The sequence below is a fragment of the Triticum aestivum genome, chromosome 5B (assembly GCF_018294505.1).
Source record: "Triticum aestivum cultivar Chinese Spring chromosome 5B, IWGSC CS RefSeq v2.1, whole genome shotgun sequence".
NCBI classification, from domain to species: domain Eukaryota; kingdom Viridiplantae; phylum Streptophyta; class Magnoliopsida; order Poales; family Poaceae; genus Triticum; species Triticum aestivum.
In genome coordinates, this window is record NC_057807.1 from 389,684,841 (window position 1) to 389,756,929 (window position 72,089).

Consider the following 72,089-nt stretch of genomic DNA (forward strand, 5'->3'; position numbering starts at 1 on the left):
CGCTTTCTTCTAACAACCATCGGTATTTTACTTGAAACTATATTTTTATTCATCACATAATATGAGTTTTGCTTGGAGCGTCTTGTATGATATGAGTCTTTCCTTGTTTTGCTTTGTGCCTTAAGTGTTGAATCCTTGCTGGACACACCCTTTCGATAGAGCCAAAAATTATGCTATGCTTGATCCTATGCTTCACTTAAATATTTAGAGCCATGGATTTGCTCTAGTGCTTCACTTATATCTTTTTGAGCACAGGGTGCTTTGTTATTTTTGAAGAAATGCTCTCATGCTTAACTTAGATTTATTTGAGAGTTAGTAAAATTTTAAGAAATTCTCTCTTGCTTCACTTAGATTATTCTGAGAGAAAGAAAAAAAATTATGCTCATGATCTTCACTTATATTCGTTTGAGCTTATCAAAAGCAACATATGAAAATAGTCCCAAAGTGATAGATATCCAAGGAGGATATAGTAAAAACTTTCATGAAGATCAGTGGACAAAATAAACATGATATAGTAATGGTTTTGAGATATGATGATATGATATGCGAGTTATGTTGATGAGTAATTGTGCTTTAGTAAGAATATTGATGTTAAGGTTTGTGATTCCCTATGCAAGCACGAAAGTCAATAGTAATGCAATGAAATTTATATCCTACTTATGGTGCATTATTTGGTGTTACTTATCCTTATTGCTTGGGTACGCGATTTTTTGCTTTTTGGTTGGTCGCTTCTCAATCTTTTTGCTAGCCTTCATTTTGCACTAAGTATGATCACTACTTGTGCATCCAAAACCCTTTAAACCAGTTTTGCCATATGAGTCTACTATACCTACCTATATGTGGTATTTCCATGCCGTTCTAAGCAAATTCGCATGTGCCATCTCTAATTTTCAAAATAAATTTCTCTTTTATGTTCTCTACCGCTCGCGAGGCGGTGAAGGGTGACCAATATTTTCCATGCTAGATGTGTTATTCTCACAATGAGTGTTTATTCACTTGTCATTGCACGAGAGTACGGCAAAGGTATTAGGCATGCCCAGTCCCAAAATGAATAATGAATTTACTTTATGTTGTCAAATAATAAATTCCTTGGAAAGTGTTGGTATGGAGGGCAACCATGGGTTCGGCTAGCCATGGAAAGTGAAAGTAATGGTGGAAAAAGGAATAAACTTTATTGTCTGTTTGGGAACCGCCTATGATGTATCTAGCATGGAAAGTGTTGAGATCTCTAAGTCATTTTCGTTGGTGGGAAAAGTATGCCTCTCAAATATATTTTTTATCTCTCAATTTAAGCTTCGAGCTCTGGCACCTCTACAAATCACTACTTCCCTCCGCGAAGGGCCTTTCTTTTACTTATGCAATTTTTAATTTGAATTTGAGTCTCCATCTTCTCTTATAAAGCACCAACTAAGGGGCACTATGATTGTATTTGAGCATTGGGTGTAGCTAATATTCAAGTGTGTTTCATGAATGGGTCAATGATTGAGCATGATGGGCTAGGGATAACTTGCTTTAGTGTTGATATTTTGAGAGACATGGTTGCTTGTTGGTATGCTTGAGTATTAATTTCATGACAAAACTAGACTATTGCTTTGAATCATATAAAAGTCTATATGTCTATGTTATAAAGAAAAGAAATGTGATCAACATGTTAGGTGATAACCCACAAGTATAGGGGATCACAATAGTTTTTGAGGGTAGAGTATTCAACCCAAATTTATTGATTTGACACAAGGGGAGCCAAAGAATATTCTCAAGTATTAGCAGCTGAGTTGTCAATTCAACCACACCTGAAATACTTAATATCTGCAGCAAAGTATTTAGTAGGAAAGTAGTATGGAAGTAACGGTAACGGTGGCAAAAGTAACAACAACAGTTTTGTACTTTATCGTAACAGTGGCAACGGAGAAGTGATACGTCTCCAACGTATCTATAATTTTTGATTGTTCCATGCTATTATATTACCCATTTTGGATGTTTATGGGCTTTACTTTGCACTTTTATATCATTTTTGGGACTAACCTACTAAGCAGAGGCCCAACCCGATTTGCTATTTTTTTTGCCTATTTCAGTGTTTTGAAGGAAAGGAATATCAAACGGAGTCCAAACATAATCAAACCTTTAGGAGCGATCTTTTTGCAACAAACGCAATCCAGGAGACTTGGAGTGGACATCAAGCAGCGAACGAGGCGGCCACGAGGGTGCCCAGCGCGCCCCCTGGGGGTGGGCGCGCCCCCACCCTCGTGGGCCCCAAGAGCGTCAACCGACCTACTTCTTCCTCCTATATATATATCCATGTACACCGAAAACATCCAGGAGCACCACAAAAAACTATTTCCACCACCGAAACCTTCTGTATCCGCAAGATCCCATCTTGGAGCCTTTGTCGGTGCTCCGCCAGAGGGGGAATCAACCACGGAGGGCCTCTACATCATCTCCAAGGCCTCTCTGATGAGTTGTGAGTAATTTACCACAGACCTCCGGGTCCATAGTTATTAGCTAGATGGCTTCTTCTCTTTCTTTGAACCTCAATACAATGTTCTCCTTGATCTTCTTGGAGATCTATTCGCTGTAACTCTTTTTGCGGTGTGTTTGTCGAGATCCGATGAATTGTAGGTTTATGATCAAGTTTATCTATGAGAAATATTTGAATCTCCTCTGAAATCTTTTATGTGTGATTAATTTATCTTTGCAAGTCTCTTCGAATTATCAGTTTGGTTTGGCCTACTAGATTGATCTTTCTTGCAATGGGAGAAGTGCTTAGCTTTGGGTTCAATCTTGCGTTATCCTTTCCTAGTGATAGCAGGGGCAGCAAGGCACATATTGTATTGTTGCCATCGAGGATAAAAAGATGGGGTTTATATTATATTTCATGAGTTTATCCCTCTACATCATGTCATCTTTCTGAATGCATTACTCTGTTCTTCATGAACTTAATACTCTAGATGCAGGCAGGAGTCGGTCGATGTGTGGAGTAATAGTAGTAGATACAGAATCGTTTCGATCTACTTGTCATGGATATGATGCCTATATACATGATCACGCTTAGATAATCTCATAACCATGCACTTTTCTATCAATTGCTCGACAGTAATTTGTTCACCCACCGTAATACTTATGCTATGTTGGGAGAAGCCACTAGTGAAACCTATGGTCCGCGGGTCTATCTTTTATCATATAAGTTTTCCATCTACTTTTATTTGCATCTTTTATTTTCCAATCTATATCATAAAATACCAAAAATATTTATCTTATCTTATTATCTCAATCAGATCTCACTTTCGCAAGTTACCGTGAAGGGATTGACAACCCCTTTATGCGTTGGTTGCGAGGTTCTTGTTTGTTTGTGTAGGTGCGTGGGACTTTTGAGGAGCCTCCTACTGGATTGATACCTTGGTTTTCAGAAACTGAGGGAAGTACTTGCGCTACTTTGCTGCATCACCCTTTCCTCATCAAGGGAAAAACCAACGCATGCTCAAGAGGTAGCAAGAAGGATTTTTGGCGCCGTTGCCAGGAGGTCTTCGCTCAAGTCAAGACATACCAAGTACCCATCACAAACTCATCTCCCTCGCATTACATTATTTGCCATTTTCCTCTCATTTTCCTCTCCCCCACTTCACCCTTGCCGTTTTATTCGTCCTTTCTTTCCCGTTCGCCTCTCTCTTTCTCTTGCCTTTTGTGTGCTTGTGTGTTGGATTGCTTGTCACGATGGCTCAAGATAATACCAAATTGTGTGACTTTTCCAATACCAATAATAATGATTTCCTTAGCACTCTGATTGCTCCTCTTAATGATGTTGAATCTTGTGAAATCAATGCTGCTTTGTTGAATCTTGTTATGAAAGATCAATTCTCTGGCCTTCCTAGTGAAGATGCCGCTACTCATCTAAATAACTTTGTTGATTTGTGTTATGTGCAAAAGAAGAAAGATACGGATAATGATATTGTTAAATTGAAGTTCTTTTCGTTTTCACTTAGAGATCGTGCTAAAACTTGGTTTTTGTCTTTGCCTAAAAATAGTATTGATTCATGGAATAAGTGCAAAGATGATTTATCTCTAAGTATTTTCCTCCCGCTAAGATCGTCTCTCTTAGGAATGATATTATGAGTTTTAAACAACTATATCATGAGCATGTTGCCCAATCTTGGGAAAGAATGAACTTAATGATTCGCAATTGCCCTACTCATTGTTTGAACTTATGGATGATCATACAAAATTTTTATGCCGGATTGAATTTTGCTTCTAGAAATCTTTTAGATTCGGTCGCGGGAGGCACTTTTATGGAAATCACCTTAGGAGAAGCTACTAAACTCCTTGATAACACTATGGCTAACTATTCTCAATGGCACACTGAAAGATCTACTAGTAAAAAAGTGCATGCTATAGAAGAAATTAATGTTTTGAGTGGAAAGATGTATGAACTTATGAAATTGTTTGCTACTAAGAGTGCTCCTATTGATCCTAATGATATGCCTTTGTCTACTTTGATTGAGAATAACAGTGAATCTATGGATGTGAATTTTGTTGGTAGGAATAATTTTGGTAACAATGCTTATAGAGGAAACTTTAATCCTAGACTGTTCCCTAGTAATTCCTCTAATAATTATGGTAATTCCTACAACAACTTTTATGGAAATTTTAATAAGATGCCCTCTGATTTTGAGAATAGCGTTAAAGAATTTATGATCTCTCAAAAGAACTTTAATACTTTACTTTGAAGAAAAATTGCTTAAAGTTGATGATTTGGCTAGGAACGTTGATAGGCTTTCACTTGAAGTTGATTCTTTGAAACTTAGATCTATTCCACCTAAGCATGATATCAATGAGTCTCTCAAAGCCATGAGAATTTCCATTGATGAGTGCAAAGAGATAACCGCTAGGTTACACGCTAAGAAAGATTGCTTTGTAAAAGCTTGTCCTTCTAGTTTTCATGAAAATAATGATGAAGATCTAAAAGTTATTGATGTATCCCCTATTAAATCCTTGTTTTTCAATATGAGTCTTGATAATGATGGGACTGGAGATGAGTCAACTTTAGTTAAAAGGCTTCCCAATAATTCAAAGTTTTTAGATCTTGATGCTAAATTTGGTAAAAGTGGGATTGGAGAGGTCAAGACTTTAAATAGCATTGAACCCACTATTATGGATTTCAAGGAATTTAATTATTATAATTGTTCTTTAATAGATTGTATTTCCTTGTTGCAATCCGTGATGAATTCTCCTCATGCTTATAGTCAAAATAAAGCTTTTACTAAACATATTGTTGATGCCTTGATGCAATCTTATGAGGAAAAACTTAATTTGGAAGTTTCTATACCTAGAAAACTTTATGATGAGTGGGAACCTATTATAAAGATTAAAATTAAAGATCATGAGTTCTATGCTTTATGTGATTTGGGTGCTAGTGTTTCCACGATACCGAAAACTTTATGTGATGTGCTAGGTTTCCATGATTTTAATGATTGCTCTTTAAACTTGCACCTTGCGGACTCGACCATTAAGAAACCTATGGGAAGGATCAATGATGTTCTTATTATTGCAAATAGGAATTATGTGCCCATAGATTTTATCGTTCTTGATATAGATTGCAATCTTCCATGTCCTATTATTCTTGGTAGACCTTTCCTTGGAACGATTGGTGCAATTATTGATATGAAGGAAGGGAATATTAGGTTCCAATTTCTATTAAGAAAAGACATGGAACACTTTCCAAGAAAGAAAGTTAAATTACCTTATGAATCTATCATGCGAGCTACTTATGAATTGAATGCCAAAGATGCCAATACTTAGATCTATTCTCGCTTTTATGCCTAGCTAGAGGCGTTAAACAATAGCGCTAGTTGGGAGGCAACCCAATTTTATTTTTGTTTCTTGCTTTTTGGTTCTGTTTAGTAATAATTTTTTCATCTAGATTCTTCTTAGATGTGTTTTCATGTTTTAATTAGTGTTTGTGCCAAGTACAACCTATAGGATAACCTATGGTGATAGTTAATTTGATTCTGCTGAAAAACAGAAACTTTGCACGCACGAAAATAATTTTAGTAATTCACCGAAACGTGATTTTGCGTTGATTTTTTTGCTGTAGATCAATAGACAAATTTCACAGGACTTACTATTTTGGTAGGAGTTTTGGAGTTCCAGAAGTATTCGAAAGTTACATATTGCTACAGACTATTCTGTTTTTGACAGATTCTGTTTTTCGTGTGTTGTTTGCTTATTTTGATGCATCTATGGTTAGTATCGAGGGGTATGAACCATAGAGAAGTTGGAATACAGTAGGTTTAACACCAATATAAATAAAGAATGAGTTCATTACAGTACCTTATGTGGTGGTTTTTCTTTCTTGCACTAACAGAGCTTATGAGATTTCCTGTTGAGTTTTGTGTTGTGAAGTTTTCAAGTTTTGGGTAAAGATTTGATGGACTATGGAATAAGGAGTGGCAAGAGCCTAAGCTTGGGGATTCCCATGGCACCCCAAGATATTCAAGGACAACCAAAAGCCTAAGCTTGGGGATGCCCTGGAAGGCATCCCCTCTTTCGTCTTTGTCTATCGGTAACTTTACTTGTAGCTATATTTTTATTCGCCACATGATATGTGTTTTGCTTGGAGCGTCTTGTGTGATATGAGTCTTTGCTTTTTAGGTTATCACAATCATTCTTACTGTACACACCTTTTGTGAGAAACCCACATGATTTGGAATTTATTAGAATACTCTATGTGCTTCACTTATATCTTTTGAGCTAGATAGTTTTGCTGTGTGTGCTTCACTTATATTTTCTAGAGCACGGTGGTGGCTTTATTTTGAAAAAATTGTTGATCTCTCATGATTCACTTATATTATTTTGAGAGTCTTTTATAACATCATGGTATTTTCTATGGTTATAAATTTGGTTCTAGAATGATGAGCATCCAAGTTGGGTATAATAAAAACTATCATAGAAAGTGCATTAAACACTATGATCAATTTGATGCTTTATAATTGTTTTGAGATATAAAGGTGGTAATGTTAGAGTCATACTAGTTGGGTAATTATGAAATTGAGAAATACTTGTGTTGAAGTTGGCAAGTCCCGTAGCATGCACGTATGGTAAAAGTTGTGTGACAAATTTGTTGCATGGGGTGCTCTTTTAATTGTCTTCCTTATGAGTGGTGGTCGGGATCGCGCGATGGTTAACTCCTACCAACCCTTCCCTTAGGAGCATGCGTAGTAGTACTTTGCTTCGAGGGCAAGTAGACTTTTGCAATAAGTATATGAGTTCTTTATGACTAATGTGAGTCCATGGACATACGTACACTCACCCTTCCACTTTGCTAGCCTTTATTATGCCGCGCAACCTTCGCCGGTATCATTCACCCATTATTTATCTTCCTCAAAACAGCCATGATACCTACCTATTATGGCATTTCCATAGCCATTCCGAGATATATTGCCATGCAACTTTCCACCAATCCATTTATTATGACACACTTCCATCATTGTCATATTGCTCTTTGCATGATCATGTAGTTGACATCGTATTTGTGGCAAAGGCCGCCTTCATAATTTTCATACATGTCGCTCTTGATTCATTACATATCCTAGTACACCACCGGAGGCATTCATATAGAGTCGTATCTTGTTCTAACTTTGAGTTGTAATTCTTGAGTTGTAAATCAATAAAAGTGTGATGATCTTCATTATTAGAGCATTGTCCCAGTGAGGAAAGGATGATGAAGACTATGATTCCCCCACAAGTCGGGATGAGACTTCGGACTTGCAAATAAAAAATTAAAAAAAGAAGGCCAAAAGAAAAAAATAGGCAAAGAAAAAAGAGAAAAAAGCAAAAAAAATGAGAGAAAAAGAGAGAAGGGACAATGCTACTATCTCTTTTCCACACTTGTGCTTCAAAGTAGCACCATGGTCTTCATGATAGAGAGTCTCCTATGTCGTCACTTTCATATACTAGTGGGAATTTTTCATTATAGAACTTGGCTTGTATATTCCAATGATGGGCTTCCTCAAAATGCCCTAGGTCTTCATGAGCAAGCAAGTTGGATGCACACCCACTTAGTTTCTTTTGTTGAGCTTTCATACATTTATAGCTCTAGTGCACCCGTTGCATGGCAATCCCTACTCACTCACATTGATATCTATTAATGGGCATCTCCATAGCCCGTTGATATGCCTAGTTGATGTGAGACTATCTTCTCCCTTTTTGTCTCCATAACCACCACCATATAACACATATAGTGCTATGTCCATGGCTTGCGCTCATGTATTGTGTAAGAGTTAAAAAAGCTGAAGTGTGTTAAAAAGTATGAACCAATTGCTTGGCTGAAACCGGGGTTGTGCATGATGGGAGTATTTTGTGTGATGAAAATGAAGCATGGCCTAACTATATGATTTTGTAGGGATGAGCTTTCTTTGGCTATGCTAGTTTGATAAGACATGATTATTTGTTAGTATGCTTCAAGTATTACTATTTTTATGTTTTATAAGCTTTTATCTTGAATCATTTGGATCTGAACAATCATGCCAAAATAAAGAAAATTACATTGAGAAATATGCTAGGTAGCATTCCACATCAAAAATTCTGTTTTTATCATTTACATAATCGAGGACGAGCAGGAATTAAGCTTGGGGATGCTTGATACGTCTCCAACGTATCTATAATTTTTGATTGTTTCATGCTATTATATTACCCTTTTGGATGTTTAGGGGCTTTATTTACACTTTTATATCATTTTTGGGACTAACCTACTAACCGGAGGCCCAGCCCGTATTACTGTTTTTTTTGCCATTTCAGTGTTTCGAAGAAAGGAATATCAAACGGAGTCCAAACGGAATGAAACCTTCGGGAGCGTGATTTTTTGGAACGAATGTGATCCGGAGAACTTGGATTGCAAGTCAAGAAGCAAACGAGGCGGTCACGAGGGTGCCCGGTGCGCCCCCTTGGGGTGGGCGCGCCCCCACCCTTGTGGGCCCCTCGAGCGTCAACCGACCTACTTCTTCCTCGTATGTATATCCTCGTACCCAAAAAACATCCAGGAGCACCATAGAGGGCCTCTACATCATCTCCAAGGCCTCTCTGATAAGTTGTGAGTAGTTTACCACAGACCCTCGGGTCCATAGTTATTAGCTAGATGGCTTCTTCTCTTTCTTTGAACCTCAATACAATGTTCTCCTTGATCTTCTTGGAGATCTATTCGATGTAACTCTTTTTGCGGTGTGTTTGTCGAGATCCGATGAATTGTGGGTTTATGATCAAGTTTATCTATGAGAAATATTTGATTCTCCTCTTAAATCTTGTATGTGTGATTAAGTTATCTTTGCAAGTCTCTTCGTATTATCAGTTTGGTTTGGCCTACTAGATTGATCTTTCTTGCAATGGGAGAAGTGCTTAGCTTTGGGTTCAATTTTGCGGTGTCCTTTTCGAGTGACAGCAGGGGCAGCAAGGCATGTATTATATTGTTGCCATCGAGGATAAAAAGATGGGGTTTATATCATAGTGCATGAGTTTATCCCTCTACATCATGTCATCTTTCTTAATGTGTTACTCTGTTCTTCATGAACTTAATACTCTAGATGCAGGCAGGAGTCGGTCGATGTGAGGAGTAATAGTAGTAGATGCAGAATCGTTTCGATCTACTTGTCACGGACGTGATGCCTATATACATGATCATGCCTAGATAATCTCATAACCATGCGCTTTTCTATCAATTGCTCAACAGTAATTTTTTCACCCACCGTAATACTTATGCTATCTTGAGAGAAGCCACTAGTGAAACCTATGGCCCCCGGGTCTATCTTTTATCATATAAGTTTTACATCTACTTTTATTTGCATCTTTTATTTTCCAATCTATATCATAAAAATACCAAAAATATTTATCTTATCTTATTATCTCGATCATATCTCACTTTCGCAAGTTACCGTGAAGGGATTGACAACCCCTTTATCGGGTTGGTTGCAAGGTTTTAGTTTGTTTGTGTAGGTGCGTGGGACTTTTGAGGAGCCTCCTACTGGATTGATACCTTGGTTCTCAAAACTGAGGGAAATACTTATGCTAGTTTCACCACAAAAAAAAGACACATCCGTGACATTTTGGGCCGAACGAATTTTTTTTCTGTCATACTTATGACACTTCTATGACGATAATTGTGACAAAACCCAGTATCATCATAGATGTGGTGGGCTCCTACTTCTATGACAAAAAATCATGACAGAAAATGGGCTTTTCGTCCTGGGCGGGCCGGAGACGCAGCTGCATGACATTCTTTGGGCCGTCTATGACGGGAAAAGCCGTGGTAGAAGCGAGGGCGAAGAAAATTTCGGCGAGTTCCCGGTTACGGTGGGTGGTTGGGGGCCGAGCGATGCGCGTTTCTCTCGTACACGTACGCGCGCGTGTGTGCGAGGCGTTGGCTCTAACTGAACCCGAGCGAGATGTTGGGCTCTAACTGAACCCGAGCGATTGCACTGCAGGCTACGTGTTACTGAACCCGAGCGATCGATCGATGGCTGTTAACTGAACCCGATCGAGCGATTCCTTTGCTACTGCTGCTAACTGAAGCCGATCGATGCTGTCTCGAGATGAACAGTGAGTGTTGCGCGGGGGGGGGGGGTGGATGCATGAACAGTGAGCGGTGGGGGTGGATGAATAGGACCCTGTGGCGTTGCCTCTAGATGAATAGGACCCCGATCGATCGAGCCGGTTGGGGCTGGATGAACAGGACCCCGTGGAGGGCTGGATGAATAGGACGGCCCCATGGAGGGGTGGATGAACAGTAGAAGGTGGAGGGGTGGATGAACAGTAGCCCATGGAGGGGTGGTTGAATAGGAGCCCATGGAGAGGGGTGGTTGAACAGTAGTCGGTGGAGTAGTGCATGGTGGAGGCTGGATGAACAGGAGCCCGTGGAGGCTGGAGGAGGTCGACGATGGATGAACAGTAGCCCGTGGAGGCTAGAGGAGGTCGACAGTGGAGATGAACAGTATCCCGTGGAGTCCCGTTTTGCGGTACGCCACACCCCTCTCGATGAACAGGACCCCCGTTTCGACCATAGAGCTCCAACACAAGTCCGTTTCATCCGTTTTGCGGTACGCCACACCCCTCCTGATCAACAGGACCCCCGTTTCGACCGTAGGAGGTCCGTTTCCTCCGTTTTGTGGTACGCCAGACCCCTCCCGATGAACATGATCCCATTTTGAACGTGGCCGGTCAAACACAAGGTCGTTTCCTCTGTTCTGCGGTATGCCAGGCCTCGTTTCCATCGCCTATTCCATCCAAGCCCTCCCGATGAACAGGACGACGCATTCCGTTCCGACCCAGCCGGTTGGCTCCCCATGAACACGACGACGACGCTGTTTCTCCGTTTAGACCCAGCCATGTACACGAGCCCTGGCCGTACGTATGCGCGAGTAGGTGTTCGAGACCCCGCCCATATGTACGTACATGGTCGTATTTTCTTTCTTGCACCCTGGCCGTTGTACATACGTGTACATGTTACGTGCACGCCTCTACTACGACACGTGCGCGCCTCTACTAAGACACGTGCACGCCTCTACATCAACCAGTATGTACATACATGTTCGCGACCAGAATGACAATGCTACGTACGCTTCGACCAGGTGGGTCCCGACTGTCAGGCAATTCCTTGCGTGCAAAGATGTAGCTGGTGGGTCCCAGCAGTCAGGGGGCGAATCATTTTTTTTTGCCCGGACGCACTTCCTTGCGTGCGAAGATGTAGCTGGTGGGTCCCAGCAGTCAGGGGGAGAATCATTTTTTTTGCCTGTAATATGGACGCACTTCCTTGCGTGCGAAGATGTAGCTAGTAGGTCCTAGCAGTCAGGGGGGAAACGTTTTTTTTCGCGAAATACGGTGGCCTGTCCGGTGGGTCCCCGCTGTCATTTGGAGGAATCATTATTTTCCGTGTAATAAGGAGGCACTTCCTTGCTATGGCCGTGGACCCAGCTGTCAGCCTCTTCACATACAGTCCACGTCCGATGGAAGTCGTTCCTTGACCACATTGACCATGCCGCTCCGAGAGCACCAGGGCGATGGACGACGGCGAGGCCTAGGAAGGGGACGACGCGGAGCCGGGGAAGACGCGACAGTGGAAGCCCGCGCGGAGAGGAGTACGAGGGTTCACTGGTTCGGCTGCGGTGTGAGGCTGTCATCACTGCAGGGGCTGGCCAGCGGTGGAAATAGTAGGAGGCGGTGAGGCCTCCGCGGCAGCACAGCCGGCCACGGGAGGCAAGAGCATGCAGCACGATCGGCGTTGCTTTGGGCGGCTGGAGCAAGAAGACCAGAGGTTGAAGAAGCACTATGACCGTTGGATGGACATCGTACGGTCACTGGAGCTAGAATCGTTCATATTTACTAAGTTCACAAAGCCCTCCGTCCCCGTCAACTTAGTAGGCCCACAAGGTAGCCTCCCACCAAGGTGGGTCCTAGCTAGCAGGGGGAGTATTCATTTTTTTGTGCTTAATAAGGAGGCACTTCTGGTGGGTCCGAGCTAACAGCGGGGGGAACATTTTTTTGTGAGATACGGTGGCCCGTCCGGTGGGTCCCAACAGTCAGGGGGAAATGTTTTTTTTTTGAAATAAGGTGGCCCGTTCGGTGGGTCCCTGCTGTCAGCTGGAGGAATAATTATTTTACGCGTAATAAGGAGGCACTTCCTTGCGGCCGCCGTGGACCCAGCTGTCAGCCTCTACACGTACAGTACACTTCTGATGGAAGTTGGTCGTTGAAGGAGTCCTGGATTAGGGGGTCCTCGGACAGCCGGACTATATACTTTGGCCGGACTGTTGTATTATGAAGATACAAGATTGAAGACTTCGTCCCGTCTCCGGGTGGGACTCTCCTTTGCGTGGAAGGCAAGCTTGGGAATTCGGATATGTAGATCTCCTTCTCTGTAACCGACTCTGTGTAACCCTAGCCCCCTCCGGTGTCTATATAAACCGGAGGGTTTAGTCCATAGGACAACAACAATCATAATCATAGGCTAGCTTCTAGGGTTTAGCTTCTACGATCTTGTGGTAGATCAACTCTTGTAATACTCATATCATCAAGATCAATCAAGCAGGAAGTAGGGTATTACCTCCATCGAGAGGGCCCGAACCTGGGTAAACATTGTGTCCCTCGCCTCCTGTTACCATTAGCCTTAGACGCACAGTTCGGGACCCCCTACCCGAGATCCGCCTGTTTTGACACTGACATTGGTGCTTTCATTGAGAGTTCCACTATGCCGTCACGATAGGGCTTAATGGCTCCTTCAACCATCTACAACGATGCAATCCAGGGTGAGGTTTTCCTCCCCGGACAGATCTTTGTATTCGGCGGCTTCGTAATGCAGGCCAACTCGCTTGGCCATCTAGAGCAGATCGATAGCTACGCCCCTGGCCATCAGGTCGGGTTTGGAAAGCCTGGACTACACCCCGACATTCGCGAAGACTTGATCTTCGATGGATTCGAGCCCATGGCAGGTGCATCGAACAGTCACAATGAGCATGACTTAGATCTGCCATCAGACCGTGTTCAGGAGATCACACCTGCGGTTGCCCCGGCTCTTAATTCGGAGCAGATTGTGCCTTCCGGGGACGGGTGGATAGACCCCGCCATGGAGGCCGCACACTCATCGGCGCTAGAGCCAAAAACTGACTTCGCCCCTGATGAGGCATGTGTCATTGGACCCTCAGACTCGTCTCCGGCCATAGGCTCCGAATCACATGCATCCGTGCCTATCGAATCTGATTGGATACCGATCATGGAGTTTACCTCCGCTGATATCTTTCAGCACTCACCCTTGGGCGGCGTGCTAAATTCACTGAAGTCTCTCTCTCTCTGTCAGGAGACTCTTGGCCGAACTATGTCCGACTCGAGTGGGAAGCGGATGACGAAGAAATTCGTCCCCCACCCACCACCCACTTGGTAGCCACTGTCAATGACTTAACCGACATGCTTGATTTCAGCTCTGAAGACATCAACGGTATGGACGACGATGCAGGAGAAGAACAGGAACCACCGCCTAAAGGGCGCTGGACAACCACCTCATCATATGATATATACATGGTGGATACACCCAAAGAAAATAACGGCGAGGAACTAGAGGATGCAACGGAGGGTAACCCCCTTGAGAAGCAACCAAAGCGATGGCGTCGACGCCGCTCCAAATCCCGCCTCAGCAAAAACAACGATAACAACGCAAGAAAGAATAATACCCTGTTGACTCCAAAGGAAACGATGACCCCATGGACCCAGCGATGGATCAGGATGAGCCAGGGGACGGTGAACATAGTCTGGAGCCGCTGTCTGATCACGGCGAAGCCAAGGGTAAAACTCATCAACCCGTCTCCGGAGAGGAGAATAGTCCAGACGACGATGCACACATCATCCCGAAAAGGCACTTGGAACAAGAGAACCTCCATAGAAGGCATATTGCCACCGAGAGGAGTTTGAAGAAGCAGAAGCAAAGGCTTAAGGCCGCGCAGGATACGCTCAACCGCAGATGGAACAAAGTGCTTGACACTAAAGAAAAATATGGTGGTGATCGCCACACAAAGAGCTATCCAAAGCGCAAGCTGCTGCCCGAATTCGACGACGAGGCTATAGAGCCCATTCAGCCAAAAATAAAACGGCCGATCAGCCGGACCGACCACCCCATGGCCGCGACAGGGCGACTAATGATGCCACATAAGTCAGCGCACAACTTACGTGAGCACCTGGACAAAAAAGCCGGTATGGCCAGGTCCATCTACGGATCTAGGAAGCGCGCTCCAGCACATGATCATGGCCACCTAAACGACTATACTGACCGAATAACATCTCAGAATCAAAACCGAACACTACAACTGTCAGAAGAACGCCATGACACATCCAAATACAGGGGTGCCCACACCCCCTGTACTTCACCGATGAGGTGCTGGATCATGAATTTCCAGAGGGACTCAAACCCATGAACATAGAGGCATACGGCGGAACGACAAACCCTGGGGTCTGGATTGAGGATTTTATCCTTCACATCCACATGGCGCACGGAGATGATCTCCACGCCATCAAATACCTGCCCCTCAAGTTGAAAGCACCAGCTTGACACTGGTTGAAAAGCCTCCCCGAAAACTCAATTGGTAGTTGGGAAGAACTTAAGGATGCCTTTAGGGCTAATTTTCAAGGGACCTATGTCCGACCTCTAGATGCAGACAATTTAAGTCACATAATTCAGCAACCCAGAGAGTCAGCCCATAAGCTCTGGAACAGATTTCTTACTAAGAAGAATCAAATTGTTGTCTGCCCGGACGCCGAAGCCTTAGCGGCTTTCAAACACAGTGTCCGGGACGAATGGCTCGCCAGACAGCTCGGCCAGGAAAAACCGAGGACAATGGCAGCCCTAACAAGCCTTATGACCCGCTTTTGCACGGGCAAGGACAGTTGGTTGGACCATAGCGGGACCAGCGACCCAGGCACATCCGAAGTCAGGGATGGCAACGGGAAACCGCAATGCAATAAAAACAAGTGTCAAAATAATGAAGACAGCCCAAACAACACGGCGGTCAACGCCGGATTCATGGGCTCTCAACCCGGTCAACGGAAAAAGCCATTTAAAGGCAGCTGAGATGGACCGTCCAGCCTAAACAAGATTCTAGACAGATTATGTCAGATTCATGGCACCCCCGAAAAACCTGCAAATCACACCAACAGAGAATGCTGGGTCTTCAAGCAGGCCGACAAAGTAAATGCCGAACACAAGGGGAGGGAGACGCCAAGCGAAGACGAGGATGAGCCTCGCCAGCCGAACACTAGGGGACAGAAAAAAATTTCACCAGAGGTCAAAACAGTGAACGTGATCTACGCAAATCACATACCAAAGAGGAGACGCAAATGCGCACTCTAAGACGTATACGCCGTAGAGCCCGTCGCCCCCAAGTTCAACCCTTGGTCGGCCTGCCCGATCACTTTTGATCGCAGGGATCATCCGACTAGTATCTGGCACAGAGGATCGGCTGCCTTGGTGCTTGACCCAATAATTAACGGATACCATCTCACCCGAGTCCTTATGGACGGCGGCAGTAGTCTCAATCTGATATATCAGGACACTGTGTGCAAAATGGGGATAGAGCCATCAAGAATTAGCCAAAGTAATACTACCTTTAAAGGAGTAATACAAGGCGTAGAGGCCCGCTGCACGGGCTCTCTAGTATTAGAGGTTGTATTTGGTTCTCCCGACAACTTCCAAAGCGAAGAATTAATCTTCGACATCGCTCCATTCCGAAGCGGCTATCACGCACTACTCGGAAGAATGGACTTCGCTCGTTTCAATGCAGTACCGCATTATGCTTATCTCAAGCTTAAGATGCCTGGTCCACGTGGCGTCATCACAGTTAGCGGGAATACAGAGCGTTCTTTATGTGCGGAAGAATATGTGGCAGCTCTACCAGCCGAACACTGAATGACCTCTCCAATTAGAATAAATGATCGGTCGTTAAGACCGTGAACATGGTTAGATGAGTCCGGCACACCACTAGTTGTAGCAGCCCAGATAAACCTGAGCTTGGGTCGATGGATACACCCCCATCGGTGGTGCTAGGGGCTACCCGATTGTAAAAAATCCCATAGTTCGGCTTGACCCTATTAATACAATAACAGATTGCATTTTCATGGTTCATTAAGAATAACCAACGTTTCGCACGAAGTCTTTCACCTGGGTTTTTTTTTTACAGATGATCATCGTGCCACACCCTTCCAGGATACGGCACAATGGATACAAAGGCACAGACGTGCAGCAGGGCCCCCACTCAAAGGTTTCTTTTTAGATTAAGACCATGTGTAAACCTTTTTTAATGTCTCTTGTTGCTTCACACCCTCCGGGCACTTAACACAACCGAGAGGGATACTGGCGTTATTGGCATTTCGTCACGCCAGATTAATGCATGTACCTGGAAACTCAGGGCTCATTATCGAGGGCGTTACTTAGCCTAGTATATGTTGTCAAGTCCGAATACCTTAGGGAGTGTTCGGCGTCGCGAGTTTGGCCTTATATGCATCAGCTCCGAATCATGTCTTTGGTTAATAGTTGGGTTTGCCCGGCTCCCATGTTTTGCTACCTTACGTTCCTCTCTATCGGCTAAGGTGGCACTGGGAGGACTACTGCGATTGTGCCCTGGTTCATCTGGATGAGCACCTCAGTAGAGAAAGCCGAAAACTGACTGTCATGATAAAGCGCGAGACTGGTTAACCACTCGATGACTCAGTGGAATCTTCGCGATTCCTCCCGTTAACGAAGGACCGGTTTCTCGGTCATGTACGTATGCGCACCGTATTCGGATGAATGCGGAAGTACCAGGGGCTATACATTAGGCTCACCGTCAAACTCCTATGGCTAAGTGAAAGTGTTAAAGCTATATAGTCTGATTGCCTTGTTCGCCACGCTATCACCTCCTTAATGGACCAAGACGTTGGATCAAGTGTGATTATGCGCTTTTCTAAACACCCCCGCATTATATGCGTGGGGGCTGAAGCCGACGACTGCAAACTTTCTGGTTATATACATACATACATAAACGGCCGCACAGGAGGCACTATAATACTTTCAGGCAAAAGTATAAACACGACCTTTATAATCAAAATAGCATTGTTTTTACAATCAAGATACATGTCACTCGAACATGGTATTCTTCGAGCACAGAGCCTCTATTAAATGGGTGCCTTCTAGGACTTCTTGAAATAGTGCTCGGGCGATCCTTGGCCTCCGGCCGGACCTCGGGTTGCGATAGCGATGGCCTCCATCCCTGCCCAATATGTCTTAACACGGGCAAGAGCCATTCGCGCACCCTCTATGCACGCCGACCTCTTTACAGCGTTGATATGCGGCACATCACGAAGGGATTGTTGCACTAAACCAAAATAACTATCCGGCTTTGGTTCCTTCGGCCAAAGATGATCAACGGCAGACCTCATGGCAAGCCCGGACAACCTATGGAGCTCGGCCCACTTAGCCATTTGTTCATTTAACAGCAGCGGACGCTTTGGAGCACTGAACTGCGACCAGAACAACCTTTCCACCTCATGATCTTTCTGATCTTTGAAATACTCAGTCGCATCAGCAGCACTCTTTGCCAAGTCCAAGTATGCATCTGCAACACTCCATAATTGATCCAGAGGGGCATAATTCAGATCTCCGAACTTCGTCGGCAACAAAAAGGGCCTCCCATCCATGATATCTCCGGCTTGACGAAGCTCCTCCCTTACTGCTCTGATTTCAGAGCGAGTTTCCTTGGCTGCTTCCAAGGCCTTCTTTAGGTCAGCCGCTCTCGCTTGGCTTTCCTTTTCGAGGAGCTCATATCGGTCGGCGTCATCTTTCAGCTCAACAGCCATCTTGGCTATTTTATCTTCGCTCTGGCGATGAGCAGCCTATTCGGCTCTTAACTCTTCGGCCGCCTTTAGGGCAACCGCATCACTTCTCCTGGCTTGTTCCTTGGCTCGGGAAAGTTCCGCCCGAAGGGTCTCCACGGCGGTAACTCCATCTGCAGTCACAACATATTATAGATACTAGCATCATGCTCCTCTTAATATTTGCTGACCACCCGAAAATACATACCTTGTGCCCCGTCAAGCCGCTTGTTCACAAGCGCGATGTTGGCATCCGCCACGTCAAGCTACCGCCTCAGTTCGGCAAAATCAGCAGTCTGGCCAACCACCGGACCCTCAGCCACCTGCATATGAAAGTAGCACGATCATGACCTGGGACTATGATCCTCTGTTTGCCGCCTCTGGACGACAACCAGAGTCTCAGGGGCTACTATCTATACAGAGCACACCTAGCATGTGCGGTACCGTCAAAAATACATATTACTTTGCGTACCTCAAAGCCTCTTAGTAGACTTGTAAAAGCTTCATTCAACCCGCTTTTGGCGGATGAAATCCTCTCAACCACTGTACCTATTAAGGTACGATGCGCCTCTGAGATAGCCGCTTGCTCCAGAAGACCCATCAGTGTGTCCAGTTATGCACCGGACAATCCCGGATTCTTTTTGTTGCTCTCCTTAGGAGCCGAACACTCCGGACTTCGGGCGGCCGAAGAGTTACCTTCCCTTTGCGGATCAGGAGAAATCCTCCGTGACGACACCTCGGGGTCGTCCGCCCCATGAGGCGGGGAGGCAGGAGGAGGCGTTTCGCTCTCCATCATCTCCGGAAGAAGATCCCCTGAAGATGAACTCTGTCGACAAGGGCTACAAGCCGGACTGCAAGATATATGTCTCGGTCATCGTTCTCAGAGATAGAGAGGGATATATTTACCAAAGTACTTTTGCTCACTTACAACTCGGTTGAAGGCTGGCCCCCTTGCGGGCACTGTGCAGTAAGGACGGCCCCCGGGGCAGGGCCCCCTGGCGAAGGTTTCTTCCCTTGTTTGGAAATCTCCGTTTCCAAGTCTTCAGAGGCGGCCCTTTTCTTCCCATGGGGAGAGGGGATTCTGGATTCACCTCCCCGATTATCCTCCTTCGCGGAGACACTAATTCCCCCGGTCTGGATGTGTAATGTACGAAGCCCGCTTTCGGCTTCTCTATTCCTCCCATCATCTTCTCCTGATGGCATTTGATATGGTGCGCGCTCAAGCATCCTGGTTAGTACATGATCCGGCGAGCCTTCGAGAAGGGGGGCCGAACACCTGATCCTCTCCGCCTTTCTTATCTAGTCTTGGCCGAGAGCAATTTTTTAGAATGATGTTGTGACGAATATAAAGATGGCATGTTCAATCGCGGAATTACTTACTTGGGTATTTGGGAGGTTGCAGTTGAGACCCGCATCTTCGATGGTGTCCGAACACTTTATTCGTGATCCGAAGAACAATCCATAAATCTCTTCGAGCGTCACGCCAAAGAATTGTTGAATAGTTCGTGGTCCTTCCGGGTTGAACTCCCACATACGGAGATATCGATGTTGGCATGGCAGGACCCGACGAACTAGCATTACTTGCATTACCTTGACAAGACTGACATCCCTCTTGAGGAGATCTCGGATGTGGCTTTGCAATGTCAGCACGTCATTAACTGGCCCCCAGTCCAGCCCCTTGTTGACCCATGACGCCAATTAGGGCGGAGGGCCCGAGCGGAAGGCGGGGGCGGCCGCCCACTTTGTACCTCGGGGAGCTGTGATGTAAAACCACTCCCATTGCCATAATTCGGACACCTCCGGGAAGGAACCCTTTGGCCATAGGGTGTCGGTGCCTTTGCTTATTATAGCGCCTCCGCACTCTGCGTGTCACCCATCGATCATCTTCGGCTTCACATTGAAGGTCTTGAGACATAAGCCGAAGTGTGGGGTGATGTAGAGGAAGGCCTCACACACAACGATAAACGATGAGATGTGAAGGATGGAATCCGGAGCTAGATCATGGAAATCTAGCCCGTAATAGAACATGAGCCCTCTAATATGTTGGGTTTCGTAGTAATTTCAAAAAAATTCCTACGCACACACAAGATCATGTGACGCATAGCAACGAGGGGAGAGTATTGTCTACGTACCCAACGCAGACCGACTGCGGAAGCGATGACACGACGTAGAGGAAGTAGTCGTACGTCTTCTCGATCCAACCGATCAAGCACCGAAACTACGACACCTCCGAGTTCGAGCACACGTTCAGCTCGATGACGATCCCCGGACTCCGATCCAGCAAAGTGTCGGGGAAGAGTTTCGTCAGCACGACGGCGTGGTGACGATCTTGATGAACTACAGCAGCAGGGCTTCGCCTAAACTCCGCTACAGTATTATCGAGGAATATGGTGGCAGGGGGCACCGCACACGGCTAAGGAATAGATCACGTGGATCAACTTGTGTCAACTTGTGTGTTTAGAGGTGCCCCTGCCTCCGTATATAAAGGAGGAGAGGAGGGGAGGCTGGCCGGCCAAGGGGGAGGCGCAGGAGAGTCCTACTCCCTCTGGGAGTAGGATTCCCCCTCCAATCCTAGTCCAACTAGGATTCCTCGGAGGGGAAAAGAGGAGGAGGGGGCCGGCCACCTCTCCTAGTCCTAATAGGACTAGGGGAAGGGGGGGCGCGCAGCCCATCTAGGGCAGCCCCTTCTCTTTTCCACTAAGGCCCACTATGGCCCAAATAGCTCCCGGGGGGTTCCGGTAACCCTCCCGGTATTCCGGTAAAATCCCGATTTCACTCGGAACACTTCCGATATCCAAATATAGGCTTCCAATATATCAATCTTTACGTCTCGACCATTTCGAGACTCCTCGTCATGTCCGTGATCACATCCGGGACTCCGAACAACCTTCGGTACATCAAAATGCATAAACTCATAATATAACTGTCATCGTAACCTTAAGCGTGCGGACCCTACGGGTTCGAGAACAATGTAGACATGACCGAGACACGTCTCCGGTCAATAACCAATAGCGGGACCTGGATGCCCATATTGGATCCTACATATTCTATGAAGATCTTTATCGGTCAGACCGCATAACAACATACGTTGTTCCCTTTGTCATCGGTATGTTACTTGCCCGAGATTCGATCGTCGGTATCCAATACCTAGTTCAATCTCGTTACCGGCAAGTCTCTTTACTCGTTCCGTAATACATCATCTCACAACTAACATATTAGTTGTAATGCTTGCAAGGCTTATGTGATGTGTATTACCGAGAGGGCCCAGAGATACCTCTCCGACAATCGGAGTGACAAATCCTAATCTCGAAATACGCCAACCCAACATCGACCATTGGAGACACCTGTAGTACTCCTTTATAATCACCCAGTTACGTTGTGACGTTTGGTAGTACCCAAAGTGTTCCTCCGGTAAACGGGAGTTGCATAATCTCATAGTCATAGGAACATGTATAAGTCATGAAGAAAGCAATAGCAACATACTAAACGATCGGGTGCTAAGCTAATGGAATGGGTCATGTCAATCAGATCATTCTGCTAATGATGTGACCTCGTTAATCAAATAACAACTCTTTGTTCATGGTTAGGAAACATAACCATCTTTGATTAACGAGCTAGTCAAGTAGAGGCATACTAGTGACACTTTGTTTGTCTATGTATTCACACATGTATTATGTTACCGGTAAATACAATTCTAGCATGAATAATAAACATTTATCATGATTATAAGGAAATAAATAATAACTTTATTATTGCCTCTAGGGCATATTTCCTTCAGTCTCCCACTTGCACTAGAGTCAATAATTTAGATTACACTGTAATGATTCTAACACCCATGGAGCCTTGGTGCTGATCATGTTTTGCTCGTGGAAGAGGCTTAGTCAATGGGTCTGCAACATTCAGATCCGTATGTATCTTGCAAATCTCTATGTCTCCCACCTGGACTAGATCCCGGATGGAGTTGAAGCGTCTCTTGATGTGTTTGGTCCTTTTGTGAAATCTGGATTCCTTTGCCAAGGCAATTGCACCAGTATTGTCACAAAAGATTTTCATTGGACCCGATGCACTAGGTATGACACCTAGATCGGATATGAACTCCTTCATCCAGACTCCTTCATTTGCTGCTTCCGAAGCAGCTATGTATTCCGCTTCACATGTAGATCCCGCTACGACGCTTTGTTTAGAACTGCACCAACTGACAGCTCCACCGTTTAATGTAAACACGTATCCGGTTTGCGATTTAGAATCGTCCGGATCAGTGTCAAAGCTTGCATCAACGTAACCTTTTACGGTGAGCTCTTTGTCACCTCCATATACGAGAAACATATCCTTAGTCCTTTTCAGGTATTTCAGGATGTTCTTGACCGTTGTCCAGTGATCCACTCCTGGATTACTTTGGTACCTCCCTGCTAAACTTATAGCAAGGCACACATCAGGTCTGGTACACAGCATTGCATACATGATAGAGCCTATGGCTGATGCATAGGGAACATCTTTCATATTCTCTCTATCTTCTGCAGTGGTCGGGCATTGAGTCTTACTCAACTTCACACCTTGTAATACAGGCAAGAATCCTTTCTTTGCTTGATCCATTTTGAATTTTTTTCAAAATCTTGTCAAGGTATGTGCTTTGTGAAAGTCCAATTAAGCGTCTTGATCTATCTCTATAGATCTTAATGCCTAATATGTAAGCAGCTTCACCGAGGTCTTTCATTGAAAAACATTTATTCAAGTATCCCTTTATGCTATCCAGAAATTCTATATCATTTCCAATCAGTAATATGTCATCCACATATAATATCAGAAATGCTACAGAGCTCCCACTCACTTTCTTGTAAATACAGGCTTCTCCGAAAGTCTGTATAAAACCAAATGCTTTGATCACACTATCAAAACGTTTATTCCAACTCCGAGAGGCTTGCACCAGTCCATAAATGGATCGCTGGAGCTTGCACACTTTGTTAGCTCCCTTTGGATCGACAAAACCTTCTGGTTGCATCATATACAACTCTTCTTCCAGAAATCCATTCAGGAATGCAGTTTTGACATCCATCTGCCAAATTTCATAATCATAAAATGCGGTAATTGCTAACATGATTCGGACGGACTTAAGCATCGCTACGGGTGAGAAGGTCTCATCATAGTCAATCCCTTGAACTTGCCGAAAACCTTTTGCGACAAGTCGAGCTTTGTAGACAGTAACATTACCATCAGCGTCAGTCTTCTTCTTAAAGATCCATTTATTCTCAATTGCTTGCCGATCATCGGGCAAGTCAACCAAAGTCCATACTTTGTTCTCATACATGGATCCCATCTCAGATTTCATGGCTTCAAGCCACTTTGCGGAATCTGGGCTCACCATCGCTTCTTCATAGTTCGTAGGTTCATCATGATCTAGTAGCATGACCTCCAGAACAGGATTACCGTACCACTCTGGTGCGGATCTTACTCTGGTTGATCTACGAGGTTCAGTAGTATCTTGATCTGAAGTTTCATGATCATTATCATTGGCTTCCTCACTAACTGGTGTAGGTGTCACTGAAACAGTTTTCTGTGATGAACTACTTTCCAGTAAGGGAGCATGTACAGTTACCTCGTCAAGTTCTACTTTCCTCCCACTCACTTCTTTCGAGAGAAACTCCTTCTCTAGAAATGATCCATTCTTAGCAACGATTGTCTTGCCTTCGGATCTGTGATAGAAGGTGTACCCAACAGTTTCCTTTGGGTATCCTATGAAGACACATTTCTCCGATTTGGGTTCGAGCTTATCAGGTTGAAGCTTTTTTTACATAAGCATCGCAGCCCCAAACTTTAAGAAACGACAACTTTGGTTTCTTGCCAAACCACAGTTCATAAGGCGTCGTCTCAACGGATTTTGATGGTGCCCTATTTAACGTGAATGCGGCCGTCTCTAAAGCATATCCCCAAAATGATAGCGGTAAATCAGTAAGAGACATCATAGATCGCACCATATCTAGTAAAGTACGATTACGATGTTCGGACACACCATTACGCTGTGGTGTTCCAGGTGGCGTGAGTTGCGAAACTATTCCACAGTTTTTCAAATGTACACCAAACTCGTAACTCAAATATTCTCCTCCACGGTCAGATCGTAGAAACTTTATTTTCTTGTTACGATGATTTTCAACTTCACTCTGAAATTCTTTGAACTTTTCAAATGTTTCAGACTTATGTTTCATTAAGTAGATATACCCATATCTGCTTAAATCATCTGTGAAGGTGAGAAAATAACGATATCCGCCACGAGCCTCAATATTCATCGGGCCACATACATCGGTATGTATGATTTTCAACAAATCTGTTGCTCTCTCCATAGTACCGGAGAACGGTGTTTTAGTCATCTTGCCCATGAGGCACGGTTCGCAAGTACCAAGTGATTCATAATCAAGTGGTTCCAAAAGTCCATCAGCATGGAGTTTCTTCATGCGCTTTATACCGATATGACCTAAACGACAGTGCCACAAATAAGTTGCACTCTCATTATCAACTCTGCATCTTTTGGCTTCAACATTATGAATATGTGTATTACTACTATCGAGATTCAATAAGAATAGACCACTCTTCAATGGTGCATGACCATAAAAGATATTACTCTGTGCAAAGCACGTCGAGGGAACCGGTCTTGCGTAAGCGTACGCGTAAGGTTGGTCCGGGTCGTCTCGTCCAACAATACCGCCGAACCAAAGTATGACATGTTGGTAGGCAGTATGACTTGTATCATCCACAACTCACTTGTGTTCTACTCGTGCAAATAACATCAACATAAATAACCTAGGCTCGGATGCCACTGTTGGGTTTCGTAGTAATTTCAAAAAATTTCCTACGCACACACAAGATCATGTGATGCATAGCAACGAGGGGAGAGTATTGTCTACGTACCCAACGCAAACCGACTGCGGAAGCGATGACACGACGTAGAGGAAGTAGTCGTACGTCTTCTCGATCCAACCGATCAAGCACCGAAACTACGACACCTCCGAGTTCGAGCACACGTTCAGCTCGATGACGATCCCCGGACTCCGATCCAGCAAAGTGTCGGGGAAGAGTTTCGTCAGCACGACGGCGTGGTGACGATCTTGATGAACTACAGCAGCAGGGCTTCGCCTAAACTCCGCTACAGTATTATCGAGGAATATGGTGGCAGGGGGCACCGCACACGGCTAAGGAATAGATCACGTGGATCAACTTGTGTCAACTTGTGTGTTTAGAGGTGCCCCTGCCTCCGTATATAAAGGAGGAGAGGAGGGGAGGCTGGCCGGCCAAGGGGGGAGGCGCAGGAGAGTCCTACTCCCTCTGGGAGTAGGATTCCCCCTCCAATCCTAGTCCAACTAGGATTCCTCGGAGGGGAAAAGAGGAGGAGGGGGCCGGCCACCTCTCCTAGTCCTAATAGGACTAGGGGAAGGGGGGGCGCGCAGCCCATCTAGGGCAGCCCCTTCTCTTTTCCACTAAGGCCCACTATGGCCCAAATAGCTCCCGAGGGGTTCCGGTAACCCTCCCGGTATTCCGGTAAAATCCCGATTTCACTCGGAACACTTCCGATATCCAAATATAGGCTTCCAATATATCAATCTTTACGTCTCGACCATTTCGAGACTCCTCGTCATGTCCGTGATCACATCCGGGACTCCGAACAACCTTCGGTACATCAAAATGCATAAACTCATAATATAACTGTCATCGTAACCTTAAGCGTGCGGACCCTACGGGTTCGAGAACAATGTAGACATGACCGAGACACGTCTCTGGTCAATAACCAATAGCGGGACCTGGATGCCCATATTGGCTCCTACATATTCTACGAAGATCTTTATCGGTCAGACCGCATAACAACATACGTTGTTCCCTTTGTCATCGTATGTTACTTACCCGAGATTCGATCGTCGGTATCCAATACCTAGTTCAATCTCGTTACCGGCAAGTCTCTTTACTCGTTCCGTAATACATCATCTCACAACTAACATATTAGTTGTAATGCTTGCAAGGCTTATGTGATGTGTATTACCGAGAGGGCCCAGAGATACCTCTCCGACAATCGGAGTGACAAATCCTAATCTCGAAATACGCCAACCCAACATCGACCATTGGAGACACCTGTAGTACTCCTTTATAATCACCCAGTTACGTTGTGACGTTTGGTAGTACCCAAAGTGTTCCTCCGGTAAACGGGAGTTGCATAATCTCATAGTCATAGGAACATGTATAAGTCACGAAGAAAGCAATAGCAACATACTAAACGATCGGGTGCTAAGCTAATGGAATGGGTCATGTCAATCAGATCATTCTGCTAATGATGTGACCTCGTTAATCAAATAACAACTCTTTGTTCATGGTTAGGAAACATAACCATCTTTGATTAACGAGCTAGTCAAGTAGAGGCATACTAGTGACACTTTGTTTGTCTATGTATTCACACATGTATTATGTTACCGGTAAATACAATTCTAGCATGAATAATAAACATTTATCATGATTATAAGGAAATAAATAATAACTTTATTATTGCCTCTAGGGCATATTTCCTTCATAATAAAGGGATCGAGACTAAAGCCTAGCCCTCAGAGGAAGTGGGAAACAAATACGACGCTCTCGTTGGGTTCGGGAGTGGGGATGACCTGCCCTTGAGCAGGCAGCCTGTGCAGGATTTCGGCGGTCAGATACCTCGCCTCCCTAAGCTTCTTGATGTCCTCCTCTGTGACAGAGGAGGCCATCCACCGGCCTTTAAGGTTGGATCCGGACATGGATGTAGGTCCGATGCGCTTAGCCTAAGCCTTGGGTGTTGGAACTCGAGGTGGGGGAAGGGAATGATCAAGCGTGGGAAGAAAAGGACATGCCTTGGCCCCTTTATAAAGAGGGTGAATATCAAGCGTCCTCCGTGTGGCTGTTTGGAACTTGCCTAAAATCGACTAACAAGTACGGTTGGGTTACCCACACCCGTATTGATGAGAATCCCGTGATAAGGGGAACACGATCTCTGCTTCGACAAGATGTGCCAATAAAACCGCCTCGCAACACGTGTAGTGGCAGGCTGGGGAAAACAGTTCTTAATGACCGGGCCGAGACATGATGTCACGCTATGAAAAGTTATTAGCAGATTAGATTTGTGGAATATTGTGCTCTCTACGTGGTATGTGGAAATTATTTTACAGAGCCGGACACGATCCTCATGTTCAAGATCTTCTGTGGAGTATTCAAAGAAGGAACCCGCCTTGCAATGCCGAAGACAATCTGCACGCCGGACTCATCGTCATTGAAGCCTGGTTCAGGGGCTACTCAGGGAGTCCTGGATTAGGGGGTCCTCGGATAGCCGGACTATATACTTTGGCCGGACTATTGGATTATGAAGATACAAGATTGAAGACTTCCTCCCGTGTCCGGGTGGGACTCTCCTTTGCGTGGAAGGCAAGCTTGGGAATTCGGATATGTAGATCTCCTTCTCTGTAACCGTCTCTGTGTAACCCTAGCCCCCTCCGGTGTCTATATAAACCAGAGGGTTTAGTCCGTAGGACAACAACAATCATAATCATAGGCTAGCTTCTATGGTTTAGCCTCTACGATCTCATGGTAGATCAACTCTTGTAATACTCATATCATCAAGATCAATCAAGAAGGAAGTAGGCTATTACCTCCATTGAGAGGGCTCGAACATGGGTAAACGTTGTGTCTCCCGCCTCCTGTTACCATTAGCCTTAGACGCACAGTTCGGGACCCCCTACCCGAGATCCGCCCATTTTGACACCGACAGTCGTTGACCACGCCGCGCCAAGAGCACCAGGGCGATGGACGACGGCGAGGCCTAGGAAGGGGATGACGCGGAGCCGGGGAAGATGCAGCAGTGGAAGCCCACGCGGAGAGGAGTATGAGGGTTCACTGGTTCGATTGCAGTGTGAGGCTGTCGTCGCTGCAGAATAACAGGGGGTGTGGGTGAGTGGAGGGATGGCCTAGCCAGCGGTGGGAGTAGTATGGGGGCAGTGAGGCCTCCACTGCAGCACAACCGGCCACGAGAGGCAGGAGCAGGCGGCACGACCGGTGCTGCTTTGGGCTACTGGAGCAAGAAGACCAGAGGTTGAAGAAGCACTACGGCCGTTGGATGGACATCGTACGGTCACTGAAGCTAGAATCGTTTATATTGATTAAGTTGACAAAGCCATTGGTACGCACCAACTTAGTAGGCCCACAAGTCAGCCTCCGAAACGGTGCGCCCCAGATGTCAGAGGGAGGCATCATTTTTTGGGCGGCCGAAGCTAAGAATATCCGAGATTGAAGAAGAAGCACGACATCCGTTGGATAGACATCCAACGACCATTGCTGCTAGAACCGTGTGTTGACTATAATAAGTTGACAAAGCCTTGCATACGTGTCAACTTATTTTTTGGGGGGACGCGTCAACTTAGTAGGCCCACAAGTGTGTGGCAGAGAACTTATAGCCCATTTGCGATTTGTAAGAATGTACATCCCATTTTTGAATTCTAATGGAATTTACTACGGCCCATTTACAGTTTATTAAAAGTACAACCCATTTTCTAGCTAGGACAACGATTAATAATTTCAACCAACCATTGAAGACAGAATTCAATAAAAATTTCCCACATTTTGATGGGATCCGAAATATTTTTATCCTGAAATTTATAGTCAGATTAAATATAAATTTGTATTACGTAAAAATGCAACGAAACATTGCGCGCGCAACAATGAAAAATTAAGAATTTCAAAATCCATAAATAATATTTTATAAACTAATTTCGCGTTTGGTGCATTTTTTTATAGTTACTGCCCAGTTTTTATAATTACATCCCATTTATTATTTTTTAAAGCTCATTTTCATGTTAAGCCTAATGCATCCCTCCTAGGAAAGATTTGCAGCCCAGCGGAGCGGAGAATAACAAGTTGACCTTGCCTGGGTATTCCTCAAAAAAACGTATAGTTGGGCTACCCATTTTCATCTTGAAATAATTAATATGTGGACTGGATATCTAGCATGGGCTAGACGGGCCATAGTCAGCCCAGTTAATACCCTGCTCTCCTCTGAACAACAACAAAATCATCGCTAAGAAAAACTCTGCAGTGCTCACGCCTCAAAAATACAAATACTGCTCGAGCTGCTTGGTCCCAGTTGTCGGCCGCACCTTGTGCAATTCTCTTGTTTATATTGACTACATAGGTTGACAATGGTGTGGGACCGTGATGTCAGGAAACCAGGAGGAAGCAAAAAAAATAGTTGTACATAATAAGGAGGCACTTGCGTACGTATGGCTATGTCCCTAGTGGGTCCCTAGTGTCATCCAGTCAAAATAAAGTCATCTCCTGAATCCTCATGTTCGTTGACGATGTTAACAATGCTTGGCGCCACAGCGAGCGCAACAACTCGAAGGACGACGGAGAGGGCCTCGCGGGCCCTACGGATGGCCTTATACAGCGCTCGCTGCTCATTCAAGAAGCCAAGATCATCGGACACCTATGAGCACCTTCGAGGAACTGAGACGGCATGAAACAGTAAGGCCGCGCTTGGGAGCTCTGGTTTATTTCAAACCTGTATTAACATACAAGTGTAATTTACTTGTCATCGAAAACAACGCGTAAAATACAAGCGTAATGAAACCGAGGGCCTGAGGTCTGTAAGTAAAACCAGCGGGTTACGTGTGTAATTTGAGAGACCAGTGTATATTTTACGAGCACTGCTATGTGGACGACATTACCAGATGATACATGCACGACGTGCGTATCATGCCATCCATGGGCAAGGCTGAAACAGTAGCTAACGCCTGGACTAGCAATCGTCCGAGTGTCGTCCAACATTTTTATCGTGTGTGAAGTACTTCCAATATTTTACTAGTCGAAATCGACCAACCAAGCGCTTCACCCGAGACCATCTGCTTTTATTTACAAGTGTTAGTTTTACAAGCGGTTTTGGTTGGAAAATGATGATCCAATCATGGCCTAATATGAGTTGGTCGGAAGATCATATGGTTTCACGTCTAACCTACCCGACTTGTCGTATAGGCTATGAATGAAACATAAGATGATGAACTTCTTAAGCACGGAAACAACAGAAGAGGATGACCTTCTTAACAAGCAAATCACTGGCATTAGATCGACATGCAAAACAATACGAAGCATTATTCTCAGGAGGCACGGTGAACAACTCATGATGCCGCATGCCACAACATTCCAAGCTCAACTTTGCAATCAAACGCAAGGCCTAGCATTACATAGACAATATTCAGAACAAACTCTTAACACAGGAATATCTCAGCAGAGTAACTATTTACTTCTAAACTGAACACAAGAATAGGAAAAAACAATCGACGCTGCTCACAGCAAGGGCGTCCCACTCAAAAATATCAAATGCATGTCTTCAGGCTAACATCAATGAGCAAATTTCGACAAGGTTTTCCAATTCCAATATATTAAACTAACGTCTTCTTGCTAACATCAATGATTAAACTTTGACAAGCTTTTCCCATTCAAAATATGTAATGCCTATGATCGTGGAGTCCTGTCGTAGCTTCTTGTACTTGTTTGGGGACTTTTTGCCCAGTGCACTCCACGTTTTGTAGAATTGCCAATGCTCTCTGCAGACTAGTCATGTCACCAGCGTCTAATAATACTCTGTAAAGCTTCTCGGTCATTCCTTCTATAATGTAGCGCAAACAGTGACTGCTTCTTTCTGCAAAGTGGAACGACCAACTGGACCCAGTAATGCAGCAGTTTGCCTTGGACACATTGGCTCCTTTTGTGCAGTTCAACTAAAATCAAAGTCGGAATAAAACCGAGCTTTAATTTTGATATCCCTGTAAGCAACAATAGGTATAAGGGAAACAATTACTGAGAAATAATGGTTGATGACTTGTACTCCCAGAAGAAAAGCTTCTACTAATCTACCTTATCTTAATGGGAAGCAAAGCAGGAGAGTAGCAATTCTCCATCAGTGTGATTCATTCATATTGACTAAGACATTATCTTAACAATGCCTTGTTTCAACATGTATAAAGAACGACAAAGCAGAAAAGTACCATTCCTAAAACAATGCAACTGATTCATTTTAACAGAGACATTATCTTAACAATACCTTGGTTAAACATGTAGAAAGAACTACAAAGCAGGATAGTACCATTCCTAACAAGTGTTGCAGTTTTGAACTAAGATTCAGTAGTTCATCAATTCTGAGAGTGGCATTGCTTAATTTTACCAGCGGCATTAGATTAACAAAAAGCATAAACAGTTCCAGGGGAGAGTGGGTGCAACAACACCATGTGCTTCCATCTACTTATAAAGGGGGTGATGCAGAGTTTGTTGTAACAAAGCAACAAGCATCATGTCTGGGTTGGTACCATTTTTGTTCACTACTTAATGGGAAAAGAGAGCAATACAATAGCTTCAATTCAACATTTATTTAAAATAGTACCAATACAAGTAGCACATCATCTCAAAACACACAGCACGATCATGTGGATGAAGGCAAGTACCAACCTGTCATGACGCACACAAGATCACATACGAATCTGCCATCACGAATAGGAAATCTAATCTCGTTTTGTGCAGTTGCACTGAAATCAAGCAAAGTGTTTCGCATAGCGAAGCAAAATGTCACAATAGCAACAAGTTGAATAGATACCCCTGTTTTAACAGAGGTAAAAAAGGAAACAATTACTTGTCGATGAAGGAGGATGAAACAAACGGTGACAGAAAGAAGCATCTAACTTATCTTGGATGGAAAACAAAGTAGGATAGTAACATTTCTAAAACGGTTGCATTGATTCATATTAACAGAGACATTCTCTTAAAACAACATTCATTAAAAAATGCAATTTACTTTTAACAATGGCATTGCTTCAATTTTCCGGCAGCATTCTTAGATTAACAACAGCAAAATAGCTGTATGGGTCATGCCACCACCATGTGCGTCCACATGTATGAATGGGTGATGCAGAGTATGTAGCCAAGCAGCATATATGCGTTGGTCCCATATTTGTTCTCTTTGAACCTTTTTTCTATGTGAGGGTAGCAAATCTAGTCCTGCACAAACTACCCGACCACCCAGTTTCTTTCCCTTTTTAACAAAGAGATCAGTTCCTTACAGATGTGTGTATTGGGTTACCCCCCTTTTCCCTTTTCGACCAACAAAGCGGCTGGATAGCCAGTCTATACTACTTTTCGTCCCTCCTTTCCTCATTGAACCACGTCCTAAATTCTTGCTCCAGCCCACCGCACCCTTCTTTCCTCTTTGAACCAAAGCCTAGATTCGACTACAAATCGAAAAAGATCCACATGCAGCTAGAGCAACGACGGTTTCAAAGAAACTTCTGCCTTAGGGTCGTCGGGATGTGGCAAGGCGTGCGGTGGGAGGCCGGATCTGCCCACACTATGTACGACAATGAGGAAGAAGGGGTCAGTGGCCCTCCTGCACAGGCGTTGGGTGAAAGAGAATAGCGCAACCAGCAGTGGATTGCCTCCCTCGCCAAATGCGATGGAGTGAATGTTGCACCTCCTCCCCTTCCCGGTGCGACGGGATACGGACGCCTCCTTCACCAGCTGTGAGGGAGGAGAGAGAGACAAGAGGCCAACGCAATCTTGTTTAGATCTGGTGAAGAGAGGGTGAGAGACTGTGAATATAGCAAACCCTAGCAAATGAAAGCTGAGCCTCCAGCATGTATATATATATGTAGTGCGGCGAGAGTGTGGAGAGTGCAAACCCTAGCGAACAAGCGCTGAGGCTCCAGCTTATATATATACTAATGTAGTACGGACTGAGCTCCGGTGCCTTCACTACACTTGCTTTTGGCTGTATGACAGGTGAGCCAGCCACATTTTGGGCCCACCTATCATAAACCAAAAGCCAGGTGCACTAAGTCAATGAAGCTGCATCCATATAGTACTCTAGTGTATACGACTAATATATAGTGGAGTGGTTTTCTTATTCTCTCCATAACAATCGTTTCAAATTGTGTAAGTACGAAACGAAACTCTTTATTTAACGTACAGTGAGGAAAACTACTACTACTTCCGATGAACTAACGATCCACACGTCCTGGTCGCGCTTCCTGTCCTTCACGTGCGGTACACTACCCTCCCTTAAGTGAACAACCACACATGCGCCAAATTATCGGAAACGTGTGAGAGTGTGTACAAATAAAGAATTTTAATTTCAATTATCGGAAAGGTTTGAGAGTATTACAAAGTTTGACTTCAGTCAAATCTAATATGCGGAGTAAATAAAAATGGAGGGCTACTACGTCCATCCGGGTTTTTAGTCCACACCATTTTTTATATCAAAGTTAATAGCTGGACAAATAAAATTACAGGGGAGCTGGAGACAAAGTTGTGAGAAGGCTTAGAAATTAATACAAAACTTATGCTCTTAGTACCAACGTCGATCCTTCTTCGAGGAAACATTTGGTTCATAGCCAATTGTGTGATAAAATTACACCAACGTGAAAGATGACTGCGTCTCCAATGCAACCAAGATGAACTGACAAAGGATATCATCTTTGTGTGTAACAAGCAAAGAGCACTGATGGAAGATAGCTTGTTTTTCATTGAAAAATGATTAGCTTTACTAGCCAACGCAACCATGAGGCGCAAACATGAGCATCGATAGGTCATCGTGGTGATGCATCATCCATTTGGCATCAAGTTTGGGTGATGCACGTATGAAGTTCGACAAATCCTCACTGTGGTCTGTTTCTTCTCAGTAATCAAGCTCGAGGAAGAAAGAACCACGTGGCAGAGGACAGTGAGGCGGAACAACAATGGCCATCCAATTTTGTGCAGTTCCACTAAAATTGAGGAAGACATGCCCGGGTATGGAGATACGCATCGCTGTTTCCAAAAATATAAAAAAGGGATATAGTGTTGTTACTTTGTTTTACAAGATTAGCAACGACATCTCAATTGTCAATAAGAATTAATGAAAAGTACACCAACAAACAGAAGCATCATAATTATCTTGATGGGAACTAAACCAGGATACCCGAGAAAAAAAGCATTTCTTCATTTAACCAGTGATAGTACTACCACCATATGGACAATGATCGCACAACCACCATGTACTTTTTGTCGAAACAACATGTACCTCCACCGAGGCATAAATCAGGACAACTTTTCGAGTGGCATTTCCTTTATAATAGTACTAGTAGGTGATGTTGGACCAGCCGACGAACCCTAGCTACTATACATGGGGAGCTGGGGAGTAGTCACATAGAAGAAAACCCGCATGCAGCGACCTGGGGAGCTGGACCAGTACAAGAAGTTATACCTCAGGTGGGCGAGATGTCGTTTAGGCGGGTGGGCGGACCTGCCCACACGACGGCAGCGAACAAGGGCGCGGAGCATCTTCATCCGCCCCAGCACCGGCTCCGAGAGGACGGTGCGCATCGGCTTCCTCCATCACCGACGGCGACAACGTCAACGCTACACCTCCTCACCTCCCGCAACAGACGGGATTCGGCCGGATCTGTGACCACCGGTGAGGAGAGAGATAGAGTGGACACTGTCATCTTGTTTTGATATGGAGAGGGTGAGAGAGCGAGACGCGAGAAACTCTATCAAACAAGAGGCTATAATGGAGTAAAAAAATATCTCCATAGCAGTGGTTTTAAATAGAATACGTGCGTTCCCGAAAAAAAAAACGAAAACTGGCAGACAATTTTTTAACGTACCAAGAAAGAAAACTTGATCAAAAACACGCCCCCGCTTCAAGGTCACGAGTCGTCGCGCACACACACATAGACATAGACATGCATATCCGTGTTTACGTAAAATTCCATTTCCATCTCCATCTCCAGTCATATTTGTCCAACTGGCACATTATTTACATTGTTAATTATATACACAGCAATATTAATGTACATCATCTCTTATTTGCGGACGTCCGGACCGCTGCCACGGTCGGTCTTGACCAACCCGAACCCTCTTCATCACCCGCGCGTGCTTCCCGCCCGAAACGGACAGTGCCGCATTCATGCCCGGCCACAGCGGACGCGACCTCTCACTGGCGCCGGCATTGAAGCAGCGCGCCGGCCGAGAGAGCATCGCCTATGCCACTTGTAACACCCACGATGCGGCTATATCTCCCACGTGATGAAGCACGACTTAGAGGCATAACCGCATGGTGGTTTTGTCACAAGAAGGGTTATCTTCACACAATCCCATGTAATGAACAAGAATGGGATAAAGAGTTGGCTTACAATCGCCACTTCACACAAGTACTTAAATAAATCATACATCATTCAGAGTACACACATAGTCCGACTACGGACGAAGCCAAAAGAAATGAAGATAACCCAACTGCTAGATCCCCGATCATCCCAACTGGGCTCCACTACTGATCAACATAAAACAAAACATAACAACGACCAAGGTCTTCGTTGAGCTCCCAACTGAGCTCGGTTGCATCACCTGCACTGGTATCATCGTCACCTGCAATTGTTGTGATAGTATCTGGTGAGTCACGAGGACTCAGCAATCTCAAAACCCGCGAGATCAAGACTATTTAAGCTTATGGGTAGGAAAGGGTAATGAGGTGGAGTTGCAGCAAGCACTAAACAAATATGGTGGCACTACTGGAAACAGGGAATTTGCCATCAGCCAGCTCTTTGCCATCTGCTTATAAAAAATAGATGGCAAAGAACTGACAGACGGCAAAGAACATGGTTGCCATCAGCCAATTCTTTGCCATCTGCTAGTGGATGGCAAATAATCTTTGCCATCTGCCAGCAGATGGCAAAGAGGTTGGCAAATCCTGTGGCCGTCAAGAATGTAATGACGTACCAGCCCCACCTTTGCCATCTGCCAGCAGACGGCAAAGATTTTTTGCCATCTGCTGGCAGATGGCAAAGAGATGGGGTTCTTTTTTTCCAGGTAAAAAAAACTGTGGGGTTATCCCCTCCCTCTCTCCCCACCCATCCAGGTAAAAAAATACATACTACGTTCCCATCTCATCCACACACCGAACAGCCCCCGTCGATGGCACTCTAGGCTCGCCCGCCGCCACCCTGTCGCCGGCCCCGTCGCTCCCTCGCCCTGTCGCCGGCCGCGTCATTCCCCCGCCCTCCCCCGCCCCGTCGCCGGCCCTCCCCCGCCACCCTGTCGCCGACCCCGTCGCTCCCCCGCCCTACCCACGCCGTCACAGCCCACCACCAACAGCAATACTACTACTACTAGTAAACAGCGAGGAGGATCTCCAGAGAGATTAATCGCTCCCTCCCTCCCTCGCGGCGTTTCTTGGATTTGGCTCCGGAGGAGGAATCCGGAGTGCCCCGTCCGCATCTCTCGATCGAATCGCCGGCCCCGTCGCTTCCGCGGAGCTCCCCCGATCCCGTCGCCCGGTGCGGTTCGAATTCCGGCCGAATTGGCGTTCTTGGCGATCGGTTTGGAGGCGGGACTGGATTCTTGATTGGCTGGCCGGGTTGTCTGTGGGGAGGCTCCGTCGGCCGGGAATCGCGCCTTCCTCGTCCGGCCAAGGTGAGCGAGTTCTTCTTCGATCGGTTAGTTCGGTGCAGCTGTCAGCGCTTAGCGGTGGGGATTCTCTGTGGAATACCCCCCTTGTTTATATCGAAATTCAGGAGTGAGTTTCAATGTTTCTTTTGTACTGTATGTGTTAAATTCGGAGTCTTTGTTTATATCTCTCCGAATGATGCTGTATCACAGACGAAAAAGAGCCGATGCTGTCGCCAAATTCGGAGTCTTTTGTGCTGTATGTGCTAAATTCAGAGTCTTTGTTTTGAAGAATGCTTACTAGTCTTTGTTTATCAGATTTTCCTAATTATGGTGTTATTGCAATCTAGGAACTTGCTCATATGGTGTTTGCTAAAATAGAAGAATCTGCTAAAAGGTTGGTCTATCTTGTTTATCTGCACTTATTACATCTTTTTCTTGTTAATTGTGGTCACAATCATTGATTACAGCTAAACAAATTATAGCATGAATTGTTTCTTTCTGTGTATGTGTGTACTGTGTAGAGGTTGGACGGGGGCTGTACGTGGACATGAACTCGTTCCATGGATTCGGGAGGGAGCATGTGCCATGGAACTTTGAGAAGACGGAGAACCATGTGTACCTCAACATCGTGCAGTAGCAGAAGCTGGATCGCCATGAGCTGGAACGCCCGTTGAAGAAGTCACTCTGCTCACCATCAGTATGACAGACTTGTCGCTCATTAGATCATGTATGTATCATCTACTTCTATGCACAGATTGTGGCCTATGTGAATGACATGCTTTGATTGGCAACGTAATAGTATCTTCTGTTTGGCTCTGTTTTTTTTAATAATGATGACAGCCAGAAAATATTTGCAATGGATTCACATTATTGTGTTATTCTGGAGCAGGTTTACCATATATGACAGAAATTGTGCCAATTACACACGACATGATGTGTTTTGTTGTAGCTAATGATTACAAGTGATGTATTATGGTAATGTTGGCATTTGAATGCCTTGGCTCCAATGAACTAATTTCTAGCAGTATCATACAAGATATTCAAAAAGACAAAAAGTCAATGTTTTAACTAATTTCTAGCAGGATCATCAGCTCTTGTTTTGTCCATTTTTCTTTTTTTGAGCAATTCATCTCTTGCTCCTACACATTATGACTTATGTACATGATTTCTCAACCATGGACTGTCTGTCTTAGCAGGAGGGAGGTGCGCTGGCTACGTCTCTAGGGACTGTGTGGCGGGTGTGACCTCTCCCAGCTCCCCGCCTTCGCCCGCGATGACGAGGACCAGGTCCGCTGCGCCTCCAATCCCAGATCATGGTCGCGCAGGACATGCTCCATGACGCTGTGTGTGTGTCGATCTGAAGCTATCCTCTATTGCATCTAGAGGCTTGTACAAGCCATAGATCAAATCCGACAAGAGAAGAAATATGTGTGTCTGAGGAACCAAGACGCCAAAGGTTCAGAGCGGCATTGTGCTGAAAAAGCCAGGACAATGTAAGAGGCTTGCACACAAGGATCTAGGTTTCTCTACGAGCAGCAGAATCAATATCCGATAGAATATAACAATTACGGACGAGGAGCCGCAACCGTAGCTTGTTGAGATGTTGCATAGGTAAACTGATCTCATGTTTTTCGTGTGTGGAATTGATGATTGATGTAGTTTCACTGAATCAAAATACTGATGCCTTTTCCCTTCTCCGTGACAGCTTTCAGAGAACTAGGAAAGTAATGGTGGACTCTCATGAAGCACAAAGACAGATAATGTTTGAGGCAAATTCCTTCACCGGCCCTGCGTATGAGAAATTCTGCAATGATGCCCAGCGGCATGCTACTCTCAAGCTGGAGGTCGAGCTTAGGAACTGGAGGTCCTGCTTCGTGAGCTACGTCAGTGCTCAGAAGGCGTACATCGAATCCCTTGATGGTTGGTTGTCCAAGTTCATGCTCACAGACACCATCCGTTAATCCCGGGGATCTCCTTGATCGCGCTCGACAGGACCAGCGAGTAGCACACTACGCTGTCGACAACCGGATCCTCCTCACAACTGACTCCGGCATGGGTATTCCTCTCCTCTGCCATCTCTCTCTCTCTCTTTCTCATGCCAGTGGGCCGTGTTACTGTACACTCGACGTAGGAAGTAAGCATGATTTTTATGTAATGCTGGTTCTGGAATCGATGTTGTACCAGGCTTGCTCGCGCTCGACAGGACCAGCGAGTAGCACACTACGCTGTTGACAACCGGATCCTCCTCACAACTGACTCCGGCATGGGTATTCCTCTCCTCTGCCATCTCTCTCTCTCTTTCTCATGCCAGTGGGCCGTGTTACTGTACACTCGACGTAGGAAGTAAGCATGATTTTTATGTAATGCTGGTTTTGGAATCGATGTTGTACCAGGCTTGCTGCCTGCTTCCACTCTTTCACCCCCACTTCCACGAATTGTCTATAAACCTGGTCCAACATCTTATGTGTACTCTTGCAAGTTTCCTGTTTAACATATATTATCCTGGCACCAAGTTGACAGGGAGATAAATGTTTACCACCCATCCAGAGCATGTTGTTCCATTTTTTACATCTTAGTTTAATTTTTTACTTCTTTTAGATGATCTTCGGAGAACAAAGCACAAATAGAGAATCACATGATATGCCCGTCTTATTTTTTGAAGTTGATCCCAGTTTTAACTGAAATACTCCACTTCTTTGCTTTTTAGTACCCATTCCAACCCAAGAAGACGACTCAAGGGAGGACTGATCTATATGTAGGCAGATGGATGAATTCCAAGCCATGAGATAAAGTACCCTAAACCGAACTTACTATTTATTTGCAGTTTGCGAGTACACTTGTACTTCCCTGATTTCTGCCCCAAATAGCATGCTTCCAAATCCATGTGTAGTTCCCTGCCTGCTATGTTTCCAATCAGATAATTTTGGCCACCAAAATTTCTGGTTATTTAGATCGCACTTTTCTGTGGGACAATGCAGAAAAGGTGTGTTTTGATGCTCCCAATATAAAGGGTCAGGCTTTTCTCATAATGATTCAGGGAGATAAAATTTCTTTTAGAATGTTTACCACTTTGGCTTGCTTTTGTAATGAACCAAGATGAATGATGTTTGCAAAACTGAAGCTTCAACTACAATGCTAGGTTCTTAGATGTTATGAAGTTTCAAGTGTTCTACTGCTATCTATTTCCTACTCGCTCCACTTCTTTTGTAAGGCATATTTTGATTTGATCAGTTAATGCTTTGAATAATAATTACTCTATTAATAGTTGCTGCATGTGAATAAGTTAATATTGGATTCATTTCTTTGGGGAGCTAAGCCATGTATTTGCAATTTTAGTATTAGTTAACATAAAATAGAGAAATGTCTGGTAGCTTCGTAGGTAGTTACTCCATTAGTAGGTGGTGCATGTGAATAAGTTAATATTGGATTCATTTCTTTGGGGAGCTAAGCCATGTATTTGCAATTTCAGTAACATAGTTAGTGTAAAATAGATAAATTTCTGGTAGCTTTGTAGGCATTGAAGAAAAAACAATAAATCCCTTGCTAAATATACCAAGGTGATGTCCACATATAGCCTTGGCTTTGTTTGTAAAGAAGCGAGTAGACATTCTACTTTTGTGTAAGTTAAAGATATGCTTTGATGTATTTCTTCAGTGAACAACACCGGATTTTCGTATGAGTTGCCTATTTATATTTTGATATTTACATAATGCATTCACCAAGTAAATCAGGAAGTATGCATCTATACTGGAAAGGAAGCGCTCAAATGTGATGTGCATCAAATACTTAGGTCAATCAGTGCCTTTTTTTTGTTGCCCTCAGTGTATTTTAGTTATGATTTTGCATCCCGACGTGTTTGACAATCTAGGTACATTAATTATGCTCGTGGTCATGGTATGTCTGATTGTAGGTGCTCTAAAATGACCTATACTTAGCATTTTTTCCTCCAAATGACTTAATATGCTTAGCTAGCTCTAAAATGACTTACGAAATGCCATATTTTAGCTCCGAAATGACTTCATATGCTTAGCTAGTTCCAAAATGACATAATAAACTTATTAGTTCCAAAATGACCTTACTTAGCATTTTTTACACCAAAATGACTTAGTATGCTTAGTTAGCTCAAAAATGACATAATAACCATACTTAGCTCCAAAATGACCTATTTTACAGATATAAGTTGCATCATAATAATCTTCACATTTTAGTTGCATCATAATAATCTTCTTCTTCTAGTCTTCTTCTTCTAACTTTCTTCTTTCCCATTTTGTAGATTTGCTTCAGATCACGGAAGCTTGGGTTGATGGAGTGCTTGTCTTTAGTTTTTGTTTTGACTTTGTGAAACTTGCTACCTATGATGAAACTATGTAATATTGATGAAACTATGTATATGTATGGATGAAACTTGCTACTATTGGTAACATGTGTTGGATATGTGTTCGATATATATGTGTTCATGACTATTGGTAATATGTGTTGAATATGCTATATTGGTCATATAAATATATTTGTGTTTGATTTTCTGTGAAAATGAATTGATATAAGAAAAAACAAAATTAAATGGGGCAAACTTTGCCATCTGCGGCAAGCCCAGGCAGATGGCAAAGAGGCCACGTGTCATCTACATGTAAAATTTGTGCTGGCCTATTTGGGCCCTTTGCCATCTGCCAGCAGATGGCAAAGCTCTTTGCCATATGCTAGCAGACGGCAAAGAGCCTGAAGCCTTGCCATCTGCTGGCAGACGGCAAGAGCCTGCAGCCTTTGCCATCTGCTGGCAGACGGCAAAGTATGCCGTTAGCCTTCTAACGGGGCTAACCCTGTTAAGAGGCTTTGCCATCTGCCAGCTGATGGCAAAGGCATAGGCTCTTTGCCATCAGCCAGCAGACGGCAAAGAAGCGTTTGCCGGCAGGGTTTCAGACAAACTGTTTGCCATCTGCTGGCAGATGGCAAAGCCTTTGCCATCCGCCGACCATGCCTTTGCCATCTGCCATGGCAGATGGCAAAGTGCCAGATTCCAGTAGTGTGGCTAACATACGCAAATAAGAGCGAGAAGAGAAGCAACAGAACGGTCGAGAAGCTAGAATTGATCAAGAAGTGATCCTGAAACTGCTTACGCACAATCATAACACCAAGACCGTGTTCGCTTCCCAGACTCCACCGAAAAGAGACCATCACGGCTACACACGCGGTTGATGCGTTTTAATTAAGTCAAATGTCAAGTTCTCTACAACCGGACATTAACAAATTCCCATCTGCCACATAACCGCAGGCACGGCTTTCGAAAGATAATACCCTGCAGGGGTGTCCCAACTTAGCCCATCACAAGCTCTCACGGTCAACGAAGGATATTCCTTCTCCTAGGAAGACCCGATCAGTCTCGGAATCCCGGTTTACAAGACATTTCGACAATGGTAAAACAAGACCAGCAAAGCCGCCCGATGTGCCGACAAATCCCGATAGGAGTCGCACGTATCTCGTTCTTAGGGCACACCGGATGAGCCAGACGTCGGGTTGGCATAGACCCTGGTTGCCCAGGGGGCGCCGGACATCGCTCGGTTTGGACCAGCACCCGAAGGAGCACTGGCCCGGGGGGGGGGGGGGGGTAAATAAAGATGATCCTTGCGTCTGCAGAACCCAAGGGAAAAAGGCTTAGGTGGCAAATGTTAAAACCAAGGTTGGGCCTTGCCGGAGGAGTTTTATTCAAAGCGAACTGTCAAGGGGTCCCATAAATCACGCAACCGCGTAAGGAACACAAAATCAAGGAACATAACACCGGTATGACGGAAACTAGGGCAGCAAGAGTGGAACAAAACACCAGGCATAAGGCCGAGCCTTCCACCCTTTACCAAGTATATAGGTGCATTAATTAAATAAGAGATATTGTGATATCCCAACCTAATCCTGTCCATCATGGAGCAATCTTCGACTTCACCTGCAACTAACAATGCTATAAGAGGGGCTGAGCAAAGCGGTAACATAGCCAAACAACGGTTTGCTAGGAAGGGTGAAAAAGTTAGAGGCTGACATGGCAATATGGGAGGCATGGTAAACAAGTGATAGGTCGCGCAGCATAGCAATAGAACAAAGCAACTAGCAAGCAAAGATAGAAGTGATATCGAGGGTAATGGTCATCTTGCCTGAGATCCCACAAGGAAGAAGAACAAGTCCATGAAGAAGACAAACGAATGTAGTCGAACGAATCCTCACAACTCCGGAACGAAACCGAAGCTAACAAGAGAAGCAAACCGGAAAGAAGCAAACAACATAGTAAACACACAAGCATAAACATGTCATGATGCACAAACAAGTATGATGCATGTCCGGTTTAATGAGGCATGGCATGGCAATATGCACAAACAACACTACAAGTTAAGTGGAGCTCAATATGCAACGAGTTGCATATTGATGAAACACCACATCACATATTTAGTTCTCTCTTGTTTATGTACCCAACAATATTAAATGTTATTCAACATGGCAAGGGGTGAAGCATAATAAAACTATCTATCTAGGCAATTTAAATGAGGCCGGAAATAACAAACAACAAGTCCGGAAAATCCTCATATGCATATTATGAATTTGGTACTGTTCTGCCCTAAACCATATTTTAATGTTGTTAAACAATAAAACAAAGAGCACCATGTTAATCTAGGAATTTTTCCACCCCATTTACATATAAAGTTTATTAAAATTGGAGCTACGGTTATTTAGTTATGAAATAAATCATTTTAACATGGCATTTAAGCAAATTTAAACAAACAACATTTTAAACATATTTAACATGGATGAAAGTGGCAAATTATTCATCTACACAAAATTCTAGGCATTTTACATATATAAATTATTTACATGTGTTGCACGGTTTGTGAGTTGTTAAATGCATGATCTAGAGGGACTTTTCTGTAAAATAGTAACTTCCCGATTAATTAGCAAAATCGTTCGCGGGAACAAACTCGGGCCGAATCTGGTCGGCCCAAAAGTGCACATGAGAGGGACTGGAGGGGGGGGGGGGCTGCTCACATTGGGCCTTGACGCCAAACCTGGAGCTGGGCCAGGGGCGCTGGGATGAGGTAGCCCACGCAGTAGGACGACGCGTCCACGGCGCAGGCGAGCGGGCGGTCAACATGGGGCGGGGCGCTCGTCTGCGATACAGAGGAAGCAGGGGCACAGCTGGACAGCGGTGAGACAACAACGGAGGGCGGGTCTGGCCGGCGACGAGGTACTCAGGCATGCGGTCAACGCGGAGGCCTGGAGCAGAGGAGCGCTGCTTCCCTCGTGGCCACGAGCACACGCTTGATTCAGGACGGGGCGAAGCAGAGGAGGTCGCAGGCAAAGGACACAGCAGAGCGAACTTGGCGAGGCACTCCGGTGATGAAGATGGTCGGTGCGGGCTCTCGGGCATGGGGAGGCGATGCAGAACCGGCCGGATACAAGGCTGAGCGACTGGATCAGGGCAGCAGTGGTGGAGATCGACGCTGGCGTGGCTCAGCTCCATCGGCTCCGGTCGGTGGTGAGCTCCTGTTCATAGAAACACACATGAGAGATCGTGAGGGAGAGAGGGAACCGGAGGGAAGGGGAAAATGGAAGAAGGAGACGGCAGGGTGGCGCAACCTGGTCCTAGACGCCGGTGGTGGTGCTCTAGCGGTTGGGGCCTCGGGCGCTCGCGGCTGCAAGAGCTCCTGCTCCTGCGGTCGCGGATGACAGCGGCTGTAGTAGGTGGACGAGGGGATCTAGGGGAGGCGCTGGTTGGAGAGGAGAGATCGAGAGGTGGAGGGCTATGGATTGGAGGCCCAGAGGATTTTTGGATCAGGGGTGCGGGCTATGGTTCGTGGGGAACCGAGGGAGGCAGTGGATCGAGCAGGTGTAGAGGTGGTTGGCTTGGGATGGATCCCGAGGAAGATGGTGGCGGCGGAGATTGGACAGGGGAGGATCCCTAGAAAATAGGGTTTGGTCTGATTTGAGTGGAGTTGGTCTATGTATAGGACAATAGGATTAGGTTCGGGCCTTTCGATTAAATCAGACGGCCGAAGATAAATGGCTTAGGGGAGTCCAACAAATAAACGCAGATGTTTTAGGGACATTTGGGGATGATCTGAATGCAACGGTGATGGCTGAGCGGGTTGGGTTCGGGACAACTTTCGAACGCGCGCGAGGGGTGTGAGTGGTTGTGCAGAGAGGTTAGGTGGTTTGACAAGAGGGAATAAAAAAACACGGTTGGTCTCGCAACGGTCAATGAACGCAACGGAGAGAAACGAGGAGCGACAACTATGAGCGGATGCAAGTTTGAAAACAAAGACGGCAACAGAGTGCCGATGCAATGCGAATGATGCGATGATGAATGCAACAAGCAAAATAAAACACACAACAACAACGAAATAACTGGAAGGGTTCTGAAGCGTCAGTCTCGGGGCATTACAACACTCCACCACTACAAGAGGATCTCGTCCCGAGATCTAGGATGGCACCGGAGAGAAACGGAAGAGAAAGAGAAGAGGTAAGACAAAGTTGCTTCTTTGACGAACGAGTGAAACCACGAACCTTGAGAGGTTGAGCAATTTAAAAGAAAGAGTACAACAGAGATGAATGAGATTGCAAACAATCTGTTAGAAAAGAGGAACAAGGAATATTACGAGAACTTGAAGGTTGCAAAGACATGAATCAAGAGTTTAATGGACAAGATAGAATTCGAAACCACTCCGGTTAAAATAAGATGAGAGAGGAAGAATTTGGGCAGCACTCCGGTTGAACATGGAAGGAATAGAACATGAACTTGAGAAGATGGGATGATACTTGATGAAATCAACAACACACTGCCTCCGGAACTATTGAAAGAATGGCCCAATGGGTAAGAAGGATTTCAGATAGCAATCCAGTAGAAAAGAGAGGCAAAACTTGATAAGATGAAAAGAACTTGAAAAAAAGACATGACACTTCGGTTAAATGGATGAGCAGATCTTGACAAAACGAGGTGATAGGTGAAGAGAGCAACATCACAATGCCTCCGGAACGAAAGAATAGAAGCTAGATTGTTGGGATAAAGGGACGGAGAAGAAAATGACAACTTTTGCCACAAATGAACTTGGAAAGCATCCTTGCAAAGTAGGATTTAACGGAGTTGTTGGAAAATCAACAACGAAAATCACAAGCTTGTTGTGGGATCATGGAAAACTTCTCAAAATTATGAGGTGACAACCGGCCACTAGCGGAAATAATTGCTTGCTTGAGACCAACAAAGAGATGAAAACTGCTTTCGCCGAGAGGATAGGAGAAAACTTGTATCATTGATAAGCACCACAATACAGCATTCCTTAGGGAAGGCTTTAGGTGAAATCTATACCAAGATAACTCCAACGAAGAGATTGATGGATTTAAAATACCTCAATCTTGACAACTTGAATCATGAAACTTGAAGGAAATTGTCAAGAGTGACATAACACCACCTCAAAAGATAAGGTAGAAAGAATTGCACTTTGAAATGCAAGACAAAGAATACTTGAACTCCTCAGAAAACAAAACATGTGTTGGGCACCATGTTTATTTTATAGTATAGCTTGGCGGGTCTTAACTCCGAGGAAAAAATCTTGAAGAACAAAAGCAGAATGAAAGGAATCCTTGATGAACCATCATGTAGAGCCTCCATGAAGAACTCCGGTAAAAAAAGGATGATAGAAAGAAAGAGAAGTTGAAAACACAATGTGAAGCCTTGCGATGATTTAGATGGAGCTTCACGATGATATAACCGAGAGAACTTGGAACTACAGAAAGAAAAGATGAACAACAAGAAGCCAAGAATTTATTCCTCCTGAACAAATTCCGAAGGAAAGGATTAATCACTTGGATGAAACAAGAATAAGAATTATGTTATGTGTATCCTTCATCAATTTAAGTTGATGACAAGCGACGGATTTGGCATACTACTTATTCTTGTAGAAAGGATTAAGAGAGATATAGCGTAAACTTGAGAAGGTATTGATGGAACCACCGGTGGGATTGGAACGAACGAATGAAATGATACGGTAACAAAGGAAGAGGAATGTTGAAAGAATCACCGTAAGAATTGAAAATGAAAGTAGCAAAGGCACAATTCACCGGGAAGAATTAGAAAAAAATGAAGATACTTGAGGGGATTTAGATACCTGAAAACGAAGAGATCGTGAACTGATTAGAGGGTATTTGAATGATGCACCGGTAAGATTTGGAGAACGATAGCTACATGCTGAGAATGAAGAATTATGGCGTGATGGCCTTCGGAGGAAAGAAATGGAAACAACTCATGAAATGCTCTGGATGGGTGAAAAGAATTGTCACAATCAAAAACAATTATGAGAGGATGGCATCAAGCTTGAACTACGCATCTCTGAGAGAACATATAAGATTTGGAGGAAAAACTCTTCTTCGGTCTTCAAAATCTGAGAATGATGACGAGAAACACCACCATGAATTGTTGAGATGCTCCGGGAGAATGAAAAACACAGAGGTTGAGCCAACAATGAAAAATAAGTTGAAAGATCTTGGAGAAAGACATTTGACTGATGAAAATTCATTCTTATGTCAAACTTGGAAATTAATTTGAGAATCGCTCCTGATAATTAGAAGAGTCGGGTAAGATCCTGGAAAAAGACCTGTGGGTTAGGGCCCACTCAAAAGTAAACACCGTTGAACGATTGATTGAAAAAGGGGGGGATTGCACCGGTTGAATTAAATGGCTTGAATGAGATAACAACCTCGAAATAATTTGAACGGATTGAGAATGGAAACACAAGTCTTGTGAGATATCTTCAGCACTCCAGAACAAATGAATAGCAAGAAGTGAAAGATTAAGAGGTGCACCGGCATGAGAAAGCATTTGACACGAGGAAAAGAATATGATCAACACTAAAAGCTTGAATTAATCCACCGGAGAAGAAACAACAACGAAGGATGATGAACTTGAAACTGTTGAGCATCTTCATGGGAAATCACCGGATAAGAACATTGAAAGAAACGAATGAAGAGACTTCTCACAATTAAAAGGATACATGATAAAGAAATCTGAGTCCTTGAAGTTAAGGGTGGGAGGGCGGGAAAACAAAGGCAACTTGGGGCAGATGGAATGGATACCGTTGAGAAGACTTAGAAATGATCTTGCGGATGGGGAGAATGATCGGATCCACTTGAAGAGAAGAACACCGGTCGGAAAAGAATTAACATGACAACCTCGATGATCAAGAAGGATAAGTATTCACATAGCAATATGAGAACACCGTTTACGAAAGGTATGGATTCAACATTTGACTTCGAAGCAACTCAAATAGCACAAATAAAATAAAACAAAGGATTTGGCTTGCAAAATAAGCCGGAACAAACATATGATAGAGATTTCGTTCGAAGTTTTCATGGTGGGGCCCACACGGGCTCGATCGTACAGCACCATCATGTACAAGGCAGTGCACATGACATACGAAGTGTCCCCGAACCAGCATAGCCAAGGGCTCTTTAAGACACAACGATACCACTGTAAAAAACGACCGTGGATAGGCGAACCACTAGACGTCGAACCCCAATCTCATATCATGCATCTGTCGGAAAGAGAGAAAAAACTAGAGCTACTTGAATTCCCACCTATAAAACTCCCGAAACTTTCTGGTTATGCAATCTGGTGTTGGGGATACAGGGGAAGAAATATATATCTCACCCAAAACTAACAATTCCTACATCCAAGCTGTATCCATCCGTCAACACATAACCAAGAAACCTTCGGAAATCGTGTACGTCAACCTTCGAAAAGCATCCATTATACTAGCTATGGAAATACTCCCGAACTCCCCAGTACTGGGTGGCGTCGAGGTTATCTTACCACTAGCTGCATAAAAGAGATTTTCGATGTCGGCGAAACTCAGGTATTCCAGAACTGCAACAATATAATTATGATGACAGCACCTCGGAGCTCAACTCCCGGGGACACTGCCACAACCCCTAAATGTCAGGAGGCACCAAGAACAATGTTCTCGTTATAAGAATATCAGAATGATCCCAAGATACCCGCATGATCCTAAAATTTTTTTAGTGAAATTTGAGGAGAGGAAAGACAAAACATCTACGTCAGGAGACGTCACCAGAGCGATGAAGGGACTGAGGAGTAAAAATAATCCTACTCTCCGATATATATAATCCTAAGACTCAAAACATTTTTGTTCTAGACTCAACAACGCCAGCGATTCAATCAAGCAGGGAGCTCCTACGTCGGGATGGCTATGATTACCAACTTGTAACACCCACGATGCGGCTATATCTCCCACGTGACGAAGCACGACTTAGAGGCATAACCGCATGGTGGTTTTGTCGCAAGAAGGGTCATCTTCACACCATCCCATGTAATGAACAAGAATGGGATAAAGAGTTGGCTTACAATCGCCACTTCACACAAGTACTTAAATAAATCATACATCATTCAGAGTACACACATAGTCCGACTACGGACGAAGCCAAAAGAAAAGAAGATAACCCAACTGCTAGATCCCCGATCGTCCCAACCGGGCTCCACTACTGATCAACATAAAACGAAACATAACAACGACCAAGGTCTTCGTTGAGCTCCCAACTAAGCTCGGTTGCATCACCTGCACTGGTATCATCGTCACCTGCAATTGTTGTGATAGTATCTGGTGAGTCACGAGGACTCAGCAATCTCAAAACCCGCGAGATCAAGACTATTTAAGCTTATGGGTAGGAAAGGGTAATGAGGTGGAGTTGTAGCAAGCACTAAGCAAATATGGTGGCTAATATACGCAAATAAGAGCGAGAAGAGAAGCAACGGAACGGTCGAGAAGCTAGAAGTGGTCAAGAAGTGATCCTGAAACTGCTTACGCACAATCATAACACCAAGACCGTGTTCGCTTCCCGGACTCCGCCAAAAAGAGACCATCACGGCTACACACGCAGTTGATGCGTTTTAATTAAGTCAGGTGTCAAGTTCTCTACAACCGGACATTAACAAATTCCCATCTGCCACATAACCGCGGGCACGAATTTTGAAAGATAATACCCTGCAGGGGTGTCCCAACTTAGCCCATCACAAGCTCTCACGGTCAACGAAGGATATTCCTTCTCCCAGGAAGACCCGATCAGTCTCGGAATCCCGGTTTACAAGACATTTCGACAAAGGTAAAACAAGACCAGCAAAGCCGCCCGATGTGTCGACAAATCCCGATAGGAGTCGCATGTATCTCGTTCTTAGGGCACACCGGATGAGCCATACGTCGGGTTGGCATAGACCGTGGTTGCCCAGGGGGCGCTAGACATCGCTCGGTTTGGACCTGCACCTGGAGGAGCACTGGCCCGGGGGGGTAAATAAAGATGACCCTTGAGTCTGCAGAACCCAAGGGAAAAAGGCTTAGGTGGCAAATGTTAAAACCAAGGTTGGGCCTTGCTGGAGGAGTTTTATTCAAAGCGAACTGTCAAGGGGGTCCCATAAATCACCCAACTGCGTAAGGAACGCAAAATCAAGGAACATAACACCGGTATGACAGAAACTAGGGCGGCATGAGTGGAACAAAACACCAGGCATAAGGCCGAGCCTTCCACCCTTTACCAAGTATATAGGTGCATTAATTAAATAAGAGATATTGTGATATCCCAACATAATCCTGTCCATCATGGAGCAATCTTCGACTTCACCTGCAACTAACAACGCTATAAGAGGGGCTGAGCAAAGCGGTAACATAGCCAAACAACGGTTTGCTAGGAAGGGTGAAAAAGTTAGAGGCTGACATGGCAATATGGGAGGCATGGTAAACAAGTGATAGGTCGCACAACATAGAAATAGAACGAAGCAACTAGCTAGCAAAGATAGAAGTGATATCAAGGGTAATGGTCATCTTGCCTGAGATCCTGCAAGGAAGAAGAACAAGTCCATGAAGGAGACAAACGAACATAGTCGAACGAATCCTCACATCTCTGGAACGAAACCGAAGCTAACAAGAGAAGCAAACCGGAAAGAAGCAAACAATATAGTAAACACACAAGCATAAACATGTCATGATGCACAAACAAGTATGATGCATGTCCGGTTTAATGAGGCATGGCATGGCAATATGCACAAACAACACTACAAGTTAAGTGGAGCTCAATATGCAACGAGTTGCATATTGATGAAACACCACATCACATATTTAGTTCTCTCTTGTTTATGCACCCAACAATATTAAATGTTATTCAACATGGCAAGGGGTTAAGCATAATAAAACTATCTATCTAGGCAATTTAAATGAGGCCGGAAATAACAAACAACAAGTCCGGAAAATCCTCATATGCATATTATGAATTTGGTACTGTTCTGCCCTAAACCATATTTTAATGTTGTTAAACTATAAAACAAAGTGCACCATGTTAATCTAGGCATTTTTCCACCCCATTTACATATAAAGTTTATTAAAATTGGAGCTACGGTTATTTTGTTATGAAATAAATTATTTTAACATGGCATTTAAGCAAATTTAAACAAACAACATTTTAAACATATTTAACATGGATGAAAGTGGCAAATTATTCATCTACACAAAATTCTAGGCATTTTACATATAAAAATTATTTACATGTGTTGCACGATTTGTGAGTTATTAAATGCATGATCTAGAGGGACTTTTCTGTAAAACAGTAACTTCCCGATTAATTAGCAAAATTGTTCGCGGGGAAAAACAGTGACTCGGTCCGAATCTGGTCGGCCCAAAAGTGCACAGGAGAGGGACTGGAGGGGGGGCTGCTCATATTGGGCCATGAGGCCAAACCTGGAGCTGGGCCAGGGGCGCTGGGATGAGGCAGCCCATGTAGTAGGACGACGCGTCCACGGCGCAGGCGAGCGGGCAGTCAACATGGGGCGGGGCGCTCGTCTACGATACAGAGGAAGCAGGGCCACGGCTAGACAACGGCGAGGCAGCAGCGGAAGGCGGGTCTGGCCGGTGACGAGGTACTCGGGCATGCGGTCAACGCGGAGGCCTGGAGCAGAGGAGCGCTGCTTCCCTCGTGGCCACGAGCACACGCTCGATGCAGGACGGGGCGAAGCAGAGGAGGTCGCAGGCGGGCGACGCAGCAGAGCGAACTTGGCGGGGCACTCCGGCAAGGAAGATGGTCGGTGCGGGCTCTCGGGCATGGGGAGGCGATGCGGAACCGACCGGATACAAGGCTGAGCGACCGGATCAGGGTAGCGGTGGTGGAGATCGACGCTGGCGTGGCTCTGCTCCATCGGCTCCGGTCGGTGGTGAGCTCCTGTTCAGAGAAACAAAGAGGAGAGATCGTGAGGAAGAGATTGAACCAAAGGGAAGGGGAAAATGGAAGAAGGAGACGGCGGGGTGGCGCAGCCTGGTCCTAGACGCCGGTGGTGGTGCTCGGGCGGTTGGGGCCTCGGGCGCTCGCGGCTGCAAGAGCTCCTGCTCCTGAGGTCGCGGACAACAGCGGCTGCAGTAGGTGGACGAGGGGATCTAGGGGAGGCGCTGGTTGGAGAGGAGAGATCGAGAGGTGGAGGGCTATGGATTGGAGGCCGAGAGGATTTTTGGATCAGGGGTGCGGTCTATGGTTCGTGGGGAACCGAGGGAGGCAGTGGATCGAGCAGGTGGAGAGGTGGTTGGCTCGGGATGGACCCGAGGAAGATGGTGGCAGCGGAGATTGGACAGGGGAGGATCCCTAGAAAATAGGGTTTGGTCTGATTTGAGTGGAGTTGGTCTATATATAGGACAATAGGATTAGGTTCGGGCCTTTCGATTAAATCGGACAGCCGAAGATAAATGGCTTAGGGGAGTCCAACAAATAAACGCAGATGTTTTAGGGACATTTGGGGATGATCTGAATGCAACGGTGATGGCTGAGCGGGTTGGGTTCGGGACAACTTTCGGACGCGCGCGAGGGGTGTGAGTGGTTGTGCAGAGAGGTTAGGTGGTTTGACAAGAGGGAATCAAAAAACACGGTTGGTCTCGCAACGGTCAACAAACGCAATGGAGAGAAACGAGGAGCGGCAACTATGAGCGGATGCAAGTTTGAAAACAAAGACGGCAACAGAGTGCCGATGCAATGCGAATGATGCGATGATGAATGCAACAAGCAAAATAAAACACACAGCAACAACGAAATAACTGGAAGTCTTCTGAAGTGTCGGTCTCGGGGCGTTACAGCTTCCTGGTGCACGCGACTGCTCCGCGTTCAAAGGTCGCAATAGCCGTCTACATCATGCATGTAAAAAGTTCTTGGGGGTCCGTGCTACAGCTAGCTGTCCTCCCCAACTCGTCAATCTCTTCCAGTAGTGGTAGTACTCCATGGCGCGATCCATCGACAAGAAGGCAGGAAAGTTATCGTATACTCGGTTTGCGGTGAGTGGCATGCTGTGAGACCGTGTGGGGTCGAGTCATGGAGGAGGGTGAGACACGAACACGACAAACGTGATTTAAACGTTGGTTTTGCTCGATGGCGCGATCCAACGAAACGAGACGTTGGTTTCTCTCCGTTTCCATTTTTTCTCCGGAAAAACAGAAACTTTCCACTCCATTTTCATTCCTATTCCAAGGTTGCCCCGTTACAACATTCCATCAAATACAAAGGAAATCTAACACGCATGCTGATGCATCTCAATGATTCACATATCATAGCCAATATTTACTTCACAACTAAAGACAAAAGTTGTGAGAGCGTGTACGAAAGAAAAACTACTGATGGGGTCACTATGACTTAAACCCTAAACCCTAAACAGGATTTAATTTCCTGGCCATGTAGAACCTGTCAATGGAAAGACGGCTGGCATCCTCGGATCATATGATGCTTTTGTGCAGTTCCACTAAAATCGACCTGAGCATCCCTGATGGCAAAGATATTGAAGAAGTGTGATTAGAATAATAGTACTGGCACTAGTTCATGAGACATAAACTCATCACAAGTAGAAGCCGGTAGAAGTAGAGAAAGATCGACATGGAGATGGAGCTACGACAGTGGAGCAAGTCGGATCCAAAAGGAAGATGAACTACCTGGGACATCGGGCTGTAGCTAGAAGGGTGGTTGGAACGCGACATCGACCCATACCGCGGTGACCCCCGGTTGGGATGCACCGACTGTGGGTTTTCTCCCTTGCCGATGTCGACCGTGTCTACGCAGAACATTGTTCCCTTCCCCGAGCCGCGGGATCAGGCCCGTCGTTCTATGCTTGTGAAGAGAGCAACCTAAGGAAGCAGGCTTGTAGCTTAGGCTCCTGCTAGTGTATATATATATATATAGTGGTTTTCTTTTTCTCTCCAGATCAACCATTTTATATTGCGTACGTGTCATTGAAGAATGAAATGATGGTTGCTTCTTTCGACTAACTTACTGTGTGATTTGACTGCTCCTTAGTGGCCCCTACACGTACTCCCCCTACGTGTATGCAACAGTCACACGTACACATGGATGCAAAAACACGCGCGATGCCCTACTGCATGCATGTCCGAGCACACGACGGAACACACACAGTCACGCTCAAGTGCTCAACCGTCATGTGCATGCACACACATACTCAGTCATGGTGAGCTAGTGATCGTATAAACACCGGAAAACATATATATTATTGAGCGCAATGAGCATATTATGAAGTCCACTGACCGTATTTTTACAAATATACAGTGACATACAGTGTAGTTATCTCGTTTGAAATTAAGCCATATTAGCCAGAGAGGAGGCAGTATGGACTAGCATTACTTTGCTATGTCCCGTCAACTTGACGAACGAGGAGAAGGTTGCAGGACGGGAGAAGCTTGCGCGCGGTGGCTCGCAGGACAAGGAGATACTTTTGACTAATGCAATCTCTCCCTCGCTCAGGCGATGGACGTGCAACAGTTAATTCAGTGTTAGATTGCCAGAAGCATATACTATACTACTAGTACTATTATTGTTCGACTTCCCGAATAGGCGAACAGCCAAGCGCAAAGTTTACTAGTAGTACTAGTACTACTACTATAGTCTATAGAGGTATGTACTATACTAGTACTCCTAGGAACCGGATGGAGGAGCGTCTGCACTCTTATTATAATTTTAAAATGTGATAAAGCAATCTTCAACACATTTGGTTCTCTTCGAGGGTTCTCGCATGTGATACTGGAAGTTGATTGCATGGAACACTCGCCATAATTCTCGCTTAATTCTGGCTCATATCCTGTTACAAATAGGAGCGCTCGATGATATTTCCTCTTTTTTTGTTATTAAGCATGTAAACAGGTCAGCAAACCTTGCGGCGCATCTTCGTGTGAACCGTGCTTGCTGCACTTTGAATGTGGCCGAGAGCTGGCTTGATGAAACACCTCGTTTCCTACTTCTTTTTTTGTGGGGTACCTCGCTTCCTAGTGACCCGTGTCTTGGCTGATCGTCCTAAGAATGCTTATATATGAATAAAGCTCTCTCATTTACCCGCAAAAAAGATCAAGCCATATTAACCGGAAAGGAGGGAGTATGGACTAGCACTACTTTTTGGTGTGTCTTGTCAACTCGCAGAACGAGGAGAAGCTTGCAGGACAAGGTGAAGCTCGCTTACGCCTTTTGACTAATGCAACCTACCATCGGTGGACATGCATCAGTCCATTCGGTGTCAGATTGTGAGAGGCATACACTGTAGTACCCAACAGCGGAGTACCATCATTGTTTGACTTCATGAAGAGGTGAAGAGCCAAGCGCAAGGTTTAGTAGTACGAGTAGTACTACTACTAGAACCGCATGGTGGAGCGTCTATACTCTTATTTTTTTTAATCTCTGATAAAGTACACGTTTATTCCAGAGAAGGGCGGAAAATGGCAGCCCAACATGTAATGATGATATCGATCAACCAACCATGCTCGAATATATCTTGGCCTCCGTGCGAGCCCGTCTGTGTGTTCTCGCTCCTCGTCTCTCTCAAGGAATGACGGGTTGGCTCTTTGCCATCAATTGAGATTGTTTTGCTCACACTCCTGTCCCACATGTCAGTGATATGCCAAGAGGAGGTGTGTTGACCGACTGGCCATACACGTACTTGGTTTTGCACCTTCATATTACTCCTCCCTCCGTCACAGTTTACAGGGCACGCTTCATTATGATGCATTTCTCTCAATGCATTTCCACCACTAGAGAGACTTCAGACGCGTTTGGTTTAATGCTCAATTAATTAGGGCGTGGTAACCGCAATCAAGTCCACAATTTTCTCTCGATGTACTCCCTCCTTTCCGGTTTATAGGGCTTATCTCAAAATTTTAGTTTTTCCATTTTATGAGGCTCAATTTGGTTATTTTCCATCACATGTTCAGATTCCAAGGTGCATTAAATCATTGCATGCAAGTATTAAGAGAAAATTGACCAATGCATGTACTTTATGCATGCATGCATTGCAATTAATGCATTGATAAACATAATTTTTTGAGGAAAACCAGAGCATTAATTAGGTGCTTTTGCAAAACTACAAAAAGTGTTCCACCACTCGCCATCTACCTTGATTGGTGAGATTTTTGAATTGAGCACTATAAACCGGAAAGGAGGGAGTACTACTACAGAGTGGAGTAAGTGCATGCATGTGTGTACCCTGGGTGGAAGCACTGCATGCATGTGTGTATGCATTATTCCCTCTAGCAATAGACGTTGTGCTATAACTACCAATGCTATTTTTCAGGACGATCGCTAGTTGCCTTGGTCCCACAGATTTCTTTTTCTTTTTTATGAAGCGCGCTCTATAAACAGTGACGGATGGAGTAGTATGAGCGGATTCAAAGAAGAGCGTATTAATGGTTGCTTCTTCCGAGCAACTTAAAGTGGGAAAGCTGGGGCTTATGATTTGACTGCTCATTTTTCACTATTAATGCGGCGCAACAACCGGGCTGAGTCTCCCATGCGGTTCTGCACTACCCCCTCGGTTCTTAAATATACTCCGGAGTATTTGTCTTTCTAGAGATTTCACGAGTCACTACTCAAATATTTGTCTTTTTAGAGATTGAAATGGACTGCTACATACGAATGTATATAGACATATTTTAGAGTGTAGATTCACTCATTTTGCTCCGTATGTAGTCACTTGTTGAAATCTTTAGAAAGACGAATAGAGTATTTAGGAACGGAGGGAGTAGACATACGAAGCAAAATGAGTGAATCTCCACTCTAAAATACGCCCATTTGAAATTTGTAAAAAGACAAATATTTAGGAACGAAGGAGTATAATTTTGTGCATGGCACATGGACCCGGATGCTAAAGAGGCTTCTGGCAATGCTATCAAGCTTCCATCATTTGTTTAAATAATTGACGTACTATACAAATAATTTTCCAGCGACATGAAATTGTACAATGGTGTGAGTTTTCAGCTTTTGTTTCGTGTGTCTTGCCATCGATGCTCTTTCGGAAACAATAAAAAACTAACTTCCTTGCTAATGCATGTAAATTATTAGCAAATCAGAGCTAATATTTACATCACAACTGAAGACAGAGTTGTGAGAAGGTGTTAAATTAAAATTGATCCATGCTTTCATTGGCAGCAACGTCCCCCCCCCCAGCTCTGTCTAAATCAACAAGGCATGTTGGGAAAAAAGTAGTTGTCTGAAGCATGCAACATTCCGATCATTTTGTGCAGTTCCACTAAAATAGAGCTGAGCGTACCTGTTCCAAAGATATTAAGTGTGATTACGATAACAGAGGACTGCTGATGAAACAATAAACACACAAATAGAAGCCGGTCACATTTACAGTCTCTCTTAAGACTAACTAGTTGGAGAAGATTAGGCTCGAAGTTGGATGAGGAGGATAGAGCAAAACCAATCTCCCTTTGTGCAGTCGCACTGAAATGTAGAGACGTTGCCCGTGTGACATTTTAGTACAACTGCACAAAATACTCTTAAGAAAAAAGTGATTTGTGCAGTTCACTAAAAGGTCGCAATAGCAACAAGGTGAAATGGATAGCCCTGTTTGTAAAAAGGAGGTAGAAAGGAAACAATTACTGGCCAATAACAGTTGATGACACATGCGACGACAAAAAAGAAGCATATTCCTTGTCCTAAGGGAAGATAACAACACGATTGTGTTTGTCTAAAACAGTGTGAGGACGAGATTGCAATATGGCAAGTACGCCGGACGAGCTACGTTTTGGGCAAAGAACTATGGAAGATCCACTTGCAGCGACGTGGGAAGACGGGTAGTGGAGCAAGGCCGGAGGGGATACCTGGAGGTTGTTGGGATGTAACTAGGTAAGTGGCGGCGGGCGAAATCTGCCCATCCTGCGACAACAATCAGGTGGCGCAGGCCCTGCCACACTGGAGCTTGGTCGGAGAGAAGGCGTGTACCGCAGATCGGGATGTGCTGCCTCGGCGCCGTCGAATGGAGAAACAATGCACTTCCTCCCTTTCCCCCGGTGGACGGGATGCCGCCGGATCAGTGACCAACAGTGTGAGAGAGAGAGGCCACCACAGCCTTGTGTGAGATACTCTGAAGAGCGACAAACCAGGCAGGCAGGCTCCATTTTATATAGTGGAGCAGACTATCTTTTTCTCCATAAAAATTGTTTTATATTCTGTTTACGTGCCATTGAGCGCTATAACTTTATTTAAAAATAACGCGGTAACGCGTCAAGTCAAACTTTGTTTCGTGCACGCATGGTACACGACCTCCCTAGGTAAACAACCGCTACAGGTGTTCAAATTAGCACGTGGGCTGCCATTTCGTAAAGAAATGAGCTCCACCGTGTACCCACGCGGGTGTGGCTGGGCACGAAGCGTGAGTACGTGCACGGTGCACCTATTCTCTTCTTGTATACGTACACCACCTACGTGGGTTGTGTGAGAGAGATACACACCTAGAGAGATATAGTGTGTGGGTTTGTGTGAGTTTTTTTTTGGGGGGGGGTCAATCAAAAAATGTAACATATGCAATGTGTGTGAAATAGAGTCCTGTATATAACATATATATAGAGGGGGTGATCCATGAGAAGAGAGTGGAGGTATCATCGGCTTGAGGTGTCCATAGAATCAAAGAGAGGGATGATGTGTGTGTGTGTGCGCGCGCGCGCGATCGACAAAGAGTGCCATCGAATTTGTGTGTGCCCACGTCAAAGATATAGAGTGGCTGGCCTACTGGAACGTGAGAGGGGACATGTGCAGTTTGTCTCTGTGGCATGGATACCTACCTGCAGTGCTTGACTATCGGTGTGTGGTGGGGGAAGAGGGAGGCCCAATTAACTATAGAGATACAATGGCTGGTATATGTGTGGAGGAGGAGAGAGGCCTACCTCATGTATTAAGGAGATCGATCTGCCTCATGTATTAAGGGAGATCGATCAGCATCCATGCATATGTGTAGGAGAGGAATAAGGTTGGGAGAGAGACAGAGCTAGAGTGTTGGAGGGGTGGTAGTGGAGTTGCTTCTAACAAATGGTGGGATAGGCCTGCTAGACAAACGGAGGGCACACCCGCAATATCAATAAGAGAGGAGATGGCTGCTTGTTTTCTATGCACGTGCGTGTGAGAGACGGATCAGGAGGCATGCACGGATGATGAGGGGGGACGATATGGCTGTGGTAAGCAGATGTAACTACATAGGAAGATCAATCGCCCTTTGTTAGAGAAAGGAGAGACATACCTTGTGAGGTAAGTCGATCGATGGGGGGGGGGTAGTTAAAGTCGGTCTAGGTATATGTTGGAAGATCGATCGGTATACATGCATGTGTGTGTTAGAAGCAAATGAGGCACGAGGAGAAGGATAGAGAGAGAGTGATGCATCTAGGAGGTGGTACGAGAGGCATACTATATCGAGGGGGAAGGAGTGTGCGAGTACGAGATCGATGAAAAGAGTGGTGGGAGTGAGGCATGGACGGTGATAAGAGAAGAGGGGAAGCTTGTGTTTGTGCTAGGCACACCTGGCTAGAGAGGCATATCGATCGATGTGTGCCGTAAAGAAGGAGCTGGGGGGGCCTATACACACCGTGGGTGAACGACCTAAAGTGAAAAGACGAATTTGCGCGATGGAGCTAGAAAATGCTGAGGGAGGGTGAGAGGGATGCGGGCGTGTGCATGCACGAGAGAAAGTTAGTGCTAGCTACAAAGATAAGAGGATTGTGTGGGTGTAAAAGATGAATAGAGATCATACTTCATTATAAAAAGCGAATTTGGATACTTGAAGAATTTATCATAGTGTTTTAAACCGACGCATGTGTGAATATATATAACGGTGATACACATGGTGTGGTTATGAACATGTTATACTACATATAATATATTTTATCTCTACTATTATAAAAAATGGAGTTGTTAATGATGGTGTGCCTGCCATCCTGCAATATAGGCCGTCCGATTTATATCTCGCAGATAGGAAGGAAACTATGGCAAGTTTGAAAAAAGATACCCACACCCCTCTCCATATTTGCAAATTAGGCCCCATGATCATGTTGATGTTCTGTGGAATGCATGGGCATCTTGCTAGTACTATGTATAATACATAGAACATTGATTATAATTTGGGCTAATCTGTGGCTTTTGCAGCTCAGGTCTAAATACTTGTCATAATGTAGGGGGCGGGGCACTATACTTTGTTGATAAACACGGTGTACGTATGGAACATGGTTTAGATTATGAATATATAGTTAGTACATCAAATGTACTATTATTTGGAATCAACATCAAGTGTATTCAAAAAATAGAATTCGAGTTCATGTAGTACACATAGTTCATATCTATCTCTATAGTAATCATGTGGTGTGTTATTAAGGTAATACACGAATGATGGTTGAAGTTGGCAATAATCATGATTGTAGATTCTTATTGAAATATAGAAATGAATTCAAATTTAGTTCGAATTGCAGCGGTAGTATAGACATTTGGAATGCACTAAATGTTGGTATGAGTAGGTTACATGCATTATACAACAAGCGAAAAAATTTAATCGGACATAACATGGATTCATACTCCCTCCTTCCATCTATATAGGGCATAATGAGTTTTTTAAGACCGCCTTTGAATATTGACAAGATTAATAGTACATGACATGCACAATGTGAAAATTGTGTCATTGAAAGAACCTTTCACAGACGAATTTAACGGTGTGCTTTGTGTAAGTTGCATGTCATATATTATTGCTCTAATATTTGGTCAAAGTTAGCATCAAAAAATGCATTAGGCCCTATATAGATGGAAGGAGGGAGTAGCTTTGAATAGCATTTGTATAGTAAAATGGGGCAAGACTCTCTCTTTGTGTCGGCGTTCTGGGAACGGGGTCCCCAGACTTGCCTGCCTGCGGCCTGTGGCGTGGCTCGAGTGGTGGCCCGGTATGGCCCATCTTTATCAGCGCAAGACTCAAGACCCTCGCAAGGGGCCAAGCCTCGCGGGGAGGACGACACGAGGCTTCTTCAGGAGCGGCCTCGCCAGGCAGGCTCGTGAGGAGGCGGAGAGATCAAGGCAGGGGTACCTCGTGAGGTGCTCGTGACGCAAGCCGTGACGATCGAGACCAGGCGGGCGCCGGCCCGCGCAGTGTCCTTGTTTCCTCTTTGGTGCAAAGGGGGCAAGCACAGGCGTGGAGTACCGATGCATCAATCAAAGGTTGCCATTTTAGTGCAACAAGACCAAGTCCTGCAGGGCGGCAGGATGGAGGTCACCATGGAGCCCAAGACAGTGTCATCACCAGTGCCTTTGGCAGCCGAAGACCAACTTTAGTCAGGATAACTTGTACTGGATATTCCCCTTCAAAATGGTCGTTGTTGGCGCCCTTCCCGCTCAATATTTGGGAAGAGGGCCAGGGCCTCTATATATAGGGCTAGCCACCACAGTAGGGAGGGGATCGAGTTCTCATTAGATTGATAGGCGACCGAACTCATCCGAGTAGTTCATCGCACCAGCCCAAGAACACCTCTCGCGAGGCTGTTCGTCCTTTGTACTGTTCATCACCAGCCCCTAAGGCAATCCACCACACCACACACTGGAGAGTAGGGTATTACACCACATTGGTGGCCCGAACCAGTATAAATCTTGTGTCCCTCGTGTTGTTCATCGTTTAGCTTAGATTCTCGCGTGGCGATCGGACGTAGAGTGGTAGGGGGAAGATCTTCGCACGCACCCTAGAGTTTGAACCTCAAGGGTCTGCCGGAACCCAACATCCGACATTTGGCGCGCCAGGTAGGGGTGCGCCAGAGCTCTCCCTTCCGTCGGCCCGCTCTCCATCAGCATCGCACTTCTCCCTCATGGCGGACATCGCGCCTCCGGCTGTGGCGGCCGGCGCCAGCACTGGGGCCAGGGGGCTCCGTGCCCTGGCCCCCACCTTACGGCAGGTGTAGTGGCCGAACAAGTTCAAGCCAGATATGCCGCCACGCTACGATGGCACGACGGATCCGCTAGCCTTCCTGCTGGCGTATGAGGAGGCCGTCCTCAAGGTGAGGGCGATGACAGGGTCATGGCTAACTGGCTGCCCATGGCCCTCACTGGCGTCCCACGCATGTGGTTGCTCCACCTGCCAGCGGCTTCTGTGGCCTCCTGGGAGGAGCTGCGCAACTGCTTTCTCTCCCAGCATGCTGCGCCGGCGCCCCTGGTCGTCGCAGCTCTCCTGGGTGGCTCGCTGGCGCCACCTTCGAGCTGCCACGTCAAGCCGTACGTCCACCGGATTGGTGCCGTCCTCAAGCGCCCTGAAGCCCCCCCAGGCTGGGTGGCACCCAAGGGCGATTTGACCTTCAGCTCGTACGATCACCCCTCCAACACCGCCTGATCGGGCGCGCTCCCAATGCTATGCACCCCCACCATCTGCCAGGTGGCCATCACCAGGACCCTCATCAATGGCGGTGTAGGCCTCAACATGCTCTCGGTGGAGGCCTTAAGCCTCCTCCACATGCCGCTGGGGCGACTCCAGCCCAGCAGGCCCTTCTCGGGTGTCGGAGGCGGTTCCACCGGCTCCCTGGGGCAGATCCGCCTCCCGGTGACCTTCGGCACCCATGACAACTTCCGCCCGGATCTGGTCGACTTCGACATCGCCCCCATCGGCCTCCCATATAATGCCATCCTCGGCTACCCTGCCTTGGCCCAGTTTATGGCGCCGACTCACCCGGCCTACAACCTCATGAAGATGCCCGGGAGCAGCGGCGTCCTTACTGTGCCTGGAGACGCGAGGGATGCCCTGCAGGCACTCAAGATCTCTTTCAAGGCGGCCATAGCGGTGCAACCCGCCAGCGCTGACGCCCTCGAGCCCAAGGGGGCTGCGCTGGCCAAGAAGAAGCAGCTATTCACCCAAGACAAGGCGGAGACCAAGGAAGTACCAGTCGACGAAGATGGAACTTCTGGCGCTACCTTCACCATAGGCGCCAATCTCGACCCTGAGCAGGAGGAGGCCCTGGTGAAATTTCTGTGCACGAACAAGGAGGTGTTTGCATGGGAACCTGATCAGCTAGCAGGGGTCCCAAGAGAGGTGATTGAGCACCATCTGAACATGTGCCCCAACGTGCTCCCCGTGAAGCAGAAGGCAAGGCGACAGTCCACTGAGAAGCATGCCTTCATCGTCCAAGAAACCCGCAAGTTGGAGGTTGCCGGTGTCATTCGCGAGGTTCGCTATCCTGAATGGCTGGCCAACCCTGTTGTTGTGCCAAAAAAGGGAGGGAAAGAGCGCATGTGCGTCGACTTCACCAACCTCAACAAGGCTTGCCCTCAGGATCCATTCCCGCTCCCTCGCATCGACCAGATCGTCGATTCCACCACCGAGTGCGACTTGCTGTGCTTCCTGGATGCCTTCTCAGGCTATCACCAAATTAAGATGGCGGTGGAAGATGTGGAGAAAATGGCCTTCTTGACCCCGTGCGGAGTATACTGCTATACCTGCATGCGGTTCGGGTTGCGCAACGCGGGCGCGACCTTTTAGCGACTGATGCACATCGCCTTGGGCCGGCAGCTCGGGAGAAACGCCGAGGCCTACGTTGACGACATCGTGGTGATGTCTCGGGAGACAAAGACCCTGATACAGGACCTGGAAGAAACCTTCACGAGTCTTCGTGAAGTGGACCTGCGACTCAACCCGGAGAAGTGCATATTCGGAGTCCCTTCAGGCAAGCTTTTGGGCTTCCTCGTGTCGCACAGAGGTATCGAGGCTAACCCAGAGAAGGTCAAGGCAGTCGAAGACATGAGTCCGCCGAAGACCCTCAGAGAAATGCAGAAGCTCACCTGGCGGGTAACCGCGTTGGGACGCTTCATCTCCAAGTTGGGGGAACGAGCACTGCCTTTCTTCAAGTTGATGAAGAAGAAGGGCCCATTCGAATGGACTGAAGAGGCTGACAAAGCATTCCAAGACCTCAAGAAGTACCTTACTAGCCCTCCGGCGATGGTAGCTCCGTGCCCTTAGGAGCCCTTGGTGCTCTACCTTGTAGCCACGCCCTACTCCGCCAGCGCAGCCCTGGTGGCGGTTCGGGAGGAGCGCCGGGCCAAGACCCCATTAGTCGCAGCCCCAGCCAAAGCGGAACAAGGCCAGGAAAGCCTCGCGAAGACCACGACCGCAGCGGATGGGGATCAGCCTCAGCAGGGGGACGCACCCAGGGCGGAGGAGGCCCCGCCAGGCGACCAAGCGCCGGGGGCTCCATCATATCGGGAGGCGCCTCGACCTCCGGAAGACGCAGGCCACACCAGCGCTCTCAACCTCCTCGAGCATCCTGTGTACTTCGTTAGCACGGTGCTACATGACGCGAGGGCGCGATACCCCATCCCTCAGAAACTCCTCCTTGCGTTGCTAGTGGCCTCACGCAAGCTGCGGCATTACTTTCAAGGCCACCCCATCAAGGTCGTCTCGGCATATCCCTTGGAAAGGGTACTCAGGAGCCCCAACTCAGTTGGAAGGGTCGCTGAGTGGAACATTGAGTTGCAAGCATTTCAGCTGGAATTCAGAATGACCCGGGTCATCAAGGGAGCCGCACTTGCGGATTTCATGGTGGAATGGACGGAGGCACCATGGCTCGAAGTGGGCGAGGATCGGTCGCTTTCCCCAGGAAGTGAAGCACCGGGCGGCTGGGTCATGTACTTCGACGGGGCATTCTCACGACATGGCGCAGGGGCAGGCGCAGTGCTCATATCTCCCACTCAGGACAAGCTCTATTATGCCGTGCAGCTCTGCTTCCAGCAGAGAGAGAAGGTCTCCAATAACATAGCCGAATATGAGGGCCTAATAGCAGGCTTGAAAGCTGCAGCCGCCTTGGGGGTAAAGCGCCTCATCATCAAGGGCGATTCACAACTCCTCGTCAACTTCTCCAACAAGGTATACGAGCCGAAGAACGAACACATGGAAGCATACCTCGCGGAGGTCTGCAGATGGAGAAGCAGTTTTGGGGGTCAGAGTTGCAGCACATGCCCCACGGCACCAATCAAGAGGCTGATGACATCACCAGGAGGGCGTCCAGGCGGCTGCCTTAGGAGCCCGACATCTTTGAGGAACGACTCTTCAGACCCTAAGCAGCACCGACGCGACCAAGTACAGCGTTGCCTCGGGAGGAGCTCCCTCAACCGCCTGCCTCGGGAGCCCCAGCCTATGGCCCGACCTCGGGATCTCGCCTGCTCCTGGCACTAGAGCCTCAAGAGGGACGTTGGACCGCATAATTCAAAGATTACCTGACGCAAGGGACTCTGTCAGAGAAGGAGGAGGATGCAGAACGCGTGGTGCGGCAGGCCACGGCCTACTGCATCCAAGATGGAGAACTCTACCGAAAGTGGCCGAATGATGTTTCCATGCGTTGTATCTCCAGGGAGAAAGGGAAAGAGTTACTGGCAGACATTCACGGTGGGGACTATGGGCACCACTCGTCTTCACGGACCCTCGTCGAAAAGGCGTTTCAGAGCGAGTTCTATTGGCCAACAGCACTCAACGACGCGATCGAACTGGTCAAAGCTTGTGAAGCCTGTCAGTTCCATGCTAAGCAGATCCATCAGCCGGCTCAGGGCCTACAAACCATCCCCCTTTCATAGCCATTCACAGTCTGGGGACTGGACATCCTTGGCCCGTTCCCCCGGGCACCACGGGGCTACCGCTACCTCTACGTCGCCATCGACAAGTTCACAAAGTGGGCAGAGGTGGAAGCCGTCCACACCATCCCGGCTGGCTCAGCGGTCAAATTCATTAAGGGCCTCGTGAGCCGGTTTGGGGTGCCTAATCGCATCATCACTGACAACGGTTCGTAGTTCACCAGCAATCTCTTCAAAACATATTGTGCTATCCTTGGAATGCAGATATGTTACGCTTCGGTGGCACACCCTTGGAGCAACGACCAGGCTGAACGCGCCAACGCGGAGGTCCTGAAAGGCCTCAAAACTCGGACCTTCAAGAAGAAGCTGGAGGCCTGCGGCAGGGGCTGGCACGACGAGCTTCAGTCCGTGCTATGGTCCATCCGTACAACCTCTACCAAGTCGACCGGCGAAACCCCGTTCTTCCTCGTCTACGGGGCTGAGGCGGTCCTTCCTCACGAGGTTAGGCACCACTCCGCTTGGGTCCTGGCTTTCGACGAGGCACAGTAGGACGCCATGCGGGGGGTGGACCTCGTGCTGGGAGAGGAACACCGTCGGGAGGCTGCGCTTCTGGCAGCAAGGTACCAACATGCGTTGTGGCGGTATCATTGCCGCATCATCCGCCCTAGGACCCTCAAGGTAGGTGACCTCTTGCTCAGACGGGTGCTCTCCAGGGAAGGGCTGCATAAGCTCTCGCCCATGTGGGAGGGCCCGTTCAAGGTTGTTCATGTCTCTAGGCCTGGCGCCGCGTGCTTGGAGACTTAGGAGGGGTGCCCATCCCGAACGCGTGGAACATCCAGCACCTCTGGAAGTTCTACCCTTGAAGGAAGGCCTAGTGCCTGTAAAGAAGGCCCGGCGCCTGTGAAGCTAGTTGTACCGAGAAAGGCCCGATGCCTGTGAAGAAGGCCAACGCCTGTGAAGCTCATCGCCCCGAGAAAGGCCCGGAGCCTGTGAAGAAGGCCAATGCCTCTGAAGCTCGCCGCCCATGACACTCTCACGTAATAATGAGTTGGGGCTGTACACGCCCCGGAGTCTTCGGAGAGCCGCCCTTGGGCCTCGGGGGCTCCCGCCCACGCCCAGTGGCAGCACTTAGCTCCGTGCTGGTGAGAAGACGTCGAAGACTAGATTAGGTGCCGAACGCGGCTTTTTCATTTGCTTTCTGCAGTTGGCTTGTTCGTCCTTATTTGAAATTTTATTGGAGTTCCTTTTAGCGTTGTTGCCTTCCCGACCCGTGATTCTCTGTCTTTGTCGTCCACCAGACTCGTTTTCTCTTTCGCAAGTCTCGCGAGGGGGCTGCGCGGGTGCCCTCGCGAGTGTTTTTGACCCAGTCTCGTCAGGCTTTCCTATCCAAGTCCACCGCAAGAGCACTACTCCCGGTCTGTGCCCCACAGGCATCACGACGCGAGCACAGGACCTGAGGCGGTCGCCCTCACGACCAAGAACGAAAGTTACCTCTCCTGGCTAATCCTTGCAGGTCACAAGGCGCACGACGAGGCCGCAACCTCGAGAAGCAAAGACTATGGCAAGTCCCCCCCCCCCGAGCTAAGTGGTTCTTACATACGAGCACGCAGCACCAAAACATATCATGGGAACAACGAAAGTAGCATAATAGTTAAGCAGCAACAGTCCAGCACGCCCCTACGGGGCCCCACACTACTCTCTCTTTGTGCAGGAAAGGGAGGGAAACAAAATAGACACGGATTGCCCGGCACCGGCTCATGGCGGGGGCTTTCACTGCCTCCGGAGCTCAGTCAGACACCTCCTCGCGCTTCATCGAGGCACGACGATGGACTGACCCGCTACCTCCCTCAAGGCGAGCGTGACGGCACGGTGGCTGATCATGGGCACCGCTGGAGGAGCTGCCATCCGAAGGGGAGACATCGAGGCTTGGCAAGCTGCAAACGCCCCCGGCCACGCGCCCACCTTCGCCTTCGTCTCGACCATCGCCGAGGCTGGGCACCCGGTCGCCGTCATCATCTTCGGGGCAGCACCCAGCACGGCTGCCATCTTCTCTGAACACCCTCACATAGAGGGTGGCGTCGCCATCGAACTTGAAATGCAGGGTACACCGCCGGCTCAGGCCATGCGCGCGGGCAAACGTTTGCTAGCCGCGGGCCAGAGCCACATTCCCGGCGACAGAGATATCCAATGAGGCCCAGGAGGCCTTGCTGCAGCAACCGTCCGCTTGAAGCCAGAGGCCGCCAGGAGCTCCGGCCGGGAGTTTGCCTGCAAAGAAGCGGGGAAGCTGGAGCCAGCTGCCGGTTCGGTCCACTGACCACACGATGAACTCCGGCAGCACCTCTGCCGAATGGAAGCGCGGCCTAGGAGGCCGCGCGGCCATGATGCACCCTCCTTCACTCACCAGGCGCCCATCGCCACGCAGGAGATTGTAGCTGTGACCGCGGGGAGCCGTTGCGGGAATCGCAAGATGCTTGCGGGGACGACCCCGGCCGCGCTTGGGCGGGGGAGAGTCAGGCCCTTCTCGACGAGCCTTTCCCTTCTCCGCACCGAGAACCTCTTCGACGGCGCCATGGAACACGATGAGTAGTTGGGCTGGGGAGAAAGAAGAAGCACGGGGGAAGCTATGCAGTGGGGGCCTGCGCTCTCCCGCATTTATAACTGGAGGAGGCAAACCGTCGGCCTCCACGATCACAGGTAATCATGACCCATTTTTGCATGGAGGGACTTGTCAAGTCGAGCAGTTGCCAAGGTAGCATGGGGAAGCAGAGACGCCCACGTCCAATCAACCGCCATGTGGCGCCCAAGGCTGCAGGCAGATGGGGCCCGCGGTGCTCCACACTTGCCCCTTCGCTTCTCTGCCAAGCCAAGTCCGAGCGCGCCTTGGGCCTGGGGGCTACTGTCGGCGTTCTGGGGACGGGGGTCCCCAGACTTGCCTGCCTGCGGCCTGTGGCGTGGCTCGAGTGGTGGCTCGGTACGACCCATCTTCATCAGCGCAAGACTCAAGACCCTCGTGAGGGGCCAAGCCTCGCGGGGCGGACGACACGAGGCTTCTTCAGGAGCGGCCTCGCCAGGCAGGCTCGCGAGGAGGCAGAGAGATCAAGGCAGGGGTACCTCGCGAGGTGCTCGTGACGCAAGCCGTGACGATCGAGACCAGGCGGGCGCCAGGCGGGCACCGACCTGTGTAGTGTCCTTGTTTCCTCTTTGGTGCAAGGGGGCAAGCACAGGCGTGGAGTACGGAGGCATCCGACAAAGGTTGCTATTTCAGTGCAACGAGACCAAGTCCTATAGGGTGGCAGGATGGAGGTCACCGTGGAGCCCAAGACGGTGTCATCACCAGTGCCTTTGGCAGCCGAAGACCAACTTTAGTCAGGATAACTTGTACTAGATGTTCCCCTTCAAAATGGCCGTTGTTGGCGCCCTTCCCTCTCAATATTTGGGAAGAGGGCCAGGGCCTGTATATATAGGGCTAGCCACCACAGTAGGGAGGGGATCGATTTCTCATTAGATCGATAGGCGACCGAACTCATCCGAGTAGTTCATCGTACCAGCCTAAGAAAACCTCTCGCGAGGCTGTTTGTCCTTTGTACTGTTCATCACCAGCCCCTGAGGCAAACCACCACACCACACACTGGAGTAGGGTATTACACCCGAACCTGTATAAATCTTGTGTCCCTCCGTGTTGTTCATCGTTTAGCTTAGATTCTCGCATGGCGATCGGACGTAGAGTGGTAGGGGGAAGATCTTCGTGCGCACCCCATAGTTTGAACCTCAATGGTCTACCGGAACCCAACATCTGGCACTTTGTGTGGTGTGAATAGTTTTATTTTTTTCGTTTTCTTTTTGGTTGAGTGAAGTGCGAATTAATTTGGTACGTACAAGTACAATATTACTACACATTAGGCTTGTCCCTAAAATTCAACCCGCGTCTTGTTATATCCTGGAAATTCAGATATCGTGCTCCCAAAACTGGCGCCTTCACAACCCGCGCCTTGCTATCCCGAAATTACAACGCGCGCAAAAACTCCCTCCAGCTGCCAAATCCCGACATGCGAAATCCCCCTTCTAACGCTGAGCCGAAAGGGCCACTAGTTCAAATCGGTGGGGGGTACTTTTGTGACACACCCCACATTTTGGACAAGCGTGTCCCGTAGTCATGGTTCACCCCCTCCCACCGCCCCCTTTTCGCCATTCGAAATCCCAGGCCGCCATAACCTCTCTGCTCCAGCCGCGAAACCCCACCCTCCTCCGTCCGCCACCTCACCGCTGCCCAGCCGGAGCCTCTTCCCCGACGACATCGTCCACCGCAACAGCTCGACGTCCCTCGTCCACCTCCCCGGATGAGAATCCGTCATCCATCTCGTTATCCCGCCGGTTCAGTCGCCCCGTTCTCCACCTCCAAGGAGCTACTCCGACGATCACCTCATCTATCGCGGCTGCTCCATCCCCATAGCGCCGCCTTAACCTGCTCCATCGGAACCGCAACATCCTCACCGACTCCTGGACGAAGCCAAGGCCTACTCGGCGCCACCAAAGAGGTTGTACACTCATCGCATCGCACCTTCTCCTTAACTCGACCTCCCGGCACCGACGGTGCTCCATCCCGCACCGCCATGGAGCGGCTACCTTGAAGCCAGCGCCACGGGCGACATCTCCACGGAGGCTCTCCCCCAGTGCGAGGCCCCTTCAGCGGTAGCGTCCATACCAGCTGGATCTGCTGCTGCTGCTCCGGCTCTCGCTTGATCGCTCGCTCGCCCAGCTGCTGCTGCTGCTCTCCCCCTCACTCATGCTGCTGCTCTGCTCCGATTTAGCCACACTTCGGTCGACTGAATCGACTTTTGGGTCAGTCAATTTTCAGGGGTTGGGGGGGCTCGCCGGAGTTAAGGAAGAACCACCCGCAGCAGGGACGGGGGCTCACGGGAGAGTTACCCCACTATCTATCTTAGGGTTTAGGGTGGGGGGTGGGGACCTAGAGGGCTGGCCGGGGCGGCGGTGGGGAGTTGTTTCGGGGCGGCGAGGCGGCGCTGGGGCCGGCGGTTTGGCCGGTGGTGGCTGGCGGCTCAGGGGGGTGCAGATTGAAGATGAACTGTAGGCCCTCCCTAAACTACATGTCAAGTGCCTCTCTGCTACCATTGCGTTCAGTTTCGACAGTAGCATTCAGATTCCACAGTAAATTTCAGTTTCGACAATTAAGTTCAGAGTCAACAGTTTTTACCTCATCGGTTGTAGTCAGGTGGTTTTTGGTGATGTAAATTTTACATATATTTTACATCATCTATTGGAGATGCTATTAGAATCCCACTTGAGATTGACGATGTCTGTCTTGTGCTGCTTCAGCCTTGATGTCTTACGGCTCACCAGAGCTGCTCCAACGACAGAACGATCCATCACAATAGAGCAGTGCCCTAGACACCATCTACAGATTCCTCGGATCTTCCTCCACACCTTCGACAGCCACCTCAGCCTCAACTACTTCAGCGACCAACCCAATGATGCTGAGGTCGACACGGCTACGGCGAAGAGGTTGTACACTTGTTGCATCACTTATTACTATACATTCACGTCAATCCATTAGGGCTATTTTGGTTAAATGAAAAAACATAGCAATAGGGAATTTTCCAATGGCACTCTACTATTCAATTATTCATGCATTTTGTTGAAAGGAATGAAGCAAAACATCCACCTGGACCTACTTTTCAAAATCCTATGCATGAAAACAAGACCAAGTGCATTAGTGGCAGAATAACATTCTAACTGTACACGCTTTGATATGGTTTCACTTTATTTTGGTCATGTTTCTTTGCATTCCTCTGCTCTTCCAATTCCTGTAAACCAAACACCCAAGTTGACAGAAATCCTGTGTTTACAAATGCTCTGTTTACCATGTGCATTCCTACCCTATTCTGGTGTTTTTCCTATCGCTGCGTTTTAAGAATCATGCTAGCCAAATGAGCCCTTACAGAATTACTTCAGTTACAGGTACATGTCGAAGGGAACTTTGTGTGGTTTGTCCTGCTCCTACCGCGACGTCGCCCACCTCACCTGAGCTGCTCCATCGACAAAAGCATCCACCAAACCAGACATCACGACTCCTGACCGTCTTTTGCCACCTCAGATCTCCTTCCCTACCGCTGGCACCCACCGCAACGGCATCACCATCATCGACTCAGCAGATGAACCTGAGGAGTACACGGGTCCACAAGAGAGGTTGCACTCTTTTGTTTCTGCTTATGTTATGCATTGCTTAAAATTACCTGCTACTTTATCGTCCTGTTCACCTCTTGGACTCCAAGTCAGGTCCAAATTAATGTTCAAACTTGAGTTCTAAATTAGTTGTGGGGCACATATCGAGGCAGCAATGAATAGTATGTATGTCT

At 46.7% G+C, this 72,089-nt stretch overlaps 1 long non-coding RNA gene across 5 annotated transcripts; it reads left to right on the forward strand.

Moving 5' to 3' along the window:
- Positions 1-36,411: 36,411 nt before the first annotated feature.
- On the forward strand, positions 36,412-41,178 carry LOC123112012 (uncharacterized). Of its 5 annotated transcripts, XR_006455010.1 has the most exons (8): positions 36,414-36,843; positions 37,167-37,213; positions 37,341-37,546; positions 38,016-38,430; positions 38,525-38,875; positions 39,004-39,086; positions 39,527-39,610; positions 41,093-41,178. It is a non-coding gene; the product is annotated as an uncharacterized lncRNA (long non-coding RNA). The 5 variants fall into 5 exon arrangements; XR_006455011.1 differs by lacking the exon at positions 41,093-41,178 and having other exon boundaries at positions 36,412-36,843; positions 38,013-38,430; positions 39,527-41,051; XR_006455012.1 differs by lacking the exon at positions 41,093-41,178 and having other exon boundaries at positions 36,413-36,843; positions 37,135-37,213; positions 39,527-41,051.
- Positions 41,179-72,089: the final 30,911 nt, after the last annotated feature.